The sequence below is a fragment of the Rissa tridactyla genome, chromosome 2 (genome assembly GCF_028500815.1).
Source record: "Rissa tridactyla isolate bRisTri1 chromosome 2, bRisTri1.patW.cur.20221130, whole genome shotgun sequence".
Taxonomy (NCBI): domain Eukaryota; kingdom Metazoa; phylum Chordata; class Aves; order Charadriiformes; family Laridae; genus Rissa; species Rissa tridactyla.
In genome coordinates this window covers 115,174,768-115,246,483 of record NC_071467.1, presented here as the reverse complement: position 1 = coordinate 115,246,483, position 71,716 = coordinate 115,174,768, and the positions used below count along the sequence as shown (strand labels likewise).

General features: G+C 41.2%; 1 protein-coding gene and 1 long non-coding RNA gene across 6 annotated transcripts; one reads left to right on the top strand and one right to left on the bottom strand.

Annotated features, from left to right (window-relative positions):
• Window positions 1-12,805: 12,805 nt before the first annotated feature.
• Window positions 12,806-19,827, bottom strand: LOC128905213 (uncharacterized). The gene is made up of 3 exons (XR_008464773.1): window positions 19,768-19,827; window positions 15,893-17,391; window positions 12,806-13,154 (listed from the first exon to the last, which is right to left on the bottom strand). It is a non-coding gene; the product is annotated as an uncharacterized LOC128905213 (long non-coding RNA).
• Window positions 19,828-19,849: 22 nt separating this feature from the next.
• Window positions 19,850-41,910, top strand: HERPUD2 (HERPUD family member 2). 5 transcript variants are annotated; one of them, XM_054190939.1, is made up of 10 exons: window positions 19,850-19,993; window positions 20,211-20,568; window positions 26,442-26,519; window positions 29,803-29,916; window positions 31,992-32,149; window positions 37,180-37,266; window positions 37,954-38,076; window positions 38,413-38,736; window positions 39,925-40,039; window positions 40,379-41,910. In XM_054190939.1, exons 2-10 carry the CDS (start codon window positions 20,422-20,424, stop codon window positions 40,538-40,540), a joined length of 1,308 nt encoding a protein of 435 aa, XP_054046914.1. In that variant the 5' UTR covers window positions 19,850-19,993; window positions 20,211-20,421; the 3' UTR covers window positions 40,541-41,910. The 5 variants fall into 5 exon arrangements, with proteins under 5 accessions (XP_054046914.1, XP_054046915.1, XP_054046917.1 ...); XM_054190940.1 differs by lacking the exon at window positions 26,442-26,519; XM_054190942.1 differs by lacking the exon at window positions 29,803-29,916.
• The last annotated feature ends 29,806 nt before the right edge of the window (window positions 41,911-71,716 follow it).

Below are 71,716 nucleotides of genomic sequence, written 5' to 3'. Positions count from 1 at the left end.
CATAAGGCAGTAATTGCCCCTTTCTGTCTGAGTCTTTGCAGAATTTACGTTGTCAAGCCAAGGCGTTTGTTGTGCTTAAACCTTTCCACCCCTCGGCAATAGGTCTTCACTGGAGCTTCATTTCGCTTTGCCTCGTTTGCATCAGCAGTTCCCCTAGTTCAAATGCCGCGAGAGCTGGTTGTAGACGGCATTTGCTTCAGGGAAGCGCAAGCCTCTGATTCTCTTGATAATATTACAGCCACTGATGGTTTGTTTCTTTTTCCTCACCATCTGACATTCAGCTTTTTGTGTTGCTTTCCCGCTAAGTTATTCTGGCTGTGAAAATTATGGAAGAAGAATTGAAAGTGATGTGAAGTGATAGGTTTATTCAGTTCACCGTTCTGAACATCTGCTTGTTTCTGGAATATGGAACAAGGCACGTATATCTTTATTCATTATCCTTTAAAATAACACATCTTTTTAAATTTTGTTAGTTCCATCTATGTGATATATGAGAGATCTTCCTGAGCTCAGAATATGTCACTGCTGCCTCTGTATGACAATCTTAGTAATAGGCGCTGGGCTGGTGGCAGAGGATGTAGCTCCCTGTTCCCTTATTTCTGCTGCTTTGTTCTTCTAAGTCCTGAGCCCTGGCTACTCTCCTCTGAAAAACTCTGTGTTTGCTAGCAGAATTATAACAACCCATAGATAATACAAATTTGCCAGCAGGCTCCTTTTAGCTGTTCATTTATTTTGATTTCAATTTGCAAAACACAAAAAAGTATGCATTCCGGGCTGCGAGCACATTTTAACAAAGGATTAAAAAAAGCAGACCAACCCCTAAGAGCTTTAGCAAACCACTGGCTTTTTCCCACATGCCAGGGCTCTTCGTCAGATTTTTCAAGTCTAGCGAAGTGGACAAAAAGGGCTCCATGTGGGTGGGCTTGGGACAGAGGTCTAACACGTGTGAACACGGGCTCAGAGCACTGAAGCTCTTCTCTTCTCCATTCTCTTCTCCATTCTCCGTCTCTTGCCTCAGCGTCTGCGTGGCAGAGGTGTGCACGTACATACACAAGTGCGTACACACGCACGTCTTGCTCCTGGTGCGTGTATAACATCCACGTTTTGGGAATTATGCTGTGAGTAGCTACTCACTGCATTAGCTGTTCCTGATGTTTCCTGTTCCAGCTTTCCTCCCCCGAACCACCAGCTCTAAGTTACTTTCGCTTTGTTGCCAGCACATGACACAATGCAAAAGATAAATTTTGAAGTTCCACAGATAATTTCTAACGATTTCTTTCCAATTACCCCCAGTTAGCGTATATAAACATTTCCCCAGAAGACAAAACACTAAACCACATTCTGGTATTCGCCTTGACTTTTTGGAGAGATAGACTTTAAGAATGCAATCTGCTGCTTCATGGGAAGAAGAAAATTCCATTCCTGAAAATCAAGCTTTTCTTTTTAGAGAAGCCCGTGCAGTTTGCATTTGCTGACTCTCTTCATGTGCTGCCAATGAGTGGGGATGGCCCGGGCCTGACTTTTCCTTTCTGATTATATTTGGTACGTGTTTGCTTCCCTCGTGGGCTGTGTTTTGAATGTGTTTGTTTAGTTTCTCACTGTTTGCCATACTGACTTCTTTATTCTTTCCCTTCTGAGTTTGCTGCATATTTCATTGCCGTCTTGCATCTGCACTCTGCTTTGCTTTGCTCAGCTGGGTTTAGCATCCCGATTGTATGAGAATGTGCCTTTTTTGTCATTTTAACCTCTTGAGGGTTAGTGCTCTGTTGAAGAGAGAGACTGCAGATGAAAAATCCAGAAAGTAAAACTCTAAAGTCCTACTGACCGCAAAAAGAAAATTAAAAAGCCAAAAAAGTCTATGCAAAACTAAAATTAATAAAGCAGGCACAGGATGAAAAAAACTGCGTAATTTCTTCCCACAGACATTACACATTTTATTGAGTAACATCCAGATGTTAATCACATTTAAATATAAAAAAATCATATTTATTGCATTGTATAAACACTGTATTTTTTGACCTCAAGAAAAATATGAAAAATCTAGGTTCAGTAATGCCCACCTTTCACAGGAATCCAGACCTTTCTTAGGATTGCACAGCCATTGAGCAATGTGATCCTCTTATCTCTGGTAAAAGTCTGCAAGTTTATCAGCAGCTTTTGACACAAATAAACTTAAGGTCTGGCTGCTTTTCCACAGAAGCTATTTGGGATCAATGGGGTCATTCTAAAGACGAAAACTATCTGCAGTCCCTGCAGAAATATCCGAGAGGGTCACATTGGTTATCTTCCTTGCTTGACATCCTTTTGTGGAAAGCTAGTTGTCAATATTTGCGTCAATGGGATGTCACTTGATGAGATACCTCAGATTTTTAAAATGAAGGGTTATGTGTATCTCATAATCTGGACTGAGCATTACAGTCATCCAACTATAGCCAAGTCTGAGAATCGTGAATGTCAGAAGAAGAAAAGAAGCTAACTCAAAATAAGTTTGAAGAAAAGATGAGTATAGCTGACAGATGGTACAGCACTTTAAGGAAATCACGACTTTCCCCTCTTTCCATCAGTTGCTAAGGAGAGATTACATATGACAGAGTCATCAAGAATATCAGCATTCAGGTAATACTTAATTCTGACCAGCATTTGAACACCCATGAAGCCATTTTACGTTCCTTCCTTCTTAATCCAACCAGCTTCTTGGGACTGCAGCATTCATCCCTGTGACTCTTTGTTTCTAAGATGGAAGATGGGAATGCTTTATCTTTTAAAATGACCAGAAAGCTGCTCAGACATGTTAGCCAGGCCACCATGCAGTTATGCATTTCTCGAGCTGCAAAGGCGAATGGGAACATGTCAGAACGTATTTCCTTGCAGCTTAGTGACTCCGCATTCAGTAGCCGCTTTAAACCAGAACAATGATCTTTCTCTTTTCGGCTTTCCACAGGATAGGGCTCAACCCCATTAAGACTGTATTTCCCTCCCTACCACTCCAAGGATACTTGCTGAGAGGGGATGATGTAATTCTCATGACTGAAGTGAAACTCAGATCAGTTGAGGAGACTGAGTGTGAAGAACACGTATTTGCTACAGAAATTCATCAGGCAAACAGAAAAAAACAAAACAAAACAAAACAAAAACCATGCAGAAGATCATTGCTTGCTTTTTTAAAAAAAAGATTGCAAGATGCATATTGTTTACTCAAGATTTAACTCGCTGAAGGGCAGAGCTCAAAGTGTTGTAGTGAATGGGGCTACATCTGGCTGTCGACCAGTCACCAGCGGTGTTCCTCGGGGCTCAATTCTAGGGCCAGTTCTGTTCAATATTTTTATCAATGATCTGGATGCAGGAGTTGAACACACAGTTACTAAGTTTGTTGATGATACTAACCTGGGAGATGCTGCTGACTCTCTTGAGGAACAAGAGGCCTTGCAGAGGGCCCTAGATGGATTGGAGCACCAGGCAACCACCAACGGCGTGAAACTGAACAAGAACAAATGCTGGATTCTGCACCTGGGATGGAATAACGCTGGGCACAAGTCTAAACTGGGAGAGCAGTGGCTGGAGAGCAGCCCTGCAGAAGGGGCTCTGGGGGTGCTGGTTGACAGGAGGCTCAACAGGAGTCAGCAGTGTGCCCTGGCAGCCAAGAGGGCAAAACCCATCCTGGGGCACATCAAACACAGCGTAACCATCTGGTCAGAAGTGGTTTTTGCTGCTGTATTTAGCAGTGGTGGGGCCTCACCTTGAGTATTGTGTGCAGTTCTGGGTCCCTCCCATGATTTAAAAAGGATGTGAATATCCTTGAATGCATCCATAGGAAGGCACCAAAGCTGGGAAAGGGCTGGAAGGCATGTCCTCTGAGGTGTGGCTGAGAACATGGTGTTTCTGTAGTTTGGAGAGAACGAGCCTGAAGGGCGACCTCACTGCTCTCGGCAGCTTCCTGAGGTGGGGAAGTGGAGAGGGTGGTGCTGGTCCTTCTCCCTGGTACCCGGTGCCAGGACACGTGGGAACGGCTCAAAGCTGCCAAGCTGTCAGGGGAGGTTCGGACTTGGCATGAGGAAACATTTCTTTACCAAGTGGGTGGTCAAACTCTGGAACAGGCTTCCTGGGGAGGTGGTCGATGCCCCATGCTTGCCAGTATTTAAGAGGCATTTGGACAATGCCTTTAATAGCATGCTTTAACTTTTGGTCAGCCCTGAATTGCTCGGTGAGTTGGACTAGGTGATCATTGTAGGTCCCTTCCAACTGAAACAGTCTATTCTATATTCTATTCTAAGGTTTCCTTCAACAGAAGCAGTAATATATTGCCTGCTAATTTACCTCCTTCATCTCCTACTGTAACTATATTATATTCACTAATTCCTCCAAAGACAAGAGCCGTAGGAGCCACATTCCAGCTGAGGATGGACCAACACAATCCTCAGTGCTAGATGAAGCCATGTTTACAACATCTACCTCTGAAGTGACATGTAGCATGCTAAAAAGCAGCCACATCCCATCAGCTCTCCCATCTGAGATAAAAACAGACCTTGTTTTAGTCAAGTGATGAAGAAAATTGTGTCTTTTATTTGGTGGCCATACTCAGTAATGACAATTATGATGGGAATCCATACAAATTAATGATGAGCTGTCTTATTTGAGAACTGAGACCCACCAACAGAAGTGGCTGCAGGTGTACAGGATGTAGTCCCTCACCATTGCAGAGAAGGATGCGGTTGCATGCTGCAAACTAGCATTTCATGAAAGCCCCTCAGGGAAGGCAAAAAGACCAGGCTTGTACATTTTTCCAATAAAAAGTACCAAAGAGAGCCCAAAGCACCCTTAAGTGTTACTGAGAGAATCCCTTGGCACATGGTGTAGGTGACGTTTAGGTGACTGGCAGCAAAATGCGCTGAAGACTAACTGCACATGATTATGATACCCAAAATGGAAGGCATATTAAAAACAAGAGTCTGGGGGAGCTAGTAAGGAGGACAGAGCCAATGGTGGTAGCTGGGGCATATTCATAAATTTTAAGAGAATAATAAGAAAAGGCTGTAAAAGTGACTAATACGATTTAAGGCCAGCAGGGAGAGGGAGCAGAGGTGAATGGATGAAGCAGTCACTGGAGGCATGTTTTTGGGTCAGAGCACAACAGTGAGGGTGAGGATAGACAAACGTCACTCAGGCTTGTTGCCCAGACCTTCCTCAGGATGCGCTGCCTCCCTTATACAACATAACAAAGACTTAAGATCCTCCTTTAGATTCCCCTCTTTTGGCTTGACTTTGACTTGACTTTAATGAACTAACTTCCATACTGGCGCTATACGGCCTCAGTCTTTCCCTCGCTTTTTGCTGTGTGGTCTGTAACCTTCTCAGTCAGACTGCAGGCTCCATAGTAAACCATTATAGCAGTAAAATATAAAGCACAGAGTATTACAGCACCGAAACGGTATCTGAAGCACACCTATGGTGTTCTTCTATCAATAATAACCTATCCAGCTGTAAAAATGAATTGCATAAATAGATTACAAAAGGGTAGAATGCAGAACTTGTACTTGTGGAATGGCTGCTGCAACAGGGTTGGAATACTAGCGTAGCAGTTTTCTTTGGAAAAAATAGTGGTAAAATGAAGTTAATTTCAGTTTTGAGAGGATCTCTTCTGCAATAAGAACCCTCTGTATGTCATGAGTGTGCAGAAGAGAGTAGTGCCATCACAACAATACAATGAACTAGCTGCGCCCGAGCTCTTGTCAAATTAAGATGCAGTTAAGAATTTTAAACATCATGCTATACGTTTTATCTAAAGCATTAGGTAGCACACGGAAAACCTCTTCACTTGGTGAGAAGCCGTGACGTGTTTCTAAAGCAAGAAGTATCACAGACAGAACTGTCACCAGTGAAAAACAATTTGGACTCAAGTGAAAGAAATGGTAAAAAAATGATGATAGGAAGCCATTATAGCACACTGGGGGAGGATGAGAAAGCAGAACAGGAAATGTTTATGTAGATAAAGGAAGCCTGCAAAACAACTACAATAGGGATCATAGGAATTTCAATCGGCCTGTCACTGAAGGGAATTGTAATTAGGAAATATCAAATAAGTGTGGAAAGCTGAAGACTTTACATAACCCTGAATCATCTTTAGACAGTTTATGAACATGCAGTTATAGATAGAGAAGCAACTGTCTCAGAAAACTCACATCCTGGCTTTTATCTCCAACTCCAAAATAGTGCAGGTCTGGAAGAATCAGTTTATTGACCTTCTGGCTTATACTACTGGCTCTATTTTCTCAGGCCTTCTGCAGATGGCCGGGGGCTGGTATATTCACAGAGGATGTGGTTCGTTTAACTTCTGGGGATTGACTCTTGTCATGTTTGCGGAGGGCATGAACTATAAATTGTTGGGAAGACAACTTTGCAAGCTATGAGATAGTTAAGTCTTTATCCTTCTAGAAGGAGAAGTGGCTATATGTTTTTACCACCTGAGTTATTCTTAAATGAAGTTGGAATATATGATAGGCAGTAACTAGTCTATTTTGGAAATTACAATATACACTGACAAAAGCTTAGTTACATTTGCAGTTAAAAAAATAAACAGGTACAAAACCCATTCTACTTCCAGCAGTACTATCTTGGCTTCTGTGAGGCTTAAATTCTCCACTGCAAAAGTGCAGTTAAGTATGTGAGACTTTGGCAAAACTTCTCTGTGTTGCAGTAGTAAGAAAGAATAGTTAAGTGACAATTAGTGGATGTTACTCAGGTGATGTTAAAGCATCATCTCTGGCAGCATTGGTCGTCTGTCCATCCCTAGCTTTTGCTTGCCTTCTCCGCAGGCTCTGCGTGTCTGCTACACTGCTGCAGGCTTGCCTTTGCCAGGGGTTTCCACCCAGTCCTTCCAGTTGCCACTCAAATGTCCTTGATACTTGCCTCATCCAAAACCAGTGTGTTCTCCCATGGGGCCAGCATAAAACAGGTGGAAGTCCCCTCTGATGCTGGACTTAAATAGGCTCAAGGAACATCACCCCATACTAAAAGGGACTGCAGCCAGGAAGTAAGAAGAGTTGCAAGGGTAACCACCAAATATTTACAGGTGGTAGTTCAAAGCATGTCCTTCTGAGAAGCCAAAGCTGTAAAATTTATTGCGCTAGACTTCATTTTTGCAAAGATTCATCTGAACAAGCATCTGGTATGTTCCAATTCATAACACACATCTGCTATTGTATCGTTCTGCGCAACAGTAATCACTTTAAAATTAGTTCTGACTTCATTCAGTATTACTACTATAACACAGATTATTCCTTGACACTTGCTAAAATGCATAACATACTTTTATAGTCTTTTATCTTTTCTGGTCTTTATTTGTCCCGGTGAAAGATGATCTCCCTTGATATTTCTCAAGACACAGTTGTTGTGTCTGGAGTCATCCTTGTTTGTGTAACAGAGATTGCACTTGTGAGACTTGCAGGGGGTTAGAATGAGCACTGATTTTATAAAGAGACTGTGCTTCACTAAGGTTTTGATGATACCCTGGGAGAAAAATGCAGATAGTTAATTCTAATTGCCTCTGGTTCTACATGTACACTGGTCTCCAAAAGCTGTGCAGAGAGGTTTTCAAGAACAAACTGTAATCAAACCTTTTCCTGGGAAACTCTCTTTAGCAGCCTGCAGAAATGCCTGCTTTATTTTAATGAGCCCTTTCAGCAGTATCACACAACTGTTTTCATAATCTCAGAACTCTTATTTAAATAGCTGTGACAATCAAGCCAATTATGCTCCCATGGACCGATTTTTAGTTATCTTTGGTTGGCTTCCACTAAAAACATATTTGTGTCCCTTTGCTGTCAGCCGAAATATTTTTTTGGAATTCAGTATTATTTATCTCACTAATTACCCTTTAACTTGCTTTTGCTTATTTTTACAAATTTCCCTTTTTTTCCCCCTACCAGATTATTTATTTTTTTAAGGCTTACTACTTATTGTTTCTACTGACCTTTGGATCCCTGAGCCTATGAGGCTCTGGGATATTTTTCCTATTGAAAATCCAAAAGGAGACATTTCAGTTTCTTTTTTTTTTTTTTTCCTTCCTCAAATATCTTCTGCCAGCAATTCCCTTTTATACGACTGCTTAATTTTGTTTCCCCAACTCATAGAAATTCATGTCAAAATAGGAGTAGAGGAGATTCTTTTGGCAGCCTGCCTGCTGAACTCTAGAAGTGCCACTTCACGTAGTCCATGCTTTGGATGGTTGAGTGAGTTCCAGAGAATATAGCCGGGAAGACAAACCTGCGGACTGAAGCCTGTTAATCTGAGGAGGAGGGAAGCCATCCTCTAAATTGCTTCATCCCGATCATCACATGTCTCTTTTACTCTGAATGCTTCATCTTGGCAAAGTAATTCATTCTCTTCGCCGCTTCGTTTGTCGGTCACTGTGATAACTCAGCCGGCAGGCATTAATGGTGCCGGTGAATTTTGTGACACTGACACCCATTTACTAATCAGCATATTAAGATGTGGCATACAGACAGCTATACGGTTATTAGATAGTAATGACTTTAGACCTGTCCTTACCTGAGCATCCTTTAAGACAGGAATCTGGCTGGGAAAGGATGGCTCTGTTGTCACTTCATGGTCATCTCCCAAACAAGACGATCCTAATTATATAACTGAGAAGTCCTAAAGCCATTTTGGTCTTTCCTAAGTGAAATTAAACTGCAAGTTTACACTCGATCTTTGTATGGAAAATGTTAACATTCACAGCAGGTTTCCAGACGTCTGCTTCCCAACTGTTTTTAAAATCTGGGTCATTATATATAGGTGGCATCAGAGTCTCCATGGAAGTCTCAGAATATTTTAAACAGCAAAATGGGTCAGCTTTCTTTAAAGCTTGTAACCATCTAACACAAGTTTTTCATACGTGTACAGTCCAAGAAAGGTTAAATATCTCTCTTGACCCCTTATTGAGCGTGAATTTTTAATGTTCCATGTTCTCATAGCTCTGTAAGGCAGCATTTCCTAGGTAAATTCCCCTGCTATTTCAATCTCTGTGCGGTTTTTTGCCATCCAGTATGAAACCCACGGCAATATAAATCCTATCTTGTTTCAGACCTTGGCCGTTCGTTTCCAGATGCTGTGCAGTCATTCCTTGACTGTAGGCGTTTTCCATGAGCTGAAACGTTTCATGTACCTCAGCTACTACTGTTTCTTTGATTTTGTTATTATTATTCTCCTCATAATATTGGCCCAGACTGGGGGCGAAACAGCGCTTCCAAAAGGTGCCCCGCTCCCTGGGTGCAATTTTACACGTGCCTGCAAACAATTTTCAGACTAGCGAGCAACACACATTACTCCAAGCCATGGCAGAGCAGAGGTGCGGGGTAGCTCGGTGCTGGGGAGGGATACTGGATGGATGCTGCTGCTGGGAAGTAGCGAGGGGATTGATGGGGAGAGAGGTACCATCCGTAGGGAAGCAGAGAGACACTGGACCTAGACGACTTCAGTGGCAGAGAGATGCTGGATGGGTAAGACATCGCGTGGTGAGGAAAGCAGTAGATGCTCTGGCTCTCTTACTTTCTACAGGTAGAAGCTACTTTACCTGTGGAGCAAAATGTTGGAGCGGATCCTGCCGTAACTGGCTACAGAGGTGTCAGTTTGGGAACCTTTATCCTGGTTCCCTTGGCCTGAATCAAGTCCACTGCTTAGGGGCATAATCCAGTTATAGAGAGGAGATGATTATGTGCCTCAGGAATAGAGCCACGGGGGCCCCTAGCAGCCCCAAGACACAACTACAAGCCAAAAGCCTGACACATTTTCCCACTGCCAGCCTGAGTGCCTGAGAACCCAGCTGAGAGCCAGGCCAGCGTGAGAAGGTCCTCGCTAGCCTGAGTGAAATGCATGACATTTGGCAGCTCCATTGCTCTATGGGCTATTGAAACCCCAAAAAACATTCCCGGCGCTTTCAGGGGACTGCAGATCCTGCCTACAGGCTGCTTTCCTTGTGCCGTGACAGCACTCCAAGACCTCAGATAATATCACCGCTTTCTGAACATAAATCCACCTGTGTCTGAAAGTATTTAGTATTTTTTTCCTGAGCTTTTTACATCTGCTGCTTATTTTCATGTACTTGCCCACAACTGCCAAAGAATAAACTTCTCTTTTTTTTCATTTCTTTCTATGGCAGCCAAGACAATCTCCTTGTGCCTGTTGCAAATTCCTCCACCACTGAGCTCTTCTGGCATCACGCTGGTTTGTGTTTTCAGGGCAGAGGGGAAGAGGGTTTTGTGTGGCCATTTAATGCATGAGAAAACTCATTAATAGATTTTCTGGGTAACTGAAATGTTGTTTTTATCTGCAGAATAGAGAGAGCCTAACACTGCAAGCTTCCTCCTGATGCCCTGGCAGTCTCCTGCAATTCCAATTTGGTGTGACTGGATTTTTGGAAGGAAAGAGTAGCTCATACTCTGGGCTTATTCATTCTCATTGCTAGGGCTAATCAATGAAGCAATTGTATTTTTTGGTGATGTGGCTGTCGGCCTGTTTTAAACTGACAAGAAACCATTCACATGTGCGATTGCTAGGCCACCAGGTGAGAATGAGAAGGAATCAGGACAGTGACTATAAATACGGACCAGATCTGAGCCCACAAGACAGCTGAAGAAACTCACAGCCCACTTTTAAACAGCTGAAATACCCAGTCCTTCCATAGTGGCTTATTTGTGATTTTGCAACCTGTTGCTGTGAAATTAAGGTGATGTCAGGGACAGATGATAATTACTTCAGCTAAGTTGTATGAAACAGCACCAGATAGACTGCTCAACCAGAGCCTTAAAGAGATTTTGTGCAACTAACAAATAATTAATTGTCCGCAAACTGAACCCTTTTAAAACAAAAAAGTGCAAAGGTCTGCATGCATTCTCAGTGGCTCCTCATATCCCTGGGGAAAAGCACTCTCTTTCTTGCCCATGGAAATGCAATTTTCTTTCTGAAGATGGCTAGAAGCAATACAGCCATCTACTGACTGACAAGGTTAACCACAGCATGTTTATGTGCTTGTCATTTGACTCGCTATTTCCATTCTAAAATTGTGGCCCGTGGAAAACTGGTTTTCAGCAGAAGCCAATTACTGAAACACACCACTAATAGCCGATTAGTAACTGGCTGACTCTCCTTATTACTCATTGCTTTGACATCTGGTTAGGTAGCTGTGTGTATAAGCACTCCTAAGCATGTGCCGTGTATTTTCCCAAGTGTAAGATGGCATCACGTCTTGCAGTTGACGTGCAAGGCTCCATCCCCACACCTCCGCTGCTGCGTAGGGCTAAGAGAAAATCACGATCACAGTACATTTCCACCAAAGAATGAGACAAGACTCTCTGACATCTGTGGCTGCCCTGTTCCCCTTTTGACGCCTCAGGCTGGTGTTTGCTGAACTCTGGTCACTTTGTAGAAGTCAGAGAAACACTCCGGACACCAACACAACGTTGACGAAGAAACCTGGCAAAATAAGGGGATGGGAGTCTTTGACTCAGGAATTATTCAGGATATTTAATTGTGTTCAAGATCTGCTCGTAGGTTATGTGATGATGCAGGTGATTGAAAATGGAGCCTGACGTGCAATACCCTGTATGTTAAGTGACTTGAGGGCTCAGATGTCCTAAGACCATGGAATCTTGCAGGAAGTCCATATCTTGCCACAGACTCTCATTGAAACAAACAAATGAAGAACATTTAAAATTCATACAACTACAATGAAAGATATGAAAAGTGGATGAAATACTGCTTTTAAAGTCAGTCTGTATTAGATCCTGGATGGATGTCAAGAAGCTCCCTTCTACCAAACGGCTTTTGTAATCCTTAAAGGAAAATTAAGTGTTGGTTAATAATCATATGAGGCTCAGCAGGAACAGTGTGTCTGTCAGCAAACTGAAAAAAATACCTGGCATACTTGGTGCACAAGTAGCTGGCTGAGCAGTCCAAAAGGCACCAAGGAAAACATAGTGAGGCAGCAGACTATGTGCAAATATAAAAACACTCTTACATTGTTATGAAATGACTGTAGGGATCAAGACTGACCAGAGCAACCGACTCTGCACAATGAGCCTCACGACAGCTTGTAGAACACGGATTTTTGACAGATGGTGAAGGAAGTCCCAGGATCCTCCTTAGGTTTAGGAGGAGCCGTGTAACCTGCAGGGCTGCTGTGACAGCGCTAAACACTCTGTAGGCAGCAGGCTGATTGCAGCTGTTGGAGCTACCTGACCTACATTTACGTGTATGGTTCCTACCCTTGCTGGAACCGGAGCATCCAGATTTACACAACTAAGACTTTGCTTTGAAGTGTCACTGTGAGGAAATTGGGCCTTTCTTCCTCCTGCAACCACTTCAGCATGGCCTGAATTAAATTTTAATTATGTTTAATCCCTATTGCTTACAGAACATATAGGCTGAAACCACCCTTTGCAATTTTTAGAACAACCAAAAGCCAAGGTATCAAGAACTACAGGCAAAATACCACTTCTAGGTTATTTTATTGTATCTTGCCATTGTAAATGAGACGTTACTATAGATTCTCAGAAAATGGTGTAAAGCTCCACACAGATGAGTGACAAGCATTTGAGACTTTAAACTGACACTTGAGACTCTCCTTATGATATTCAACAACTTGTAAAAACTTTATTTAATAAGAGTGTGATATTTAATGGACAGAGATAAATACCATGCTATTATAAAATCTTATAGCTACAAGAATAGCATTTCAGGCTGAGGTGGTTATATTTTCCAGAGTACCGATGTCAGGATGACACCTAAAAAGACAAACAAGTAAAGAGAAGCATTTGGAAACAAAACATAAACCATTTTATTTCCACTCAAGAATAAATGAAAACGTCATCACAACAGACATGAGACAATGGCTCAGGCAGAACAAATTATAAATATGCAAAATATATGGATTTGCAGAACTGGATTTTGTTTCTGTAAATACTTATGAATGATTTTAATGTATTGAGTTTCCTGGGATTGTTCACGTGTAAAGTTATCACTTAGAGTCTGTAAGTCTCCAGTCATGTGCAGTGACATTTGCAAACCTGTAGAACTGGAACTTCAAAAATGACAAATTCTTCTGAAGAGTGATGGTTTCTTTTCGGTGGACTGGATCATACTTAGCAAGCATTTGGTCATTTCTGTTATAAATAATAAAAATAAGCCTTATATGTAAAGCTATAAAGCAGATGCTGAGAAAAGATTAGATATTTCATAATCATTAGATTGGCAGTTCCCAAAGTTTTTCCTCTTCCCCTTCATGAAGGCACATCGTCGGCCTCGCACGCTCTCCCAACAATTTGTGAATTATTTATGTGGCTATTTTCAACTTGTGCAAGCATTGACACACAGGGCATATGGTAGTGGGGGCGAGAGAAATGCTGTGGGCGGTGCTGGGAGGGATACTGCCAGCAGGCAATGGCTACACCAGAGCCGCAAGCAAGGAGAAGCTGCCTTGCTAATTCCAAGCATTTTCATTATGCGCTCCCCCAACCCTATTCCCACGCAGACAATTCTGCTATAACCCCATTCCTAACTCCATCCCTTGTGCCTCAGATGTCGCTGGAAGAAGGCAGAGGTGCTGGGCCACGCCGTGCCCGGAGCGTGGCGAAGAAGGCTTGGAACTACCGGTGCTGCTCTGCTCTGCCCTCGCCATTTCCTCACACCACATCCCAGGAGCTGGGCAGGCACTCGGAGACAAACAGCACCGTAGCGGTTAGAGGAAGAGCAATCCTTTCTGTAATAAAAAGCTGGGTATTCACTTACATATCTTAATTCTTTCCATGCGTGTCCTTTCTTGCCCTCACCCCCTAAATTTTGTTCAAACAGAAAAACAGGAATTTGGCCTCATGTCTGGGATTTCTGGATAGCTAGCAACCTGACTGGATCTGCAATAGCGCAGACCAAATGATGGCTGTCCTGATAACTGGCCAGTGCACGCACAGACAGATCAACTGCACTTCAAGTGAATATAAATCTGAGGTATCTGGAGCATGTCACGCTTACTGCACAGGTGCTAGTTATCTGAGTATGTGCCAGGAGATGCCTGTATCCGCGTTTCTGCCTGTGTTGTCCTGAGCTGAAATTAGAGATGCTGGCACAAACTTTACGCAAGATAAGATAAAACACTTTTAAAATATCTGACAGAGCCCTTGTAATGTAAATCAGCAACCTATCATGTTGCAGAGTAACTTTTCCTTTGAGCATGAAAAATTCTGGCTACCATCAAGTCGCTTGTCTTCTTTCCAAAGTTTTTAATCCTGAACATTTTTTTCAGAGAAAAAAATTACACTATAGGGAAGAGCAATCTCTTCAATGACAGTAAATTTTACATTGTCATTGATCCAGATGAGTCCATCACTGCTTCCTGGAGGTGGAAGGGAGGATACCCTTATAGGTAATGCCTCAACTTAGCTTGTATACTATAGAGAATGAAACAGGCATCTTTTCTGAGTGCACTGGGGCAGTTCTTAGATGGGGGGGAAGTTATTCCATTCCCCCTCTAAGCTGTGCCCTTCCCTAATCAAATTCTTCCCAACACTGCCTCCAACACCGGGGCTTGGCAGTATCTTGAAAGAGTAAGTTCCATGGAGTAATTATACGCTACTGTAAACAGAGCTAATAAAAAGGGTCGCATTGATTTTGTTTCCTCTTAGTTTAATTAAATATCGTTTTGTTCTCAAATTATGAGAGATCCCTTAAGACTTATTTCTACGGTTGTGGGACCCAGAACTCTGGGGCACCACACACTGTGCCAGGATATAATGTACAAATAAGCCCTGATTCTGCAGGTGGTTATGAATCTACCTTCTTCCATACACGTCTGTAAAGCACAAGGAGCTAGTTACTCAGCCTACAGCTGGGCACTGTGGAGAATGGTCTCTGCCCCAAAGGGCTTACAACCTCAAAAGAAAGTCAAGCAGGTAACAGAAAACACGGAAACATTTAGAGTGAGGAATGATATGTCAGGTCTCAGTGTCACTTTATCATATACTACCCTATCACTGTCTGTGTAGGAACTGACTGCAATTCCTTTCATGTGGGCAGGCTGCTGGGTCCCTTAATGTTCATGGGGCGTCACATGAATGAGGAATGCTGCGGATGAAAGCAGAAGCTGGATCACTGCACTGATCTCCTCAGAAGCCTCTTGTGGGCAATAAGGTCAAAGGCTTTTCGAAAATTAAAAATCAATTATATCAGTAGATTCTCTTTTATTCGCTGCCCTGCAAAAAAAAAAAATCTTCCTTTGTAGCAATGCTGATTTGTCTCCAATTTTGCTTGGGAGTGACTTAGAATTATATGAAATTTAAAAAGACAAGGAATTTGCTAAATGGAAATGGTATTTTTTTACAAAAACAAATGCTCTTCTGAAAAAAAACACGATGGTACCAGTTTTTGCTAAATTTCCCACGGCCATTTTAGCAATTTGTTTTAAATTAAATATTTGAAATTGTGTCTCTAGCATTCCACAACAAAACAACTTATAATTTTAACAATGGTTCTGATAATTCTCATAATGTTTAAAATGGATGAGAAATTATTGAAAAAATAGGTCTGATTTTAACCCATGCTTAGGAAGAAGTAATAGCACATAAAAAATTTTCCAAATAAAACTCCATGCTAAATCTGTAAGCAAAAAGCCATTCTATACAACCATACTCCATGTTTGAGATGAAATCAGAGATTGATCTGAGACCGTATAACACAGCGGTCTAGCTCTTTTATACTGCAGTATTACAGGACAAAAAAAGGGTCCATTTAAGTTCTGTCCCAGAAAGCTACTGGTCACCTAAAACTTTTCTATCTCTGCAGCTGTTTAACCAGCATATTTACCGTTTGATTCTCCTTGAAACAATACGATACCATGACATTCTCTTACCTTTACGTCTCTTTCGAAGCACCTCCCATGTCAGATGGAAAATTTATGGATAACTGCTACTCCTCTTCAGTATTGAAGCTACCATCAGGGCAAAATTATTTGCAGATGAATCGCATTTTCATTTAACCATTTCAGGAAAATATTCCTTACACATTTGTCGCCAACTGGACTACCGCTGCTACTAACAATGCACCCAGTAATACGTGTTTTCAGGATTTGTCAATAAAACCATCTTCACGCCCCTACTAGAAACCAGTTATTTGGTCCTGCAGGATTTTTATTCCAGAAGTTGAAACTGCATAGCCCAGCTGAAGTCATGGCAAGCCCAATTCCACGTTGCAGTCTGTCCGCCAGTCACCTATTGCAAGACCTTGGGCCTTAACCTGTCACGTTCTTTACAGGCGATTTGCAAGTGAAAGCGAGTAGTTCTGTATTTCCCTCTCAGCGTGCTCCATTTGAATTCTCTGGTGGCTAGAGAGGAGGAAGCTGATTAGCTTTCTTATCAGTGGATACACTTGCAAGGTGTCTCTCTCTCTCTTAATAGCCCCTTAGCTCTTGAAACCTTCAGTATTGTAATATCCTAAGAGTGCTACACCTTGTGAAGTTTGATGGAAATGGGCCACTGGGCTCAAAGGTTAGGGGGAGGATCAACCGGTACACGTAGAAAACATCAGTGCCCAAGTCCTGACAAACAACTGAGAAGCCCATTATTACATTTAAATATATATATATGCATTTCAGCTTGTTTGCTTGCAGAAATATCAGGACTGACGAATTGTACACCTCTTGCTGAAAGACATGTAGTCAAACCTGTTTGTCAGTGGCGCTAACATGGCAACCAAAGGACTTCCAGCGCCATTTTTGCTCATGGAAATCCATTACGGAAATTCCTATAGTACTGTTGGGAGTTAGCAAAATATCTAGTAGAGAAGAGATGATATACACTTCCAGAGTGAAAAAAACCCATGTGAACATGACCTTTCCCTTAGTTTTCTTCAGGAATAAACCTCTCTGGCTTCATGTATACAAATGAGAGGAGCACAAACAACACAAACCCACTCTTTCCTCCTTGTACATCAAGTTTTCCAGATCATTAAATGAAATGTAAATTCCATGATTTAGAACAGAAAATCCTGGCAGGGGCTGAAATATCGATTTTCTCAAAGCCGTTTCTTCTGAAGAAGGAATGCGGGAATTCTTGTCATCTTTTCATGGTAAGGCAGAGTTTTTAAACAGCCTTGGAGAAAACTGCTGTTTCTGAGCGTACGGATTCTCAACTTCTTTCTGGTTGTCATCCCACATATAGGTCAGTAATTTCACATGACCCCAACTATTAGTATAAATAGCAGAAGACTGGCCGAATTCGCTACTTACAACCCAGCTTGTAACTGCTATGATTTTATGTGGTGTTACAGCGCCTAGGCTGAGCCCTGCTGGTTTGTGCAGAGGAATGAAAGAAAAAAGGTGATCCAGAGTTTTTAGACTGCGCACTTGCTACCCTATCAGAAAATAAATAAACAAACAAACAAATAAATACAAATAATCAAGAAACAGAGAAGATATTTACTGGAAATAACTTGTTATTTTTGATCTATTTCAACTTCATAAATGCTATCAGCGTAGCTTTAATCATGCAGTGTATCTTCTGTGCCCAACTTATTTAAGAACCTAGAGATGGCAGGATCCTATATGCTCTGAATTTTCCCTCAGATAGTCTAATGGCTGTATAAGAAGCCTCAAGTCTCAAATCAGGTACCTGTTGTAGCTACCTCAAGAGTGAGAAGATGATGCCTCTGTCTTTCGTAACATTTTAATGCATGAATTCCTTTATTTAAAAAAATTAATAAAGTTTTGGCATTCTTAAAAAAGATTTGCCTTAAGTTTTCCTCTGAGCTACAGAGATGTCACAGACAATGCAAGTATGCAAAAAGATTACCGTGGCTTTGTATGTCAAGTCAGACAAGTAGTAAGAATAACCACACTATTTCTTGCATCTTAAAATATCAAATGGCCTCTTGATGTGATACTTTAGACTACTTCACAATGTATATTCATAAAATGTTTTCCGGAGTATAAATGAATGTCAAACTATTTTTACCAGGTTTTTAGTCCCAAAACGAGATCACCGCACGTGTAATTCTGACCCCTGAGGGCCTGTGCACAGTATGGGGATCTGCTCATGCAGCTGGCACAACACGCAGCTTCTAAAATGACATCACAGAAGAGACCTTACTGTTCTCAGGTTGTGACTCAGGGGATTTCTTGGTCATCCCAAGTTTGGCATTTTTTAAAGTAGCTAATGGGTGCGTTATAGAAATATTATGTGTATGTAGGTGGCCATTGTAGGTCAAACACTGTAGGTCAAACACCGTAGGTCAAACACCGTAGGTCAAACAATACAACTGCAAGCATCCTAAATGCAACGCATAAAACTTACCATTTGCCTCAATTTTTGTATATTACGCCTTGCAAGTGCCCATCTAGCTGATCCATTTTGGTGCATCACCCTATGCACAAATATTTGACTAGTGCTTGGAAATCCTGTTCTATTCTTGGAAATTCTTGGGAATTCCAAGTTGCATGCCCTGGTAATGACAGCATGTTCAGAATTTCAAGTGCAAACAATTGTTCTTATATAACAAGGGAGGGAGCTGGGAAACTGATAGGAGTATGTCAAATATTACACTTGAAGGTGTTGTCAAGTACCAGTTGTCCACATTTATGATTTGATAAGCCATCTCAAGGATACCAGGTGCTGTAGAAACATGGAGGTCCCATGCTCCACCTCAAACATGAGGTATGCGAAGGAATGGTTGTAGAGGAAAATAATTAGAAGCCAATAAACATAAAAATTAAGACTATTTTCTCTGCTTTTGCAAAGTCTCACATTAGCTGCTGTCTGTATCCAGGTTTTATTTAAAAGGAAGAATTAGGTCTTGGGTGCTAAGGATATTCATTCAGGCTCTTCTTTTTATCTTTCCCTTCTGATACTGGAGTTCCTTAGGGTCCTCTCTTTATTATCAAACTTTTTCGTGCCTCACTCCTTGTTCATAATGCAGAGATTAATGAAAGGTATGATTCTTTGCCATTAAAGGGACACTACCTACTTGAAAAAATCTAACCTGAAACTCTTGTGCCTTCTATAGTTACCTACAGCATTTGAAGACTGAAGGAAATAGCAGGAAAGCATTGTTTCTTGGTTCAAGAGACACTTTAAAGTATTTTGTCTAAGCAGTTTATTGTTTTTATTGAGTTAATGAGACCAACTTTTACTGCAGAGATATTTAGCAGAAGTATCATGAACTGAACTTTTCTCTTATTGTCATTCTGTTCATCAAAATTGAAGGCTATCCTTCAAAGGATTTTCTTTTCAGCAACTGAGAATCACTTAAGATGATCCAAAGTTTACAATGCAAGCCTGCAATTTCAGAAACTTATGATTTTAGACAGGTCTCCTGCGCAACATATGGCAAACCTCTTCCTCTGCCTCCGTTCCGGTTATAAAATACCATTTCCTGACCTCACAAGGATGTTGGTGATAAATACACGGAGGTGTCCGCACACAATGGTGAGGGAGGCAGGACACGCGGCAAGTAATCAAGTTTTAACTCCGGCTGCTAAGAAGCATTTAACCTTTTCAGCCTTGAGGCCTCCTTGCGAACCCACACCTTGACGCAAGAGGCCGGCGGACGCCCCACATCCTGTACCGCAGCCCTCCGCCCACGGCCACAAACCCGGAGGCCCAGGCCCTGCGCTCCTGCCAGCCGCCTTCTCCGCTGTACGCCCTTTTTTCCTCACCCCCTCGGCAAAACGCCGGAAGAGCCCGCCACCTCCCTGAAGAAGAGCCGCCTCCCTAAAGAAGAACCACCGCCCACCTCACAGACGGGGCGCCGCCATTACCTCCCCTCACACCACACTCCGCCCGCGCCTGCGCCCCGCGCCCCCCCCGCCCGGCGAGCGCCCCCCAGCGGGCGGAGGGGGAGGCAGGACGGACGCCACCGCGCTTCCGGTCGGTCTCCATTTTACGCAAAGGGCGAGCGGGCCGGAGGTCTGAGGCGGTGCCGCGGGCGGAGGGGCCCAGCCCGGGCGGGCGAGTTCCGGGTACCGGCTTGTTCCCTGTCTCCTTTCCTTCTCCGTTGGGCACAGCGGGAGGGTGTCCGGGAGGTAGGTGGGTGGGTGAGGGTGCGTCCGTTGGCCTCCCCGTCGCTGTGGTTACCGGAGGTGGGGGGGTGGGCCTGTGTGTGACGTGCTAAGCCGACCCCCCCCCCCCCCCCCCCCCCCCCCCCCCCCGTCTCTCTCTCTGCTTCTCGGCGGGCAGACCTCGGCCGGTGCCGCCGCCGGCGTGAGGGCCACCACGGGCATGGGCTCCCCCAGCTTCCCCAGGAAGTTCGCCCCCCGGCCGCTGAACCCTCCCGCAGCGACCAGAGCTTGGAGCCGCTTCGTCTACCCCGAGGAGAAGCAGGGAGGGGGAGGAGGAGGGGGCGGGCAGGGCCAGCCGCCCACCCCCCCCCCACCCCCGGGCCAGCAGCATGGACCAAAGCGTCGTGGATCACCCGGTGACCCTCATCATCAAGGCCCCCAACCAGAAATACACCGACCAGACCATTAACTGCTTTCTGGACTGGACTGTGGGCAAGCTAAAATCCCACCTCTCTAATGTCTACCCCAGTAAGCCGGTGAGTTGTTGGCCAGCCCTTTCTCTTCATCTTGTCGGTAAGACTGGCGTCGCAGTAACTTCTGTACAGTCGATGGGAGACTTTCCTTGGGTGCTCTGCAAAAATAAACAAGGAAGAGCCCTACTGCCAAAGAGCTGTCTGTGTAAAGGCAATGGCTGGGTCTCTGCTTTCAGGGAAGTTGGCAATATAAATAGCTGCCCTTTTATATGGTTGAAGATGATCACAGTATAGCGTCCCAAAAGATGGTGTTGCTGAAGACACTTATTAATGCTCCATGTAACTATTTTGGAACTGGAATTGAGATAACTCAGCTCAGTTTAAGACTAACTTCTGTAAATGTAAGAGTTCTGTCTAAAGTAATTACAGTACTTAAGCAATGTATCTAAAGTTACTATGATCTAGTGAATTCACTGAGGTGTGGAGCAGATAGATGTTTATTCATAATATTACTTGAAACACACAACTGAACAATCTCCAGCATTATTTCCTTTTCTCCTCCTCTTTGAAAAGACATTTTTTTGAGGTTGTGCTGAAAAAACTGCTCTCAGATGTTCTGCACACTCGTATGGCAGTTGTGACTGTATTTTGAAACAATATAAAAGTTTGGGGTTTTTTTTGTTTTCTGGGGAAAATATGATTTTTTTCTAAATTCTTTTAAGTTCTAAACTTGGCAATTGAAAAGATGTTATGAAAAACATACAGGTAATAATAGAAAGCTAATACTATACCTGTTTAGAATAGCAGTCATACAGATCAGTATATGTGAAAATTTGTTCCAGAAGACTGTGTGAAGGGAGTGACTTTGCCCCCACGTTGCAGTAGCACGTGGGGCCTAGACCTTGCTGTATAAAACATCAGACAAAGATTGCATTTATATTGTAAATCACTAGAATTCACCTAGTTCAATAGAAGAACTATTGGCACTGTTGGTTGGTTTTTTTTTTTGGGGGGGGGGGGGGGGGGGGGGGGGCGCGGGGGGGGAAGGCAATGTAGTGGCTTTGTGTCTCAAAGGGGGTTTCTGCCTTTTGGAGAAAGCAGAAGAAAAGCAGTCCACAACTTAGGCTGTGTCACTGGTATATTAGGACATGTTAAGCAGTATTTGAGAGTTTGTGGTTTTAGTTACTGCCATGAGTAATTCTCTGCTGAGGGAGGCTATCTGCTGTGAAGGAAACAAATACATGACTTCAGCTGATTGCTGTTTCTTCTTCCTCCTCACTAGAATCTCCTCCTGTGACGTATTTGTGTTTAAACACTATTTTTCTGACTCATCCTATGATCTTGCTCAGTTGGGCTTCTAGGAAAAATCCTTAATGAACAAGGGGTTTTTACGTTGCACTGTGGGTTTTAACCAGGACTATAATATCAAATTTCATTTTCCTGGAACATCTTTCTTCTGTTGAAAATTGATTCCTCAACATGCCTCTCATTATTGAATGACTAGTTCAGAATGCCCAAAATTGTTCTGGGTTAAAGAATGGGGAGTTTCTTCAGTGAAAATTATCTCAGTAATTCCAATTTAATTTGGATTTACTGTATTTGCAATCAAACTAGTAACTGATCACAATATTTTTATTTCATAGAACCTTTCAAATTAAAGTAGTAACGTCGGAGGGGACAAAGGTCTTTAACAGGATGTCTCCTATGTATAGTAAAATTGGAAAGTGTATTTTTGGCTTGATATGTTTTTGATATTGAGTATTACTGCTTTTTTTGAATTTGTTTAAATCTTTGTCGATCAAACTTCTACATTCCCTGAATGGGATAGGTCCTGGAAATAACTTCTATTACAATGCTATTTTAAGAGTGCAAGAGTACATCAGAACACAGGTGCTCTATACAGGTATTGCAGTGTTCTTGAAGTGAAGACTGTAAAACAGCAGTCAGTTGCTATCACTGCTATACATAGTCTTTCAAGTTTTCACGTGTGACTTGTACCTCATTCTCCTATACGCATCTGTAAATTAGTAAACTGATGGTAACTGTAAATGTTGTCATTACATTTACAGTTTATTGAGAGTATATCTTCAGAAAATGAGATGGTTAAAATAGGCAAACTAGAAGTTAGGCCTTGAGGCAGTGTTGTTTGTGATTTTTTTTTCAGATTAATTTGTGTAAATTACTTAGCTAAATATGTGCATATTCTAAGTTTAGGCAGATTTAAATTGGTTTAGTTGTTATTAAAGTTGGTATGCTTAATAAAGTCAGTCCCTGAATAAGCTAAATGGGTTTAAAACAGTGTTAAATTAGTTAGTGGGTCTATACTAAAGTTCGCATTTGTCAATATTTTTTTTTCCCTGACTGGACCAATTTTTCATAGATAGAGGACTGTAGTTACAGTGTCCCTAAATTAAATGTTTATTTAAGACAAGAAAACTTGGAAAATCACCTGTGTCTCTCAATTTGGTAGATCTTACATTCAGTGCATTAACTGCTGCATTGATTACACCCATAAATAGGAATTTAAAACTGCTGTTTCTCATTTCCTTCAGTACCTGTCATCTGGCATATCCTTTCCCCACAGTTCTAACCTGACGTGGTTGTTTGGATTTTTATTTCCTATGGGAGAGAGGCTGAGTGACCAAAATCATGAGTGACGGGTAGCTGAAACAGGATAGTTCAGAGATTGTCTGTGTTTCTAAAGGAAGTTGCTGCTTTAGCTTAAGTTTGGTGGGTTTTGGTAATGTGCTGGGCATAGCTAATTTAGACTTTGTTATCTTGTTATAAAGACAAGCATAGCAGAAGGAGTCTTGTTTGAAAAATGAAAGAAAAAAAAAAAATGCTAGCCGATGAATTCTTGGTTTTAAATGCATACCTTTTAGATTATGATCTGAAAACTGCCTTCCACCTCACTTCTAAACTTTATGTTCTAGAATCACTTTAACTGATGATATGTGCTTGCTTCTAAAAACAAGGCCACTCTAATTATATATATAAAATATATACATATTTTATATATATACCAAACATGTATATATCTTATTTTAATACCATAATAAAATATCTACATAATTTATATATATAAATTTTTATTTATATTTAAATTTATACATATATAAATTTATACATATATATATAAAATTATGTATAGAAGTCTTTTTTGCATGACTGTTCAGTATTTGGGCTAGCAGTGAGCATGCTGTTCCTTGAAGCAGGAGGTGTGGTGGTGAACCTCCTCAGGCAGAGGATGAGTTGAATGCCTTTTCCATTTACTTTGGCATATATGTGAATTACTGTGTTTTCACACTTATCATCTCTTCTTCCATCTGCATTTAAAAAAAGCCCACACTTCAGAATTCTAAGATGGCTTTACACCTGGATAATCTCAAGTGGTATTCCCATAGCACACAGTTAGGTATTTAAGTTACATAGGGAGGAGTATAGGGTTTAAAACCTCATCTTCCCCCATTAATGTTTCTAGTTTAATATAATTAACAGTACTCAGCATATGCGTAACCTTTTCTTTTGTGGTTTTGTAGGGAGCTGAAACACATTACTGAAGGCTACGTAATAGTCAGTTTTGAGGGGTTTTTTAATCTAGCAGTTTTCTTCTCTGTAAAGTACCACTATTAAAAAATAATTTGTACTGTTTGTATAGTGTTTGAGAAGGTACTTAATTAGATGTGGTTGAAGAGAGGTTCATATATAAGGTACTAAAGAGAAGAACTTGAATTTGACCCTGTAGAAAGCTGTATTATGAGTGGGACAGGCAAAACAGCACTCTATTGCTGTGTTGGATTTGGAAGGGGTTTTTTGTTGTGTTTTGCTTGTTTTGTTTTAACAGTTTATCTGTTCAAATTAATCTCCAGATAATCTGTGTCAGGACCCAGAAACAAGGTTTCTGAGACTTTTCTTCTGGCTCCCTTGGTCATTCTAAAGCAGCAAGTTTCTCATTTACAGGAAATCATTTTGCTGTAATCTTGATGCATGTTGCAAATTTCTGTTTTTTCTAAGAAGGCCTTTCCCAAATACAAAATGCAAGTAAAGCCTGTATTCTGTTACCAGCCTGTTACTGCTTGAAAGGAGCAAGCAAAATAGTGTAGTTCAAAAGACTTTAGTCTGACATGAGAGAGATGGCCATTTGTTGTTGTTGTTTTAAACATAAATAGAAGTAGTACAGCACTGATGTCTAATTCATTGCAGTATTTTATTTATTGGAGCTGCAAATAACTAGTTCCCTGTGTTGTGAGACTTAATAAAATAGTGTATTGTGTCAATAATTAAAAATACAGAAAAATGCAGAAGAATATGGAAAATGGTTATTCTGAAGAAGTGATATACAGTTCTGTACTATATGTGGCAGGTTATGTACTTTTTTTTTAAAGACGTATTTAATTGTGAATAGCTAGTATGAATTTGGGAAAAAAGTTAAAAGCTTCTCAGATTTAATGTGTGCTTTTCATAATTATTTGCTTAGAGTATCTATATTTATTTTTTCTAGTGATATGACCAAATTTTTTTCAGGGAAAAAACAAGTTCTGCAACTTTTTAATGTTCTGATAAGTTATTGGAAATCTGTAAAAGGCTATTGCAAGAAAAAAATATCTCAAAACTTATGTGAAAGCTTTTTCTAATTAAAGAGATCTGGAGCTCAGGTATTTGTGTCTTAGCATAAGACTGCAGAGTGGGCAACAAAAGGCAGGGAGAGAAAGAGGAGAGATGTAAGACTAGCTGTTTGCATGATGGGGAAATTCTTCAAATATTTCATGCTGATAATACATATCTGTTCCACTGATGTTAGGCTAGGTTTCTTCATTTAGCATTTGCCTTTGTTAGCGCTCTCTTTCAAGTATTAAACGCTATTGTATTAATTTCAGATTCAAGCAATAGTTAAACTGAATGGATGTAACAGTTGGATTCTCTTTAAAATTATTTCAATATAGGTGAATATTTAGGAGTTTTTTTCAAAAAAAAAAAAAAAAAGAAAAAAAAGGAGGTGTTTATTCACAGAGTTACAGCATGTTAGTGACTCACTACTGTTAAGACTATTTAAAACTTTCTGACAGCATAAACTGAATTGAGCCGGGTTGGGATTTTTGTTTGTTTGTTTTGCTTAACCAATAATGTGTCTATTGCCTTAGTGTACTGGACATTTTAGGTACCCCAAATAAATTCCTTTTACAAAGAATTTCATCGTTATCTCTTCTGTGTAGAATAGCTAAAAGTTATTACCTTATGAATAGCGTATGATTTGTTGTTTGTTTTTTTTTTAAGTAATGTTGGTTTGCATTACTAAGGTGTTTTAAACTCTGAAAGTATAAAAACAGGCAAAAAAACTTGCCAAAGTTTGAAGGCTACCTAAAAAAAAAAAAAAATTAAATAATTTCGCTGATTCATGCTTTTAAATGCTTACTCCTTGTTTCCTCGTGATTTTCTTTTTAATATTTTTTTGGGGGGTGGGGATGGGGGCAGGCACTTATAACAGAAATTCCATGTTGAAAAAGATTGAAATTTGTGCCTTTCTTATGCATATTTTAATTATCATTCCATCATTCTACTAACTATTTTTGGTTTTGTTTCTTTGCCCCAGCTACTTTTCCATCTACTTTTTCAGCAAATATCTGGGAGTGGGAGCAGGGTAAAGAGCAAATCTTCTTTAAAAGAAAGCAATTTTTGAATATACTTGATAGTTTTCTGAGCAGCATTTGACAGTTAAGTGTTATTAATTGTTACGGCACTCTTGCTGAGTGCATAATAGCAGAATTCTCTCCCAGAATTAATTTGTGAGTTGGACTTGTGAAGCCTCCGAAATGTTTTTAAGGCTGTCTGTTGGTGGTTGGCATTATAAGGGGTTTTCTCATCTGCAAATGTTATCTCCAGCTGTATATCTGTACAGCAGGAAAAAGCTAAATTCCTTTCTTTGTCCCATCTCCTAGTCTACAAAGGATCAGAGACTGGTGTATTCTGGCAGACTGCTTCCTGATCATCTGCAGCTGAAAGATGTTCTCAGAAAAGTAAGCTTTATATCAACACCATATGATATTTGATCAAAACGCCCTTTTTGGCAAACAGGAATTTAGATTTGTGTTGTTTAGCTTCAAATTTTCATTGTTGTGTTGAGAGATGTAACCATATAATGTTATGCTCAGGAAAATGTACTTTCAAGTATCCCATCTATGTAGGATTGTGATACGTGTGGATTGAGGCATGTTTCCTATTGGTGGGAGAGCAAGTAAGCTATGTAAGTCCCAAACAAGTGATATGTAGTGTAGAGTGACTTCTTTGGATGGTTCCCACTGTGACCTAAACAGAATCAGTTAACAGATTTGTGTTGGTTTGGCACATCATTTCATTTCTTGTACCTACTTAAATTCAAGAACTTACATTCAAAATGGCACTTCTATAAGCAAATTAAGGGTAATATATTTATATGCAAAACCAGAATTCTAAATTCCTGAATGGTTTTGCTGGGAAAGCTATTTGTTGACCTAGTCTTATTTGTCAGCTATCAGCCATTCCTGATGATCTTTGAAAGGTCTTGCATTTTTTTATTTCTTTTTTTATATATTCTGCTGGTTCATCTTGGAAAAAATAACTTTACTAATCTAACTTTGGATTCTCTGGTCGACATTTAAATGAAATCCAAATCCTGAATGCACGTGACATGTGATGTGAGAAATCTTGAAATACATGCACTTGGTTCTCATATTGGTTCAGATAGTTTGGATTGATGCTACCAAATAAGAGGGACATCTACAAATTTTTAAGAACTTTACTAACTTAATGAATAAGAGGATATTTAGGGCAGATTACCAAGAATTTCCTTTCAGTTTTGATGGTAACAGAAAACATAATGCATTATGTTGAATAGTCTTTAAACTCCTTGTGAACAAATCAGGATGCACCAATAGCTATATTTGGAAAATACTTTAGGTTATTAAACAATTACACAGTTTTTAATCCTGTGAAATAGGTAAGCTTTGTAATTCATTACCAACGGCCAGGTATTGATACTTTTTTTTTGTAATGTATTATGGTAAAAATCAGTGTGCAGACTGCGGGAGTGGGTTACGTTTTAGTATTTAGTATGGAGGAAAGTCTCTAAAGGAGAATAGAGCAACTGAACTTTGTATTAAGTATGGAGTAACTAATGTGGAAGAATCTTGAGTATTGCTTGAGTAGACTAACACTGTTGTTACTTTATAATCTTTATTCTGAAATAGATTTTTATTAAATTGGATTTAATTGCTTACCAAAAATGATTGAAATTTACTATGTATAGGCTTACTAGAAAACTGGAGCTGGACTATTGCCAACCAGTATATATCTTGTACCACTTAAAAGTTCATGAAAATGCTTATATAACTTGCCTCAAAGCTTAGTTTTTCTTGTTAAAGACAAAATGAAGTCTGAATCCCTTGAATTCACTTGGCCTCATTACAGCAGGCTAGTTTTAGGAAACACAGTTTCAAACTTGCTTGTGTACTAGAGGAGAAACTTTGACTTCCTTCACTATACAGGGGCTACATTTGACATTAAAGGCTTTTTAGTAGCTATAGGCCTTGGATTTAGTTAAAGAAATTTAGTGAAAGTTAAAAATTCATGTTTGAAAAGAGGAGGTTTTTGTGATCAAGCTTCTTAAGAGCTTTTGGAAAAAAGGTATGATTACTCCTAAGTTCAATCTCATTCTCTGCCATATAATTCCTACTTGATTAGCTATAAATTCTTGATGTTATCTGAGGATTTACTAAATCTCTCAAATTAGCTTTGCAATACTTGCTCTTTGATACTGACCACTGTCATTTTGCTGATAGAAGATACCTCGAGGCTGTAAGTGTGGCACTCTTCAGGCATAGTGATGTTCAACATGTTCTGTATAAATAGAAATAAATTACAATAAACTGTCACATTGAATAAAGCTGTATACTGTAAGATCACAAGTAATATGTTTAGCTTCCTTTGCCTCTCCAAGTGGCAGAAGTTCTTAGCTAGTAGGAAGGTAACTAGTTAGGTAAAAGGCTTTTGATGTGGTCAGAATGCTGATCACCTGCCTTCAGTGCTCTCTGCTCATTGCTTCCTATCACTGACTAGTAAGAAACTACACTTAATGTAATAATGAGGCTGTGCTTGAGGCTAGAAACTGATCCGTTCAGGGGAGTTTAAATGAATGTGGATATGGATAGGCTATGCTAGCAGTAATGCATGACACTGTATAAAAGCATTTATCCAGTTTTCTTTGTTCCTAAAGATTAAAACTTACAAATGAGTAAGTGTATGTTTTAACATTTTTTAACAGCTTAAAAAATCCTCCAAGCCTTGATATTTCTAAATGTCATCTCATTAAGAACTGCAGCTTGACTGCACCACACTGACTTCAGAAGAGGACAGATTTTTTTGTTGTTGTTTTTCTTGTTTAAAATTTGGTTACTGAGGAAGCTGTAGCATGCAATTTAAATACAGTCATAGCTGTTCCTGTTGCTATGGCCATATAAGCTTCAGGCATGCTGATATAATGGGGCGTTTTCATTTGGTACAGTGAAATAGCTTCAGATTGAAGTTGTTATGGCATCCATGTTTGGGGGGAGCATATTCATGAAGAGTTGGCGTGGGCTGATTACTTGCATACTGACATGGCTTCAAGTGGTGCCGCTCATTTGCTTCCTCACTTTTGAATATTTAGGAATACCCAAGTCCCACCTAGCACTTTGAACAGCACTCCTTGAGTGTGGAATATCTGCAGGGCCTCTTCAGTTGGGTGGCTGCAGGTTAGGCTTGAGCCAAGCTTCGACTGGAGTGACGTGGAGGCAATGGCTTGTACATTTTTTTCTTATCTTGGTCCGTTTGTGGAATTCAGCACCTACATTTTTCATTTACCTTGATGTCTTTATTGATTAACACTCTTCACTAATCTCAATGCAAATGTAAGCATTCTTAACTTAGGGAAGCCAAGCCCTATAAGAGTTTGATATTTTTTCCAAAGTAAAAGTTAAAGCGTATGTTACATTTCCTCATGTTTTTTTGTGGTCTTCCATTGGGTCTGCTATACTGCAGTTCTAGGGAAAACTGGGGGTAAATGACATTCAATATGCTATTGTTGATAGCTGCTAAGAAAACATCAGTTGTGAAACAGCAGACTTCTCTTGTGCTAGGCTCAAGTTTTGCTCTATGGTCCCTCCATTTTGTGTGGTTCTTTCTTGATTGCAAATACAGCTTTGAAAGTGGATTTTTAAAGACATCTTTTGCTTATAAATTTCTCAAATATTGTTGCTTTAGCTCTTCAATTTCTTTAATTTTTAGCAAGATGAATATCATATGGTTCATCTGGTATGTACTTCCCGGACACCCCCAAGTTCTCCAAAACCCAGCACCAGTAGAGAAGGTCACGGAGCTTCAACCTCCAGCAGTAGCTCAGTGAGTTTTTTTTCATACACAGAACATGAATTTATCTATGCTGAGAAAGCTTTCCAGGAATTTCTCTTAATTTTTAAAATTTGAATGTAAATTAGTGTGTTGAAAACAGAGCATGCCATATGAATTTGTACAATTAGACTGGATTATTTAAGGGTGTCACTTTACGTAAAGGAAGATGACCTTTTTTCAAATCGTAACACAATTATGTTTGTTAGATGATAAAGCGCTACTTTTTCTAAGCTATTCTTTATACAGTCTTTTTAACACTCTTTTTATCAAAAAGTACGTTTTCCTTTCTCTCCGAATTCTTGTATCTCTGGCAGAAATTTAACAGTGTATTCAGATAAAAAAAAACACACAACAAAATTCTGATTTGTTTTGTGAAAACTTGTACTGCTGAAGAGAGACCAGTCAAATTAATGCCCTTGTGGTGAGATGGACAGGTGGAGGTTGGCCAGCGTTCATTCTGCTTGGCAAGAGTTGGGCAGCCATAGTGTCTGTACGACAGTGAAAAGTAAATGGTGTTCTTAACACTTTATTACTTAAGCTGTTCACAGAACACCTTTTGTTTAGGGTATTTTGAGTCTTCCCCTCTTCATACCCTCCAAAATTTATGATGTTCCTTGATTGTACTCTGTTTTAACAGAAGGGCAATTAATGTTTCTGTTGGTGACTTGATCGTCACCACCATAATTCTCTTGGCTTTTTCCAGAGCTGGCAGTATCACTAAGTGACCCTTGAAGGTTAGTCAGGAGAGAATATATACAATACCATTGTAGATATTTCTTATCTGCGGTGTGTTGATAATCAGCATGGGGGGAATACCCTTCCAGTAATAAGCTGTCTGTCTTCATTCCCCTGTCGGTAGGGTACTGTTTCTGACTGCTATGTGACAGCAGAAACGTGGGCGGTTTTAGCAATAGTAGAGAGTGGACAGTGGTTACATCGTCTCTGCAAAGTCTGTGTTTCTGTCTCTGCAAGCAGGACACAGGGTGTCTCCTTTGTGATTGTCTCATTGCTACATAGATCAGTTGTAAACATTGTATTTAAGGGACTGTATTAATGACTGCTTAATGCAGTCAGCATGCACAGTGTTAGGTTGTTTCCTTCAACGTATTATGAATTTAAACCCAAAGCTTGAATGGCCTTTGTTCTTCTGTTTGTTTTGTATTTTTATTCTCTCCCCACTGTCTAGTGGTAAATTTTTCTTGTTTTCCTTTGTCAGGTAAATGTGATATGGATGTCTTAATAATTGCAGCTCCTCACTTCCTGAGTTGTCAAAGTTGAAAAGGATTTTCTACTGAGTAAATATTACAGTAATGCATAGCAATAGGATTTGGGTATTTATTAAAACTAAAATAATGCATCTCAATGGCCAAATTGCAGTCTTGTTATGGTGACAAATAATCTAGGAGAGCCAGCTGTTGTCCTGCTTCCAGGGTTAAGTGTTGATCTTGGAAAGCATTGGAGGTCTGATGCTCTATAGTTTTAGGTGTGTTTCTGGGAGCCTGAGTAGTTCCTAGCTATTTCCCTATTCCCACCCCCTGTCCCCTCCTGGCAGTGCGCACGGCAGTTTGCATTGGGCAGCTGACACAGTGAAGAGGGTGATGAGTAGAAGGGGCAACTGAAGACATGAATAGAGGAATGGTATTTTGAGCCATTGGAGGCACTGTTGTTTCTGAAGATAAAGTCGTATCCGGAGGTTGTAGTTACTTTTGCTAATGGTAGCCACTAGAATTTCTTTTGCTGCTAAATATTCTTTGGATTAAGCTTTAGGTTGGTTCAGGTTTTTTAAACTTTGGTTCCCAGTGACTTGTGATTTTTCTCTGGGACCTATCAAGAGTTGAGTCTTTCTGAACACTTCCTTTTTTTTTATATGTGCACCTGAGTGCAATTTTGAATTTCTGTTTTTACTAAAGGCTTGCCAGAACCACTGAAACCCCAGAAGACTTGCTGGTGCTTATATTCTCAATAAAACCTGTGACAAAACATTAACGCAAAGAGTGTTTTAAGACACAGTAGTAAATCTGTAACTCGCAAAAACATCCCCAACCTCAATTTTATTTATTTTTAAGAATTTGGACCATTCTGGATCAACTGCTGCCTCACCCACAAACCAAGAAGCTTCATCTACATCGTTGAACACTAGTGCAGATGGAGTGAGGCATCGTAATGTTCCACAAGCACAAAGCAATCCCATACCAAGCCACCAGTTCCCTTATTTAATGCAAGGGTAAGTGAGATTGAAGCATTCCTCAGCTCTTTGATACTCTTTAAAAGTACTTCAAATGTTCAGTTATAATTATTTTTCTTTCACAGTCTGCAAAATGACTTGGCTTGTCATTTTGAAGCATAAGTCACGTTTAGAAACATTTTTAGTATGAACATTAACGTTTTTAGCCAGGAGTCGATCAAAGAGTAAGTGTTCTTGGTGCCTCCCTTTCAGGCTGTTTTTTATTTTTTCTTCATGCTTTCTGCCCTCAAGTTTCTGTTGATAAGTGCAACTGTAATATTTATCTAGTGCATGTAGTTATTAATATAACTGATAAAAATATTGCTTCTGGTTGCTTTTCCTAGTCCTTTATTGTAAACATCAACACTAGATTCTTACCGGAGTATGATGGTTCTTAGTTTTTGATGCGCAAGAGAAGTAATTTTTCACTTCTCCGTATTGGATTCAACTGTATAAATGATATGCAGGCGTTTCAAGTACATGTAAGTGCTTGTATATCTACAATAGAATTTTTAAGTGTTTTCATACATACTAATGAAATATAACCAGTGTACACTTCTAGATCAGATCTGTTATTATGTAACTTTCAAGATTCCATATTTTTTTTTGCACTCAAAAAGTGGCTTTAGGAATTTTCAACCCTTTGCAGTTTCTTAAATTTTTATTATTTTTTTATTTTCTTCCAAGAGTAAAATGGGAGGATAGTGTATTCTGAAATGATAGCTGTGATTTCCTCAGAAGGTGCTTTAAAGATTTCTTTCTGACAAGGTGTTCTCACAGTACTGTGTAGATTCTAGAGACTTTCTTTGGAGAATGTTGAAAAAACTATGAATCTGCTAACAGTAATAATTGTTTCTGTCACTGGAAAGAAAACAGATGTCCAGAAATGTTGAAAACTTATTTCGTTTCAGTTCAATTTACTTGCTTTCTTGTTAGAGTTAACCTAGACTTTACTAGTCTTATTAGTTTTCATCCTGAATTCCGTCAAGTTTTTTATTATTTATCTGAAATGTACAGTCTACTGGGAAGAAATTGCCTTTCCAGTGGGTGGAGCATTTACGTTATTCTGACCACATACATCTCCGCAGAAGTGGTTATACTTGCCTTTATGACAAAGCTAGATGACGCTAGGTTGACCATCAAGACTGCTGTCTCGTGTAATGTACATTAGTTCTGGAAGCAATTTATTCTGTGTTGTGTAAATTACTAATCTGTAAGAAGCTTTAATTTTTTTCTAATTAGCTTTTCACGTAAGCATACCCTGAGAGTGAGTTTTTCATCAGTGTGCATGGTGAACTGAATAGCCTATGGACTTCAAAAAGGCAACAGAATGGTTGTTCAGTCTTTTAGCTGAAATAACTCAATTAAGGTACAGCAGGAAGCATCAAGTTTGGAAGACATTACTGTGTTTGGAGAAAAGAATAACTTAAAAATAAATAAAAATACTGATTCTGTCTGTATTGGCAAGTAATGTGGATTGAGAGGAGTGGACCTGTAGACTGAAAGAGGTGCTGAGAACCTGACATCAACACTGCACGTATTTCAGGGTTTTCTGTCTTATTTGGACTATCTCTAATCTAGTCACCTGGGGTAGGTGCCTATTTGTGGCTGAAGAGCATTGGCAGAGCACCTAAATCTCATCTTTCAACTTAGTGTAATCCAAAAGGAATCCAGATGGTGATTCAAGAGCACTTTGTGGTACAAACAAAACTGCAGTACGAGGAAGTGACTGGAGGTTTGCTTCAAAAGTGCAGTCCTGACCTGAAAAGAAATGTGAAATAAATGAACTCTAAATAATCCTAGGCCTTTTTTGTAAAAGTAGTTTAATGGAATGCTACTGGAACTTAAGGTAGATCTTTGCTGCAGACTACTGGGCACTGGCTGTGCTCTACTCCAAACAGTCTGTGCCAGTGCCTGCTGTAGTTGCTGTTGTCTCAAAAAAACCTTTTTAATGCTTTCAGTAATCTCAGATGCATCTTGTTTTGCTTCAGGGCCCCCTTTATTTGTATTCCAGCAATAAGAAATGCCTTCTGGTTTTCAGCTACTCTTCAACATGTTTTGGGGCAATCAAATCTAGCTTTAATGTAATTTATACACAGACTGAGACTTGTTAGCAACAATGAAGATCTGTAGATGAAATTTGCATTGCCTTGTGCGTTGTGTGTTTGTTTTTTTTTTTTACTGTTTCATGACCAAACACTTTTATTCAAGCTGTATGATGAACTATAGGCTCTGTTGGGCATGGGGAGAGGTCTCCAGATGTGTAAAAATGTAATGTGAGGAGCAGTTTTCTTGAGCATTTTGCAACACTTTCATTAGTAATGTAATTTGTACAAATAAGTAACATAAATGTTAGGTGATTAAATGATGGTTTTGATGGTGTTTCAGTTCCTGGCACAAAGCTTCAATGTGTGAGTTGAGCATCCATTGGGAAAACAGCTAACTCACATTGTTATGGAGAAGGCAATTAAAACTTTCTGTTGCTTTTGAACTTTTGTAAGTGCTGTTTTCTAAAAATCTAGACTTGAGATGGGACTGGGGAAGTAATCTACCAAGTCAGTCTCTTGCTGCGGAGAGCAAGCACAGCATTGTCTGTTCCTGTGGACTTAGCATAGCAGGCCCCTGATCCATGACTACGCAGGTACAAACAGAACAGATGGGCATCCTGAAATGGCATGTATTTCAGATTGGAGACTACTTGGAAGCAGTAAACAGACAAGAAACATCAAGGCAGCGAGATTATTTGTCAAGTGTGGCAGCCAATCTAATGAAATGTTTCTGCATTGTGTACATAGTAATGTTTGACAGTGAACAACAGAATGACATACTGACAGCATACAGTATGTTCTAGCACATAAATAATTTGCTTCATCAGTAGCCTTTGCTTGCTGTATTTTTTTTTTTAAAATAGCAAGTAACATAGTGGAGGATACTGAAATACCACTTCAAGTTGATATCCCAGGGAGATAAGAGACTAACAGTAAATGAGATGTCTTTGTGGGTCGAGGTCATTAAAGAAATGCAGTTATTGTCAGTCATGCAGATGACAGATTGAGCTGATTGATTAAGTCTGAATAAAAAGTCTTATTTTTCTATTAGTAGTGAACAGTATCTTCATGATGACACTATCTAACTAGTCTGACCTTACTCTCAAATTGTTTTCCAGTTAGCTCATTTTAGGTGTCTTCCATAGATGAAAAGAAGTAATTCTGAATTCTGTAGCCATTTAAGGAGTAGCATGCCTCTTTCTTTTCAGAGTATTCTGAATCTACCTCTACCACTTGGACATTAAAAACTGTTTTCCTACTTATCTAACTGTTCTTCTACTGTCTGCTCTGGTTTGTTCTCCAGTCTTGGAGTGCCTCTGTCTATCCAGTTTGCTTCTCTGCTCTTGTGCTGTTGCTGCTGTTCTTTTGAAATACTTCCTGCCTCTCTTTCCTCCTTTCGGAAAAATATGAGGAGAAAGCACGTGCCGTTTTCCTTTTTCTAACAGCAAGATGGCTTGCTTTGCCGAGAAGAGTCTCTTCCTTTGGAGAGGTTCTTTCACTGAAATACCTTACACTGTGTTTAGAGTTGTTCCTGAGTTTCAAAAGCTAACTTAATACCCTGGCAGCAGTAATAGCTGCATAATGGACAACATCTGCCTCATTCTGATTTTTGATGAGCAAATAAAATACTGCTGAGCTAGCTGGCATTCTAAGGCAGAAGTAGTTCTTGAATATTGATGTCTACTTTTTCTCATTAATAGAGTCAGATCTTGAAAAGTTACGTTTTGCTTATCAGAAAGTTCCATCTCCCAGAAAAGCTGTTGGGGAAAAAGGAAAAAAGAAAAAAAAACCCACCCCCAAAACAAAAACACAAAAACACTGAAATATTTGAATGGGAAAGCAAAGAACAGACTTAACTGAAACCTTCTGTGGTTTGTCTTGGTTGACTCATTTCTTAATCTGCTATTAAACTTTAAGACATCAAGAAAGCAACTTTTGTAAGAGTTTGGAAGAAAGCAGAGGCTCAAATCCTGCAATATTTCTAAAAGATGTATCTGTGAGGGAAAGCTATTAGCCTAAGGCCTCTCAACTTTTGTTGAGCTCAACTTGGCAGTTGTAAAGAACCACCCTAAAATCTGTAACTGATGAGAAAAAGAATTGGTGAATTCCTGCAGAACTCACTCAGGGACGTTGGGTAGCTTATTGTTGACTGAGTTGGAGAAATAGGTGTGCTTGAACAGTGAGTGGTCCTGCCTGTTTGCATCCCCATGTGATATTCTGCCTGCTTGAAATCGAGACGTTGCTCAGTGATTTGTCACATTGCAGTACTTAATGACACCCATGTGGAATATCTGAATCATCTTTACATTTTGAAGGTCAAGTATTTTATGAGGGTCAGTGTTGTATGAATTTTGGAAGTCTTATTTCTTAAAGTGTTTGCCAGTTCAGGGGATAGAAAAACACATTCTTTAAGCTTGCAGCCATAAATATAAAACTGATTGATGTTTTTCAATAGCAGCTTGATAGCTTTGCGGTTCCAGCATGTTAATTATGCATAAATAAGTAGCATCAGCCGGGCTGCCAGTTCACCCTTGCCATTTTTGAAAGAAACCTAGAGTATTGCCTATGATTATCTCAGTTTCTGTGTGGTATCAGGAAAGTACCTTTTGCTTTTTTTATTTTCTTTTTTCCCCCCACAGATTGTCATCAAAACAGGTTATGACTAAATAGAAACAAAACAGTTTTAGCAGAGGTCATGGAGTTGCATGGCAGGCTCTTCTCCAGAATTAAAGTGAAATACTTAATCATGTGTAAGGCGGAAAAAAGATTTTAATGTCTTCCTCCCATCTTTCATTCTGGGCATGTCTTGTATATCTGAATGCCTGGTAGACTAATGAAATCTCTTGGTAATATCTTTGCAGGGAGTGCCTTACTTAGGGGACAGGTGTAGTCTGCAGTACAATTACAGCAGTCTCAGCTTTTGCTACCTGCAGTCTGAATAAACTTTTCTTCATGCTTTATACTCTCATGCTGTCCTGAAAGATGTCCTGGTTTACTACAGTTCACTACATCAAAATCTTTGGGGAAAGAGTTGGAAATCTTGCCAAAACATGCTATATGCTCTAGGAGGTAAGAGAGGCTAAGAAGTTTAAAAGCAGACAAAACCAAACCTAAAACTTACTTATAGGAGCTTTATATCTCTTGCATGTGAACCGGAGTTAAAAATCCCTATGGATGAGAATCACTTATGCTCAAAATACTGAAGGGGGGGAAGTAAATAGTTTACAGTGTTCTTAATTGCACTCTTCAGAAGCTGTATCTGAAAGATTAGTTTGTTGTCTTTAGTTATGTTAATTTCTTCATGTTTTTTATTGTGGTAGTATTTCAGGTATTGCTTCTAAAAGAAAGTTACAGAAGCTAGTAAGTTTTACCTTTACAGCTCCTGCAGTGCTTTTAAGGGTGACCTTTGAACTTAAAAGGAATTGTATGGAAGAATTTCTGCAGTTATATTCACAATTTTGAAAAATTTTCAATAGGGTTTTTTCCCCAGAGATGCAGCTAGTGACAAACATCTAAGTACAAAACCACAAATCCTCTTTCTATAGAATAACTTTGCTTATTAATTTCTTGTATGAAAACAGAGTGTTTTTTTGGAGTGGGTGGGATGATCTTACTACATGTTGTTTCAGTGTTATTTCAGTGTATTATTGTATGGGGACAAATAAGAGGAAGAGTGCTACTTTGTTTTTTAATATTGGTGCATTTTATAAATGTGGCAATTTAGAACTGAATATTTTTCTTTAAATCCTTTTGTAGCAATATAGGCAACCAGTTTCCAGGCCAAGGTGTTTCTGCTGGATTTCCTATGTATCCTGCATTCAGTCCCTTACAGATGATCTGGTGGCAGCAAATGTATGCACGTCAGTACTACATGCAATAGTAAGTCTGCATTATCTTAGGTAGTACTAAGTTACACTAGTGAAAGGAAGGTATTAAAAACCTAAATGTTGTTTGCAGGATCAAAATGTCTGTATTTATTTTGTCTGGCAGTGTTGTTTTATGGTAAGTCTTGTGCAACAAATAATAAAATCCAGTTTTAGATTGGAATTACATTAATGTGTTAATAAGTTAAGATTTAAGGGAAAATGCAGTTTGTTTTGACACGTATTACCTATGAAACTCTGTTTTTTATTAGTGCAGAAAAGAAGATAAGAATAGGCTTAGAAATTTTGATGCATGTTTTTTGACAGACTAGTTTTGTGTTTCACTTTTCAGCCAAGCTGCTGTTTCAGCCCAGGTGACTTCCAGCACTGAGCCAGTGAGATCTGCAGTTGCCCAGGCTGTAAATTCAGAACATGCTCCTGCAAATGAGCCCGCAGCAGCGCCAAATGTAGCCGTCCAGGAGAACAGGCCTGTAAACCCCAATGTTCAGATGAATGCACAGGGTGGTCCGGTAGTGAACGAGGAGGACTTCAACCGGGACTGGCTGGACTGGATGTACACGTTCTCTAGAGCAGCAATTCTTCTGAGCATTGTATACTTCTATTCTTCCTTCAGTCGATTTGTCATGGTAATGGGAGCCATGCTGCTGGTTTATTTGTGAGTACAACACTTGAGTACAGCTGTGGATCCGATACGTGGAGTATGCTGCTAGTGTATAATCCACTTAAACTGTGAAAAATTATCTAAATGCAAAAGTTTAGGCACTGCTCCTTTACAACATGATGTGGGTTTTTGTTTAAAAAAAATTAATTGAATTTCAAACAAGCAGAGCAGCTGATAGGAAAAAGGAAGTAATTCTCAAAACATATTTACAGTAAGCTAACAGCTCGGTATTGCAGAAATGTAGAATTTTGGGATGGAAATCTAGAAAAGTGGGGGTGAGGGGAAAGAAGTTCATATAGGTCAAGTGTATGCTAGAATAAATTTAAAACATTTACTACTCAGATATGAAAGTAGAATTGCAGAGCTAAGCTCATTTATATTTCAAAAATAACATATGGATTTGTGCAGTAAATCGTGTTAGGCAGAGTTAAGGTAGTGCTACTGTAATGGTGGGTGCTAGATCTGGTAGAATTGCAGGGAGTTAACAATTTTTTTGCCGTGTGTCCTAAAGACCTAAGCACCCTCTCTCTATTCTGAAGAAATACCGGTACTGTTGTCATCACTTCCCTTTATATATGAAAATACCTTAGTGAGGGCAATAGAAGTGGAAAACAGCAGTAATGCTTGATACTTTGGACTGATGTAATCAGTTAAGAGTTTCTTTACACTGCGGTCTGTCTCCTGTTCTGTTTCTCATGCAGATATGATAGTTGAAATAAGAATATAGACACTTGAAAATGTAGGAGAGGCTTACTTAATTTAAAATGGTAATGTGGTTCAAGCCTTTTGAACCTTTTTCCACAAAAAAATCAACTTTAAACTATGGAAGTTAAGGCTGATTCTGAAAATGAATATAACTTAAATAATTAAAAATGGAGAGGAGGCCCAAAAGAAGTCTTCTGTGTATTTAATTACCTAATCATGGTAAATTATTAATCTCCTGGAGCAGAGGGCTGTGAACACCACTTCTGAAACTTAAAGAACAGCTCTTGGCAAGACCCTTCTTAACCCGGACATCAAAGAGTAGCCATTTCATGTAGAAGTAGGACTTGCAGAAAAATACATGCAGCTTCATTCATTTGAAAGTACTTGAAGAATTTACTGCAGTAGTTAGCTGTATGAGAAAAATCTTTTTATTCCTTTCAAAAGAGAGGTTGTCAACTCTTCCATTTTCTTATGTAGACACCAAGCAGGATGGTTCCCCTTTAGGCAAGAGGGAGGCCAACAGCAGGCAGCCAATAATGTGGAAGTGAACCGTGATGGGCAACATGCAAATAATCCTGATCTTGAAGAGATGGTGAGTAAGAGCAGGCATGTCTTTTGAGACTCCTGTGTATTATATTGTCAAGTATGCTGTAATATCCGGACAGAAAGTCAACTTTCATGAAATACATTCGGTTTAACCAGAAAGCTTTCAGCGTTGTCCTCGATGTTGTGCCTGCTGCTTAAATTCTGTATTCTTCCAGTCTGACAGTTACTGATTGTCTCTACTTCAGTCACGGACTTTCTTCATGCTAGTTATTCTTCAGGAGGTTGTTTTGAGAAAAGTTACTTAATGTAGGAAGATACTGCTGGTTACCTTATGTCAGAGCTCTAAAAAGAAGCAGTTGAATTGCTTCAATTTCTGTTTTTAAAGGAACGACTTATGGATGATGGGATTGATGAAGACAGTGGAGAAGATGCAGGTGAAGATGCCAATACAGAGCAGCAGCCTGGATTCATGGCTTCTGCTTGGTCCTTTATCACAACCTTCTTCACATCACTCATCCCTGAAGGGCCTCCACAGGTTGGCAATTAAAGTGGAAAAGGAACTGTGTCTGGCAGCCTCAGTAGCCATATGTAGAAGTGGAGCAGATTCTAGAGAGTGTTTTAAATACAGTGCAATTTCTGAAAATTTATAATGTTATCTTTTTGATCATGGTGTACAAAAATGTGTATTTTTTTTCTTTTGGCTTTCTCATGCATTGAATATTTTAAGCACAAGTGGACTACTAAATGCTTTCTTTAAAATTCTTCTTTTTCTGAAGAATAAAATGTAAAGATACTGGTCTTCCATGTTTTATTTTAATTTCAAATGTGTATTATACTGAGGCAAAAAGCTTGTACTTAATCTGTACCATTACCTCTTTAAAGAGCTGTTAAAAAATATGAATGTTGACAGACCTCTCCAGATGCTATCTATTCATCTGAATAACTTTAATGTATCTTGTATTAGTTTTATGCAGGGTATGAATTATCACTTGGGCTTTGGGGTTTATATCATTCCTGAAAGAATGCTGTAAACACAGGGATTACTTGTTAATGGCATGTTGTCTTCATGCCACAGAATACCAGGCCTCTTCTCATACATCTAGAAAGCTAAAAGCTTTTTCTTAAGGCTATGCTGAAGTTCATTAAAGTTGGAGATGTTTGACAGCTCTTCAAAGACAATTGACAGTGATGGGATAAACCTTAAATGTTTGATACATACAGTACTTTTTAAGAAAAATATAACTGTACTGGGGAAAAACATGTACATTAGGTTTTTTAAATAAAAACTGTTACGGTAACTCTTTTGGATGTTTATATGCATATTTGAATGCAAACAACTAAATAGTGCATCATTAAGAATGAGGATATGATTGATTTGAGTGGAATAAAGTTATCATGGTGGCATTACTGATACTGACTAAAGTGGTATGTTTGTAGCAGCGCATACGCAATTATGGGTGTGATCTCAACAGCAGAATATCTGTATTCTTAAACTTAACCGAATTAAAACTGAGGAAAGGAAAATTGTACGTGAGACAACAGTACAGCACTTCTGTCAGTTTGGTTTTGATTGCTTTCTTTAGACTTGAATCATAGTCAAGAAGATTAATTTATTTTTGTTCCTAATTTTGAAGTTATGTGTTATCTAACTCGAAAATGGCCACAAAGATTGTTTTATACTATAACCAGAAGAAAGCTGTTCCAGTTTTCTAATTTCGAAGTACAGGGCAAAGCTCTTATATAGGTCTGAACAAGTGAGAAGTAAGGGTTTATTCTTTGCTTGTTTGTGTCAAATTGCTGAAGCTATGCGGTGAAGCTTTAAAGCTTAAAAAATTTTCTTTGGGTTTATACTCTGAAACGTTTGTCAGGATTTCTAGGCCTTATTGGGAGTTGACTCTCAAGTGGAAAAAAAATAAATTTGAATAATGATTTTAAGTTAAACAGCTTAAACGGAATGTATTTTGAGTTACAAAATAATTCTCATTTACAAATCTGTCAAGAGGAGAAATAGAAATGTGAGTCTTTCAAGCATCATTTATTTTCTTGCTGTATAGGCAGCAATGATGAATAAATAATGTTTAATTATATTGTACTTCCATATTACTATGTAGAGCTGCTCTCAGTTTAGGCTCTTTACTACATAAACATAAAATGTGTAGACCTTGCCCAAGAAATCTTACCCTTTTTAATTTGGTGGATCTAACTTCACTAACACTGAAGAACTATTATGAAAACTCATGTTTTAAAGGAATGGCACAGAGTGGCCATCTTGGATGTCGTAAGACTTATTTCTGGAATGCATTAAAGAGATTTTGTGCATTTGACCTGTGTCTTCTCCCTCCTAGTTTTCCCAAAATTTCATTTTTTTTTTCTTTTTGTTCTGGGGTTAGTATATCTGTAACCTGTGCCATTATGACCTACTGGTATCCAGCTGTTAACCACTGTTAGTTGCTTCTTGCTGTTATTGTCATTGTGTAGGTTTCTTGTGTTTTCCATGCTATAGGAAGCAATTGATGGTAGCTCTCTGCTATTAGCAGACTAGATCAAGAACGTTTCTCTTAGGCTGTTAGCCCTGATGTGGTTAAAAAGCATAGAATGGTCACTGCTTGTTTGTATTCAGACAAGGAGAAGTTTGTTTATAGGTTACACAAGGTTGAGACAGTGAAATGGGAGATGTTCTGAGAGTTTTAATCAGGTTGTAGAGCTGGAGCAATGAGTTGGAGCAGCCAGACTTCTGCAAGAACGTTTTAAGGTCATTGAACCTCTCAGCTTCCAGAACCTTACCAAGATCCCAGCGAAGAAAAGCAAAAAGATGGTTACTGAGGAAAATGGGTGAGAAATAAGAATGAGATACGAAGCGTTCCCAAAAAGTAGTGAAAAAGTTGGAGGCAGAGGAAAGCCTATGGGAGGAGCAGAGATAAGAGAAGGCATGATCATGAATAAACATGAAGCAAGCATCAAACAGCGGATTAAGGTAAAAGAGGTGCATTTTTTTCTTTTCAGAAAAGGAAAGAGTTTGATGAAAATGAGTCAGATCAGGTCTTCATTTTATGGATTTCTGAGCAATTTGTGTATAGAATTAAACAGCATGAAATACGAAGCAGGCGGTAATGGAATAGAAATGAAAAGCCTAGGAAAATAATTGCTTTTTCATAATGTATCCATGTTGTAGGAACTGTTCTATAGCATAAAACAAAACACAATTATGTTGTACATGGCTGTAGGCAAAGCTAAGATGCCGAATTGTAGCAAATCTGTAACTTGAGATGTAAGAACAGGCATGAGGACGAAGGCAGCGCAGGATGTGCCCCAGTATTAATGGTTGTGCCTGTGCATCGCTCACTTCCACAACTGTGAATGCAGAAAGAGTGATTGAAATTCATTCTTTCCTTTACCTTACAGGAAGACATGAAACAACGGATACCCTACATTTAGAGGAGGTCCATGTATCTAATAGCAAGTGTATGCCATCGTGTGCAACCACTTCACAGTGTGTTAAGGCAGAGACAGTCACACCAGAAACAGACACAAGGTCGAAGCATATTCCGTCCGTACCTGCTGCGAAGAAAACAACCCTATTACAGATGAGATTAGCAGTACTGATGGAGGAGGTATATGAAAAGAGTAACATACAGCTGCTCTTCTGCATGACTTTCTCAGTATTGTGTTTACTCTAAAAAATACTTTGCAACTGATCTATGTCCCTACATACATCTGCATTGACCTCTTGACAACAAATTACAATAGGACTGTTGGTTTAACAAACAGGTGTAGCATAAACTCAAACTGGAGGATTCTTGGGCACAAAATAGCAGACCAAAGAATCCTCCTTCTCCTGTTGTGAGCTTAGAGGTCTCTTCCTCATGCCACTGTTTGGTTTGGAGACCTTGACAGGCAGCATTGGCTTTCCAGTTGCTCCCTGTTGCCCTTAAATTCAGGTATCTCGGAGAGAAATTACCACATGGTATTACAGGAAAAGGCTGATTCTGTCTCAGACATACTCCACTATCTTACTATTGCTGTGGCAGAAGGAAAAAATACCATTGCATGTGAGGTTCGTAGTGGTAACGGGTGATGGAAAATCACTTTGTGCCGTCCTGTGGTGTGACTAATCATTTTTCTGCTGCTTGTTTCCTGTACAACCTAAATGTTTGCTAGTGTAAGCCTTTTTTTAGCAGCCTTTGCTATTGCAAGGAGGCAGTTCAGAATTTACCCCAGCGTAGTGATTGTGAACTCTGAGCTGTTTTGTCTGGATGTGTGTAGGTGGGCAATCAGAGACAGGACTGCAGCCCAGCTGTATGCACCCTTGTTAATTAGTTTGCAGGCCTTCCTTAAATCTGGTGTGAGCTAGATGCCAAAGTGCCCAGGGTAATACTGTGTTACTTGTGCTGGGGAAGCTTTGATGCTACAGGTGTTCAGATTAACTACATGAATGCCAGTGTGGCTTCGTGTGTGGGTGATGTACTCTTCCTTCAGACCACTGTGTTAGGATAGGCGGGGTGATGCAAACTGGGAATGAGTTTTATCACTCACAGCCCTTTGCTTCAAAGCTGCTGTGCCTCTGAGCAACAAGATAATACAGGGCAATAAATACGTTTCATCATGATTCCCACCCCCCAAAAACCAGGGGATTCGGCCATTCTTCGTGGCAGTGGCTCTGCGTGAGTGCTAGGTCTAGAGTGTCATCTGTTTGGCTGCTGCCATGTGGGAGGCAGCGCCTTGCTCTCAGGTGGATTTAGTCACTTACAGCTGTCTGTGCAAGGTCTTTAGCTTTTGCTTCACAGTTTAGACTTACTCGCAAGACAATCTACCCTGTAGCACTGATGGGAGAGGAGGGAAGCACATACTGGACCAGAAAGAATGCTCCATAAAAAGGCTGGGGCCGGCTAACTTCCTTCTCTTGGAATTTACAGAGGGAAACACAGCGTCCAGTGGGAGAATGCCCAAGCTACATAATCAGTATCTCCACTTCTTTACCAAGACATTAATTTGTGCTTGTTTTAGAGCTTTATACTTTGTTTAAACAACACTAGGAGATGTTGCCGTATAACAATAAATACTCATACTCCCCCCCACCCCACTCCTTAATGTGTATCCATGATACTGATGTGATTTCACTGCTTGCATTGTTGTCAGGGCCTGGGATGGTGAAGCTGAAGATGTGCGGTCATTCTGTTGAACCCTTTGTTTAAACTGTCATTTAATGGCATTCAAAGGCTCTGGGGCCCTTATGTCAGCACAGTTGTTACGTGACGCTTCTGTAATAAAGCCTAAAATTTTTCAAGGCTGTGGGAGGAGTAGAGGGGAAAGAAGGATTATATTTCTAGAATTTAATTCGGACTTCTGAAAAATCAGGAGATCTTAACTGGTTTTCTGCATCCTCACGTAGTTTTAGTTGTCCTAGGAGTAAACTGCAAAATTACTGCTCATTTTTTGAGTAGGGAGCTTGTACCAGGGAAGCTGCAATTGTAGTTTAAATCTCACAGTGATGAGATGTGTAAGTAGCACAAAACTTACGGAAAGACTGTTGGGTGGGTTTTTTTTTTGTAGTTTTGCAGAAATGTGGGCAGGGGGAATCTAGATGGGAGTAGTTTATGCGTAGGGAGTAAATGGAGTGGTGGGTATGCTAATTTTTAAAAATCTGGGTTTTTTTGTGTGTGTGTGCACGTGTTTTCTTTTACACATTCAGAAAGACTTGTGGGAAAGGAAAGTCGAAAGCCCGTATTTGTGTTAAAGTTAGCATGTTCGGGCGACTTTCTTCAAGTTTTTTTGCTGCGAGTAACGAAATAACGGGGAGACTTGTGCCAGTACGCTGCCTTAAAAATAAATGAGCGATTTTGTCTCGCCGGTGAGCACTCGATGCTCCAATTTGTCAACCAGAGATAATTAAGGAAGCGAGTGACAGCCAAAATAAGAGGACGCGTCACGCGTGACGGGGTGACTGGGGGAGGAGCCGGGCCGCTGGCTGCCGTGCCGGCCGGACCCCCGGCCCCGATGCTCTGTCGCCGCCGCTAGATGGCGCCACCGCCCAGCCGCGCCGCCCGCCCGGGCTGCCGCCGGCTCCGGGGTGGTGGTGGTGGGGGGACGACCTTGGGCGGGCTCCGCGGGACACGGGGCTACCAGCCCCCGGTGCCACCGAGCCGCAGCCCCTGTTTGTTTTGGGTAGTGCTGGTTTGGCCGCCGGCGGCCGTCCCGCCTTCGCTTCTGGCGTCGGGAAGGGCTGCTGGGTGCTCGTCCTCCTGCAGCAGCGGGACACTGAAGTGGGTAAATGTACCGAGTTGGACGGTACGTGTTGAAAGAGATGTTTCTTTTCACTTTCACCAAGTATCTCTGCCGGCGTGACGTTCACCTTCATGAGACAGATGATGCTTTCAGGGAAGGCTGGGTAGCTTTCCCTTACGAAAAAAGCATCGCTCACCCAAACCCTTCTGCCGTACCCCCGGCAGAAGTCAGTCAGTTATTGCAATCGTCGTGAAAGCTGACCGCTCCTCCGCCACTAAAAGATGCGAGTCGTCCTGCTTGCGATAAGTGGATGAAGTATTGCGAGGGAGCTGTGAAATTGCTCCCATTGTTGTATCTCTTTTTTCGGCTCGAGGGCTTCATATTCTAGGCTGTCTCCAAACAGTCCTGTCTGTAGCTTGCCTGTTCCAGAGCGGTTCGATTCTCACATTCAGATGCATGTGGTAACGCTGCTGCTTGGTGAAGCGCTGCTGTAACGAGTTAGGCACCCTGCTGTCTTCATCTAGCTGAAAAAAACCAGCCTCCGGATTATGTGACACAGAGTTGGCTCCGGGAAATGTGGAATCATCAGTTTATTGGGTTGTATGCTAGTTTTCCAAAACTGTTGATTTTTAAATTTTTTTCCCCCCTGTGGCCACAAAGATAGGGTGTAACATGTCAGTTATAGCATGAACATCATTAATTAAGATGATTATGCCTGACTTGGTCTTGATATGTCTTAAATTAATCTTCCTACCTGTTAATTATAATGTAAAAGGCAGCATGGGTCTTCCTAGCAAATAGCTATGACGTATGATTCTTCAGAGCAAGTATTTATTTTTTTTTTTTAAATTGCTGAAGCAAACATTTGTCTTAAATCCTCTGAATAATTTTTCCCAGCCACTACTGGTGGAGGACAACCGATACCTTCTTAATGCTCTTTTGCCAATTGCATTTCATTGGTGAGGGATGGAATTCCTATGGCCTCTGATGGAGGGCTTTTGAGGTCCTTTACAAAGTGAGGTAATCTGCAGAGATCTGATACCATAATATGTAATAGTGGTCACATTATCCAGTGTTACAGCATGGCACCAGGCAGGGGCTGGATCATGTAAAGGTTCTCATTTTTTATGGGGTTTGTAAAGGCTGAATCAGTTCTCCGGGCTGATTCCCAGTGTGGGCGTGTGGGCAATGGAGGGGGGCAGCCCGGCGTGGCATGAGAGCACCATTCAGCAGCAGCAATATCTTGAGAGGATGTTGCTTGTCAAAGACTCCTATCTCATGAGACCATAGCTATTGTTCCAAAGTCCAGTTCAGGAACTAGGAATACACATTTTTAAGGCACTAAACTGGTCTGGACAGCATCTTGGTTTTGAGTTTCAAGGGGAATGAGTATAAGTAAAACACAGATAGAACCCTAGAACTGTTGGCCCTCTTCTTCATCTGGTGCATGTGCATCATATGAAGCAAGTTAATAAGCCGGGTTGATTTGGGCCTGCTTGCACTCAACAAAGATCTGGCCCCAAGGTTATCTGAGCTATTACAGACTTGACATAATTTTACACGTATGTGAAATATATAACATCATATATCCTTCAGTTTCTCTCTACCTTGGACTGTTTGTGTGTCTACAGTAGGTCTTTTTTCTGTCTTCCTACAGGTGACTGTAAGCACCAAAGAGACTTCTGATGGGAAACAGATCCCAATTTCCTTCCATTCTTCTCGGTAGTGGCTTCATCTCCCTTTTTGTGACTGCAATTTAAGAACCTTCCATGTGTCAAATGTGAGGCATAGGTTATAGTGATAACTATACAGTTAAAGTTTGTTTTTCTTGTTCTGGCGTTGCTTTGTTTCTGTGAGACTGGTGTGGTGTGAAGATGGGCAGTAGTGAAAAACAGATAGTGAAGCTCAGGGAATATGTTGTGAGGAGGAACTCTTTGTTGGGAAGGTTTCTTCCTCTTTGCTGTGTGTTTGCAAACATTTTGAGATGTCTGATGTCTGTTAAAGAAGCAGGTAGAACTTTAATATTTATTGAAGGGAAACAACAACATTTTTGTTGTTGGGGAACAACAACAAAGGGAAACAACAACAACAACATTGTTAACCAAGTTGAAAAACTTAGAAGAAATTGTAGGCTGTGATACAATAGGGATTTTTTTTGGCAAATAAGACGTAATCAATAGCTATCTTTCCATTTCCCTTCCATTGCACATATCCAGGGTGATTTCTCGGTGGCTAGTGGAGTGCTCCGTATTGCTTTTGGGGCTTCTCTGTTAATGTTGACAAAGCTCCTGGCCTCTTCTGAGCATTCAGAGCTGATGCTGAAAAGCTCTGTTTGGGAGTTGGCTTTTGTGATGTATGAAAACACTGAATGATGGCTTGGAAAAATCCTTGTTTCTCCCTCTGCCCTTCTCTCCTTTGCTGGTAGTTCCATGTCAGCTGAAAAACTGGGCTTGCCAAGGATTTTAAATTGTATCAGGGCTACTGTGAAGAATTTGGCAACGTGAAATGCCACTAATTGAGATGGAGGTTGTGAAAGCGCTTCCCGTAAGATATCAGGTTAAACTCCATTTCTTGGAGAGGGTCTTTCATTTCACGCGGTATAATTGCCCATCACTGTGGGTCTGCAGTGTCCCAACAGTACAAAGAATAACAAGATCACAAATACAAGTAATTTTTTAAATCGGGTATTTGAGAGCATGAGTAGGGTCATTGAAACAGGTTTCAGAGAGCTTTGTTGTCTCCATAGAAGTACCATAGAAGTACAGATTTTACTTTGTCCTTAAGCTGAGAGCCTGTTGCCTTGGTACCCACATCGCAGGTGATACCACTTAATATTCTCTGGCCCTCGTGATGCTAAAAGACAAAGAAATTAGGTCAAGAAACATTAAGGGTGAATTATCTTGATTTTCTAAGTTTAACAGAAAACTCTGGAGTTTATTGCACTGCCCTTCTGTCTGTGCACAATTTTCCATTTTTAAGAGGAAAAACTGTAATTGCAAATGTGGATAATGATCATCTCAAAAATCAATTTGGTTTTCATTTTAATGGCTACACTAATGTTTTTGCCCATTGTAATTTAATAGCTATAGTGACCTTCCTTGTAGGGATAACGGACTGACTCACTCTGTATAGTCACATAGACACGCATGCTGTCACTCACATTCAGTTACGTGTGTATCTAAGGAGCTACTGTTTAGTTCAATGTAGCCTACTCAGAATTTGTTGCAAAATGTTGGGGGATTTTTTTGTGTAGAAGGGGAATTGGGGGTCCTAGACCATGAGAGAGATTTTCTGCCATTAACTGCAGTAAATGAACTGTCAGTTGCTGGGTTTCTACATCAGTAGAGAGCAGGGGAGCCCAGCAGCCAGACCCATCAAGTTGGAGTGAGGATGCTGCACTTTATTTCTTGAAAGCAAAGCAACAGAAGATGGCTCCTGAGATTATGGCGGAGGCGGCCTGAAGAAGGAAGGTGGCTAGATGCCAAACCTTGTGACTGCAGAAACAGATAAGCAAAGCAAGCTAGTATTGGCCTGCTGGTGGCCTGAGGCTGTGTATGTACACTGTGGTAGCTGGTTGGAAGAGTTACCAATGAGTAACAGAACTGGACCTGTGAGTGCAGGACCTGAGAGGCTTGGTGGTGTCTGTGGGCAAGGAGAAGAAAATGAGATTGGGGCTTACAAGAAAGCTGGAGAGGGACTTCTTACAAGGGCATGTAGTGGCAGGATGAGATGTAATGGCTTCAAACTGAAGGAGGGTAGATTTAGCTTAGATGTCGGGAAGAAATTCTTTACTGTGAGGATGGTGAGACACTGGAACAGGTTGCCTGTGGAAGTTGTGGATGCCCCATCCCTGGAAGTGTTCAAGGCCAGGCTGGATGGGGCTTTTGAGCAGCCTGGTCTAGTGGGAGGTGTCCCTGCCCATGGCAGGGGGGTTGGAACAAGATGATCTTTAAGGTCCCTTCCAACATAAACCAGTCTATGAAATACAGAGGGTACAGTAGCAGATAAAGGAATACTGGGGCTGACATGTAAGTCTCTAAGTACTAATTTTGGTGAGAGCAGAGTCAGCGAAGGGACTCAGATTATTAAAAGAAGTCTCTCTCAGCTATGGAGCAGGGCATATGTATATGCAGAGTAATGTATAATTATACAAACATTTCATTTTTTTAAAAATACAATTGTAGTGTCAAGGCCAGCAGAGTATTAACACAAACATGTAATTAACGTTGCAATAGAGTCATATGAATTACTGGCAAAGGATCTCAGTGGGATTGCAAATACAATTAAGGAACAGAGATCATAAAAGAAAATCAGGCGTTCCAAGAGAAGGACTATTCAGGAAGGATCAGTAAAGCTAAAGGTATTGATATATCTGTGTTCATGGTATGACAGATGACGAGCAAAAAGGGATAACGCTGGTCAAATAGACCCACTTTGGATTACATACTTATGGGAAAGATGGTAAAAAAATTTTTTAAAAAATCTACTGGTCTAGTGTTAGGAGTCTTGTTTGCAGATACCCAGGCTTAGATTTAGAAATGGGTGGGTTTCTATAATTAAATTTGATCTGGAAAATCTAGGCAGAGAAAACAGTAGCTAGGATTAGTTGGATCCAGGTAGCCTTGCGTTCGGGAATGGGCAGATTTCTTCACCAGTCGTTGGTCTAATAGGAGTCATCAGTACTGCAGACTCATTCATCATCGGCAGCAAGGATGTTACCAAAGAACCGATTATCAAAACCAAATCAAGCTGCTTGGATTGACTGAATGTCAGTAGAATTCCTTTAAATCAAAAGGCAGTTAAAGAAAACTAAGATGCTTTCTTTCAGGAAAGCAAACTTTGAGAGTAGTAATGAGCAGAGCAAAGGGGACTAATGAGCTCAAGGACTTGGCTTTAGAGGAGTCTTGGAACTGCTGACATCAGATGTGCAGGACCTCTCTCGACTTTGAATGAAGACAAAAGCTTTATAGGGAAGTGCTGCAGAGACAACTGGAACATGAAACATCATGTCTGGCAGAGCAGATTTTATGGTCCTTTGAGAGAATTTATTACTTTAGATGGATAAGATAGGGATAAATACAAAAGCTAGATAAAGAAGAGATAACAGGAAGCTTTGCTGACAGGGGGATTAGAGGGCTGGAGACATGTTTTTAAACATACCCTTGAGGGGAAAAATTCATATTGAATAGTTCAATTCATGATCTTGCATAAAAACCAGCAGAGTTTTTAAGGACGGATTAACATGGGCAGTCAGACGATAATGGGGTAACATCCCTTTCCCTTGGGCTCTTCCAGTGCTAGGTTGTATGTTGTGGTTACCGTCCTCCTAGCCCGAGCACGTCTGTGGCCGGGGTCTGGAGTGCCAATGACATTTGATACTGAGATGAAGTTGTGAGGCATCAGCAGCACGAAGAGGACGGTGATGTGCTTCAGTGAGGACTGGGCTAATGAAACTGGGATGAAATGCAGCAATGCAAAGAGCTAGGTGAAGAAATCAGTGACTAATAAAAAGAATAACTCTTACAAACCAAGAGCACAGCACTTGGAAACAGCAAAGGAAGTACCCTGGGCACGGTGGGTGATCAGAGGTTCACAAGGAGTCACAGGTGAAAAGTAACCAGGGAAAAAGTGTCCGCAATCCTGATGTCTTAAGGTACCTCAAATGAGGTATTGGTAGAAGGGAAGGAAGTATTAGCTCCCATTTTCACCATAGGTAATCTCCAAAGTGGAGTGGCATGGAGGGAAGGGGCACTTGGATAATCAGGAGAATTTAAATCATCTAAGAAGATGAAAGCTGAGAAAGGACAAACGTTGCCTGTGAATACATCAAGGGGATAAACTCTGGCAGGAAGAATACCTCGTTAGTGTAAAGGACAAAACTGGCCTAAAGAAGAATGGATATAAACCCCAAGAAGAAAATTTGGGCCAGAAGATGATTCCTAACCATGGAAGTGGTATCTTCCCAAGAAGAGTGATGGGGATGAAGACCACAAGTAGGTGTAAGGTGGTGCTTGAGGAATCCTGTGGCAGGGCAGAGATCCCTTTCGGTTCTCTGTTCCAGTGCCCTGTTACCAGCATGTGCTGGCAAGGTGTGCAGTTTGTGAGGAAGCATCCAAAGTGGCATGGCAATGCCATATCCGACGGAATTCACAGGGCATGTGTAAGAGGTGAAGTGTAATTATCAGACTTGGAATCTGTCCTCAGCACCAAAAGGAATGCTTGTCTCTGTGGAAAATCAAATTAGATTCCTGAAGACACTTGGTGATCTGGATTTTATTTTTATGCATCTTCCAAAAGACTAATAACAGTTGCTTTGGGGACGTCAGGGAGCCTCTCATTCCTTACGCTATTGTCACCCTCAAAAGAGGAAAATCTACTGGATGGGCCTGGACTGTCAGAGGCTTAAGAAAAAATTGTATTTGATGCCAGCAGTTTAAATTGGGTCATGTCTGGACAGAAGTTTTATTTCTTGTGGCAAAGCCTGTTATTAAGGATACAGTGAATGACTCCTATTATACTTTAAAATAGTTTCTTTGGTCTCTGGATAAATGCAGCTTTGAGCGTCTTGGAAGTTTTGCCTACCAAAATGGTGGTAGTCAAATGTGCAATGAATTTGACCTTCTATCCTTAACTCACCTATTATCTTTATTAGTCTGAATACAAAGCTGGGTAAAAAAAAAAAAAAATTGATGCCTGGTTATTAGTACGGTAATACTCTTTAACCTCTTACACCTTCAAACACTGAAAATGGCTTTAACAAAGATTGCGTGCAAAACTTGAACCAGGCTCCTAAATCTGTTCGAGGTTAGAGCTTTTCAGCAGAGGAAAAACCTTTCAAAATGAGTCCTTGGACTCTGGAAACGGGAGTGTCCAGTGAACTGCCCCCACCCCACTGGTCTGTTCATAAGCTAGAGACAGTGCTCTCACACTGCTGCCACCCTGTGCCTGGCTGTCGAGGAGCTCTCTTCCCCAGGCATCGACGTGTCGTTTTGGAGGCTACCGAGGTGATGGGAGCCCTGGGTCTCAGACACAAATAGGAAAAGACAGAGATAAGGAAAGACAAAGAAACGTAAGAGACAAGAAGGATGTAAAAATGCCATAATGAACTCGTGTGTCTTGAGAAAACCTCTAATCTAATGAGAATGGATTTTGTTTGAGAGATTGTACTGGTACAATTAATTATTCATGGCAGCGACATCGTTAGGATTTCATTTTATTTAAAGGCCTCTAAGTGACTTGGAAAATTGGGTTAAGCTGAAGAGGAGTTTCAGAAGAGAGGCAGGGGAAAGCTTTTCCTTTTATTGGCTTTGTCTAATATTTTCTAGATAGGTATTAGAAGTACAAACACAAATTACACTCAAGCTCCAACATTCCTACGTTAAACGTGAGCATAAATTTGAACTACATAAATACAAGATCTGGGCCAAATGGGAATCTAGATGGCTTTTTGTGAGACGAGTTAGATACCATTTAAGCCTCCTACTGTCACTTGTTAGGGACTTGCTGTGTTTTAGCGCCGTACATCAACATCAGGTTGTGATCGGTGGTTTCTTGTCTGCATTTATAAACTTGGGCTCCTAATGTCTCACGTAGTGGAGTGAGTGGCTACACAGCCTTTCTGCTTGTCCTGCAGTAGTATAAGTGTGGGCACAAATGGAGAATCGTGGGACTATTGCCCTAAAACCGGAAAGGCTTTGGCTGAGACGCATCCAAAACAAAGTTTAATAAGTCTTGCCGCAGAAGAAAGCAAAGGCAGAAATGGTCCTAAAAAATAGTTGCGGCCAGACCTTCTCTCCTTCACGTACAGTGGCTAAAGCTCTTTGCACTTGACCACACCACTGAGTGCATTGGCCATATTGATGGACAAAAGAGCTTTCCTGGATGTCTACCCCCTTCCCTGGAGAGGACAACCTGCACGCCAGCTCGCGTGGGGCTGGTTGTGTGCCCACAGACGGCCCTGTAGTGTGGCCTGAGACCACGCGGCCTGCAAGGCACAGCTCTTGGGAACAAGGCAGCGATTACCCTTCTCTGCTCCCCCGCCGGTAAATCCATACCTGATTTCACAGATAGGTTACGCAGCCTCAGAGCTGCTAACACTTGTATGCTGTTGAGAGGATTCTTTTATTTTTTTTTTAAACACATGGATGCTTAGCCTGGGAACTATCCAGGCATCTGAGTGTTTAAAAAAAGTCTGGTTTTCTTTTTCTTTTTCTAATGTTTATTTGTTCCTTCCCTTGTAATTCTCCCTGTTAACTCATGGACATCATTCAGGGACAGATTTAAATCGAAGCAGACAGACTCCAGTTCTGCTCTATCCCTCGAACAGTGGAGATTTGTTTAAAAGCGCTGTCGGGAGCACACTTGGTATGACTGGAATGCTCAGGGCTTTATTTTTCATTTCGCATCACGTGCAAAGTAACCCGGCTATAGCTCGAGAAGTTCACGTGGCCATGGTGGTACTGTCTCTGCCTCGGTTGGCTGAGGGTTGTGTAAATTATTTACAACCGCTTTACTGAGGACACTCACAAACAATGGACTGGCCACTGGGAGGAACGTGGGGGATGAAGCTCATATGGACCGTGGTGCAGGGACTTGGGAAATCACATTGGGCAATGGCTCTTAAAAATGAAGAAGCATGTCTCCAAGTACTGGTCTGGATCCAGTTTCAGGCTCAGCCTGAAACCCAGAAACAATCACTCTCTTGCTTTGATGTCTGGAAGGGTTTGTTTCACAACATTTATATCTAGCTGACACTGGGAGGGAAAAATCCTATTGAAATTTGCTAATTAAGAAGTCGTTTCAATAAGACAATTGCCATTTGTCCTACAATCCCTAAGTGTTGCCTTACATGAAAATCCACAATGGCACCAAGATCTGGCTTACCTGAAAACTAAGCCGGGACGCAGCAAAATTTTGGCTGGCATAAACGGTTTCACCTGGGTCAGTCCTGAATCAGAAGAAGCAGTGGGAGCTGTTGCTGGCTTGCTAAAGCTGTGGCTTGCCAGCGGCACCTCCTGCAGCCCTCCCTGGCTCTCCTGCACCTCCCTGTTGGTGGTCTCTGCGCCTATGAAGCTGGCTGTGCAATTGCTTCCTAGGAGGGCTAGAGGCATTGCAGGACAACCTTTCTGAAGCGTGGAGTGCCTCTAATCGCTACTGCAATGTAAAGTTAGGGAGAGCGCTCAGCACCTTGCAGATGGAGGTTTTGTAGAATGCCTCCTAAAGCATGTGTAGGCAAACACATTATACTGGCAGTGAATTGATTTTCAATGAGGAGCTTGAGATGTTTCAGCTCTAGGACTTCAGGTGGTGTGCCCTTGGACACTGTTATCCCATGTTTTATGGTGTATATCACGTAAGGGTGGACATCTCGGCTCCTTCTGGTAGTGTACTTAAGGCTGCTTGTTTTCCTCTGGCTGCAACCGGGGAGGATTGGAAATATCTTCCCACAGTCTCTCATCTTAATAGTTCTGAATAGGTGATTGTTTTGGGCTGTGAAGCCTCTCCCTTGATTCCCTGGGGCCCTGCTCTTGCTACTCACCAACAGGAAAACTTTTGCGCTTTAAACACTGGGGCTCGCAACCTCCCCAAACTTCCAAGAGACAAAATGTGGCTGCAGCACAAGTGTTTATTTAGACTTCAAGAAGAAAGAGCCACAGAAGGAAAAGTATCTATCCAAATAATATGACCTTTTCTTCTGATGACTTTTTGATGACATTATTTTCGTGGCTAGACACTTGACTTTACAGTATGTAAATATTCATTTGTTTTCCCATATGAGGAGAAAATTCAAGTCAAATAAATTCAAGTCAATTTGGTACTCTCATTTCTCTCCTTTTAAAGTTTCCTATTATTTTTGCAACTAAGTAATATGTGTTTGACTAAGCGTCCTTTTTTCCCATGAGTGACCTTGGATAAACACAGTAATTTTAAAAATAGAGGTGAAAAGTAACTTCTCAGTACAGCGATCCTAGCACAGAACAGTTCTTTTATCATTCGTTGTCCGCCACAGCAAACTGGTCAATCCTTAACCTCACGAAAATGGTTTTCCTTTGGTACTGGTTTGCACAAACTTGAATTACTCTTCCTGGGGCCGTAGTGACATTAATCAAACTGTTGAAGTGCAGTGATGCTTTTCTAATCATCCATTATTAAATTTCAGTCATCCAGATCCTTGCTAAGCAACGCTTCTGATGATGTCCTTTAGCTCCAGCCCAATTTTTATCCAAGTGAATTTCGAAACCCCTCATTGCTTTATTAGAACATTGTGTTGGCAGCTGGACAATGACCTTGTTGAATCAGGGCAGTACATGTCGCTGTACAAGCACAGATCCAAACTCTACCAGCAGGTATGCAAAGGTTTGTGCTTCCAGACTCAGCCGGCCCGTTAGTCTACTTTAGAGAAGCTTGCACACTTTGGTCCTATTGACTTCCATGAGAATGAATACCTCCTCTGGTGCAGATTTAATTGTTTTCCTTATTTGGGATGAATTTTGATATGTCCTTACCTTTGAGTATTTTTTTAAGAAGCCAGACCCTTCTTTGGGGGTTTCCTCTGTGTTCTTTGTAAGGAGAAACAGTAGTTCCTTCCACAGGGCAGTAAGAAGGAACATCATGTAGTCCTAGGGCAGGAACTGGTGCTTGCTTTTGTTCCTTTAAGGGTCTCAGACCAAGAATCCTGTAGTACAGGATTTTTGGTCTTTTTTTTCCCCTAGCAAACCAGGGAAGAGCCATTAGAAGGACGACACCATGTGTTTTTTCTCAGAAGAAGAAACATATTAGTCAGAAAAACTAATGGCATCTACTAAGCTCCGTTATCTCAGGATGAGATGTCTTGAAACAGCATCAGCTGGGAGAAAGCTGGTTCAAAGCTACAGCTGATATGAATTAGCAGAGTCCCGGCAGGAGCCTATAGGAAGGCTGGGAGCCTTGTGCAGCTGGCAGGAGGGGGCTTAATGGTGTAAGGTCTGCAAGGGGTTGCTGGGTCAGCTTGGTCTGAGTTTGTGTTGCCAGTGTAAATGGTGAGTGGCTAGGAAGGTCCTTGTCCTTGAGGACTGTGTTGATAAATACAAATTTAGAGAGTGTTGAAGCTCTGTTCAGGGAGCTGCTGGTTCAGCAGCAGTAAAGTGCTGTAGGTTGCAGGAAGGCTGTGTAGGAAAGGGTAGGTGGAGAGAACTAGGTGTCGTCTTTTCATGGATACTGTTCCCTTGATTTGGGCAGACTGCGATGACTACAAGGTAAGTCATCTGAGGCTAAAAGGTAATCAGAAAACTGATTGTCCTTTGTGGAAACTGATAGGAGAGAGGGGAGTAAAAGCTTCAGTGAAGAGGAAAAGGGTAAAAATAGCGTACAACTAAACAACTTTGAAGCTGAGCAAGGAAATACAAAGCTAAAAGAAAAGAAATGTCAGCAATCCTAAACCTGAAGTCACTTGTTAAGACATCTTGAAGGCACCTGGATGTCTAGCTCCCATCCTAACTCAATGCCTTGAGTAGCTAGAAAGTACTTCAGGCATTCAAACTTTGTGCAGAGCCAACATGGAAAGGGACAGCTGACAAAGCTGTGCTGGAGGCAATTTAGTTGGGTTTAGCAGAGCTGGCTGCTAAAAAATGCCTTTAGCGAGGTCTGTTTTGGCTGCCTCGTCTCCTGGGAGTTGTGTTGCCTGTGCTGGACTGGCTGCATGGTTCCCTCCCTCCTTCCCCTTGGCTTTTGCGGGCTTGGACCTTCCCCCAGAGCTGGCTGGTGTTAGTTTGACATCACGCCCCGGCAGTGATAAGCATGTGTCTGCTTTTTTTTTTTGAACTGGAGGTTGTTTAAAAACATCAGTCTAACACTGTGTACTGGCGAACAGGAATAATAAACTTCTGAAAACTAGGCTCCTGGCTGGTGCCAGGAGAATGAGTGATGAAGACTTTTGCCTGAAAATCCCGGCATCCCTTAATTTAGTCCAGTGAGTCTCCGTATGCGGGTACTGGGTACAGTGGCATAATTTTACAGATGTGAAATGTTTTGTCCTGTTTCTCCCATCACACGTCCTAGGATACTGGGAGCAGAAATCTTGGCTATTTGAAGGGGACAAAAAAAGAAAAAAAAGAAAAGTGGTTAGACTTAATGAAAGTTTGAGTTCCATTATTCTTCCTCTCGCCCTTAATTATTTTTTCTGCTTGCTTAGCCCAATTAATACATGGGAAGGGCTATGCAGTTTAGAGTCTGATTCTCAAAAAGTTTGAATGTAGAACTCCTCAGTGTATATTCCTCATAGATGTTTTAGTGCTTTACTATACAGACAGGTACCTACGTTGCTTCCTAATGTTGGATGTTGTTCTCCTAATTTAGCACACAGAGCTGGCTAGGTTACTGTACTTCTTACACTCTTAGCAGCTAAATGTTGAGTCCTCAGAAATAATCCTCCTTCTCGGAGACAATTCTTTTCCCAGTTGTATCTCAAAGCTGGACTTCAAAGCTCCATAGAAACTGAAAGTTGAGACCCATCTATATTATTCTTAGTCTTTAACAGCTGCTGTATTCGAAGTACGCTGTAGCTGTACTTGAACTGTGAGCTGCCTACCCGGGAACCAGCAGAATTTAGGTCAGAGCTCAGCAACAACTAAATGCTGAAATTCTGTTACTCAGCTGAATTTTGTATTAGAGAGCATCTGTATCAAACTGCGGTTATGGTAGTGACTGCAGTGTGGGCATTGCACAGACGTTCTTGAGTATCCCATTAGGCACCTGGTACTCACAAAGTTTTGGGTTTACATCCTCTTGGGTGCATTTTGTGTTATAGCCAGAGTGCTTTGAAGTCCCCAGAAAGCCTTGCAAGGGTGATGTAAATCTTCAAACTCATTGCGTGTTTTGTTTCTTAAAGTGAAGAGACTGTAAAGGATGGTTGGGTGTTCTGGGGTGGTTTTATTGCATTTCTATTATTATTTTCCCTGGTAATCAGGACATGTATAAAAATACACTGTGTGCCGCTCTGACTGCGTGTGAGCGATCGTACTGTGAGTGAGAGGATCTTGGCTGTCCATGGCTTCGTGTCCCTAAGGATGAATTTGTCTCTGCCTAGCAATGCCATGGAGGTACCACGTGTTCCACGTGGGCCATCTTATCTGGGCACTGAAGAGTTGGGGTCCTAGCTTTGGTTTTAAAGCAATAGCATTAAAACAGACCTCTTTGGATATGGCTCATATCTGGGTAAAATATAGTGTCTGTTCTGTAAATTTAGTGTGAATTTGTGCATGTGTGTGCCTGCAACACTGTTGTTCCTTAGCAGAACTCTACGCAGAAGGGCAGCTGCCTAGAGGGATTTGAGTTATGTACCAAGACAAAGGTAAATAAATGCTTATACACTTCATCAGATCTGAATTGCTCTGCTAAAATATGGGCCGCCTCTTTTTGAAACACCACCAAGTTGCTCCTCTTCTTTTAACTTTGTTAACAAAACCAATTGCAATATACTGAGAGAAGTTGCATGTTATTCCTCTACTTGGATACATACTTCTGGTGAAATTCCTTTACATGGTTTATACCCTAAACAGCTAAATGTTTAGTCCTTAAAAATGCTTTCCTTTCAACACCGTTTCCTTCATACCAGGGCGCGGGTGGGATTCCCAGCCTTGGGTTGATCTGCAGCCCTAGACTGAAACTAAATACAATGCCCTGGGACCAAGTCCCATCATCTGCAGAAGTTGGGCAAGAGGAAATGTTTCTTGTGTTAGCTCAGCTTGTGGCCACACTGGGAGAATTTGTTTTCACACCAAACAGTTGGCTGACTTCTCTGTTGTGGGGGGGAAGAGAGGAGAACCAAGGACTGATCTCGGAGAGAAAAGGTTTTACCTTAGCAGTAGCCCTTTCCCAGAGCCGTGCTGGGATTTTTCAATGGTTGCATGTATATGGTACTTGCCTCCCTGAAACACAAGCGTAAATATTTTGCTACTAGTGCACTTCTGTGCACAACATTAGGTCAGAAGACTTGCTTATGTTTGCTTCTTGTTGTCTTTAAACCATCGGATGAGTGGAGCAGGGCTTGCACTGCACAACTCTCGCCTTGCTCGTATTCCCAGAACTTTAATTTTGACAGCCCTGGTGACAGGGTTTGGATAACTTATGAAGCCTGGGGCTGTTTGCATAGTGTTGCTCAGCATGTACTTTTGTTTCAGGTTGACTTCCAAGCTCAAAGAACAACATATTTTAAATGTTGTTTCAAAAACACCACTCACCCTCTTGATTATTTTTTAAAAAAAAACCCTATTTCCCCTGTGCAGTTCAGCGGTATCTTGCCAGGAACAGCCTTGGTTTGGCTTGGTTTTTGACCTCCCATTGTGCGGGGAACTGAGAGCCCTCTTGGGGTCCTGGAGCTCAGCCTGGCACAAGTCTAAATGCTGAGCCCTGTCTCTGTGTGCGGTAACAACACCGTCACTCGGGGCTTGTAAATCACCACCCTTCAGGAGCAGAAGGTGAACGCTCCTGTTGTTGTTGTGGCAAATATTGTGAGTGAAGTTTTCACATCTCTCTTGAGTGATGAGAGAGAACATTAGAGATGCTTCGTTTACTTTCGTGTGTATGTGGATTATGCGTGCCCATGAATTTGCTGAGTGTGTTCTTTAGCTTTCATTCCCTAAACAATATTGAATCTATGCCAGCTAAAGGCAGTAATATCTTCCTCTTTATTCCTTTCATTTAAAGCAGCAAAGATTCCCAATGGCTCGTGTTCTGGGCAAAGCTTTTGGGGGTGGAAATGTATCTTCTTCAGATGAACAGGATACTTGTTAATAATTAGCTCTGTGAATAAAAACAATAGGATGACTGGAAAATGTGACAAAATATTTGAATTGCAATGCATAATGCCTTCCTGAAACTCCTGCAGTGTTTTTCACTGATTTTGGTAAAAACCGTTACTATTGCATCTAGTCCATTATGTTGGAAGACAAACCTGTATAGTGAGTAGAGATTTCTAATGTTTCAGACTATGTCACGATTATCCCCTCCTTGTTAGAATGGAGATCACAGAGGAGCTGCTGGGTCTGATCCTGGCAAATAACTTCCTGTAACTACTTTCCACTTCTTGGTAACAGTTTTAGACTATCTTGTTGATGACTGATGGACAGCATAACCACTTTCAAACTCTAGATGGTACCCTTAAAGAAGAAAATAATCTTGCATTGCCTTATAAAAGTTACTCTAACTTGAACATGGTCCTTGAGGTCTGGAATACTGAACCACAGCTTAATGCCAAAGTCCTGGCGTGCAAAATAATGACTTATAAGAAAAATTTACGTAGTCAAGAGTAACCAGGAGACACAGATATGAAAGCTGGCAAATAACTACTGCCATTCCACTTCTTGCTGGCTTTGAGTGAAAGTGCCTGTGAATGGCAAAGCATTGAATACAGGTTCTGCAGTCACATATAACTCTGTTTTTCCCCTTTTAGGGGTGTGTGTTGTTTTTTGTTAGTTGGTATGTATTCCGTTTCTTCCATTTCTCTTCTAAAGTCCACTCAAGAAGACCACAAACTACTGCTGAAAGAAAAGGAAGGCTGAGTCAGATGTTAACATTAATTGCCTGCTGTTTGATATTCTTGAGCTTATTGCCTCATGGCGTGTATGTGGATTTTGGAGGACAAGAGGGATTGTGAAGGTTGAGGGGAATAAAATGGAAGCCTCCTTGGAAATAAGATTTAGCTTTATGTTCTGGCTGAGGAGAAAAAAATGATCATGCAGAAACTTTTGCTCTTTAATCGCTGTCTCAGCCTACCTTGTCCACCAGTTTCTTTCCTTGCAATGACATCACCTGAAGTAAGCATTTTCTGAATAAATCCATGTAATGCCAACAGTAGACAGAATACAGAAGAGCCTACTATGATGATATCAGTATGATACTGGCATGTGGCTGGTTCTTTGGCCACATAGGTGGCCAAAAACCTCCTGTCTGTTTGTCTGTGCCCTATCAAGTTCAGTGGTCATCAGACTGACTGCGAGATGCTTCCCATCAGCACCTTGCTCTCATTAAGGCTTCTAGAAATTTTGTTGATCTAACCAGATGGGTTGTCTAGGATTTCAGAGCACTGACCCAGAAGGAGCCAAATCCTTCTGGGGTGACTAGATGCAGAGTGCAGCTACAGTCAAGATGGCTGGAAATGGAAAGGGAATAGCACTTCCTTGCAAATTTGTCTGGGGAAAGTGCTGCACTAAAAGCAAAGTATCTCTCTAGTAAATCTATGCTGGTTGATTTTACTAGACTTTTAGCAGCAATGGATTTTGTTAGGGCTTTGCCGTAGCAATGCTCTCATATAGAAGTACCACAACAAATTAGGCAACCATTGGAAGTATGCAGGCATGTTTACTGCCCCAGTTGGAGAATAACTTTGGACTATTTCAGTGAAAGTAAATGTACAGATGTGTTGATTGCACCAAGCAGTGGGTATTTCCAGAGCAGTTGTCAGCCCCTTGCTGCTAAAGCAGAACAGGCTGTTGAGATATTTGGAAATTGGCACTTGTTCTGTGCCACCTACGCTCGGTACTCACTGTGAGATGGGAAGCGTGGTGTCGCAGAACAGAGTAAGGATGGTCTAATTCTGGCACGAACTCTGTCTTCCGGCTTCCTCTGGGCAGGAGGAAATGAGATTTGGACAAATGAGAGCAGAAACTTTGTCCCAGAGCATTCTGCCAAGCTCATGCAGGCGGGATAGCTTGTGGCTCTGCTTTCTTGGGTGCTGGGCTGAAGGCAGGTACCATGGCAGACCATGAGCCGTTCTAGGCAGTGGCTATCTGGTGCTCTATTTCATGTGGGCAGAGACTTTGCCAAGAGGAAGCTCCTGTCAGAAGAAGAAATAGCTGGGTGTTTAGCCAATGGGGAAGTCAGATATCGCTAGCTCCTCTTTTGCTTTGCGGTTCAAGCCATAACTACGTAAAATTCATAAAGTCAGGCAACTGAGTTAGCCTCAAACAACCCGTAGTGAATGCAATGCTCAAAGGCATATTCAATTGAAACAACCCACATTCAGTCTGACTCTTCCTTCTGAACATATGAGTCCAGGAGGTGCAGGTGGTTTTGATGTGCTACTGTAACTGACTACCTGGTGGATACCTGCTTGAAAATGGAAGTTTGGGTTTATCTGAAGTTAAGCTTTTAGGGACATCAGTGAAATGGAGTCAAATTGTGCATCTTGCTGTGGCTTCCAAAAACAAGTTCAATATTTGGTGTGGCCAAGAACTAGGAACACCAAACATTAAATACAACTCCTTATAACTTGTTATAGAAAATTCAGTAAAGCCTGACTCTTCCCATCCCTTTCCTCTTCCCCTTGCTGCAGGGAGAGGCTGTACTAGTAGTTAGCAAATAGTCAAGCTGTTTAGGCTGGGACTTCTAGATTTGAAGTATCAGAAAGCTAGATTTGGGCTGTCTGATGATTTCTGAGGAGCTCCTTTACAGGAATTAATGCACTCCCTAGCCAAGCGTAGTGTGAGCATGGTTTAGGCTTGAGCCTTGCAGAGGCACACCACAGAAGTTTGCTGAGAGAGCAGCTGCTATTGTTAAAACACAACAATCCTTTTAGGGATGTATGTAGGAAAAAGCTATGTTTAAGCTAGTGTTTAACACTGGAGGAGCCCTGCCTTGGGTTTTCAGGGCATTTAGGTACCTACTGCTTCCTGCAGGCTCAATAGCTTCAAAACCTACCTAGAATATCTTGAATTCTGCCCTAGGTAAGAAAGATAAAGATAGCACTGAAATGTTCATTTTCTGTGCATTTCTAAACTTAACCAAATAAACTTCAACGTAGATAGATCATCAGTTCAGTAGCTTACAGCAAAATGTAATAAAATGAGTAACTGTAGGCTTTAATATAATCTCCCACAATAGTATTACCTCCCAGTTACATTTTTGACCTCTTTGGAGCCATGCTTCCCATAGTCTGCAGTTCCGATTGTCCTCTTGGCATCTTCTGTGTCAAGCAAACCGATAACTTGAGTATCACATCGTGCCTCTGGCTCCTGTTTGTAGGAGCAGAGCAATGTGAAAAGTGTGAGTTTTGGATGGAGAGTTCATCTACTGGATGGCTACAGGTGCTTACTCAGTTTCTCGGATCACAGAGAACTCAAGACAGCTATTTGTTTTCCTGAAATCATAAAGCAAATATGACAATTATCTTCTGTTAGCGGCTGAGCTTTTTGAAGTCGATAGGCTGTTCCTCCTGACACGTTTAGGCTATTGATCTAATCCTGTCACCTCCTTCAGTAGCATATACAGTCAACAGTGCTAATAGGTACCTTCACGGACTTTAAACAAGTACGGTGGGATATTCTCTGGCTCTGATTTAGGAAATGACTTCAGTGTCTTGCTACTTGGTTTCATTTATGAAAATATTTTTCATGAATCAGTGCTTGGAAGAGAAAGACGTTGAGGCAGCAACTGGTGCTGGAGAGTCTAGAACGGGCATCAGAGACTTTTGTCTACAACTGTTTTGAAACACGCTATAGGATTTTCGTTAGCCCACAGAGGGTGCAGGGCTGTTGATCTTGTCCTTGTATGATACTGATTGGGATACGGTCTCATATTTTGTGCAGTTGAGCAAGGGGCCGTAAAGAGGAAATGCAGGTAATTTATATGGACTAAATAATCCCGGGCATCTTGCTTTAACAGCCTGAGGGTTAAAGGTTCAAACAAGACCTTTAAAGTCTGTGGAATCAGACTTAAGTGCTGAATACACACAAATCATGCTGAGTTTATTGTACTATGGAAGCAGAAGGAAAAAGAACAGCTCAGCAGCTTACTTGATCAGGCCTGAAAAAAGAAATAAAACTGTATTAAGGGGTAGAAGCCACATACTGAAGTCTGGAAAGCTGAGAATTGCCACGCAGCCCGAGAGCAGTCATGTCTCACGAGTGGTGTTCTTAATGAAAACTTGTTTCCAAATGCCAAGTCCCATAATGTTCTAGACATTTCTGAAACTGTAATGAAGGGAGAAGTCTTTTAATTAAGAAAGGAGTATTTATTTGGTGCAAGACATCATCAGAATATGTAAGGCATTTTATGTTGGTGTGCATGTGTGATATTCCTTTTCAACTTCCAGTAGAGAATTTGAGTGCTTTGAAGACCTGCGTTAAACCTCATTACTGTCTCTGAAGCTATCCAGCTAAGAGTTGATACCCATAATCAGAAAGGACAGGTCTGTAACATGTTGGCATGCGGAGATGCCCGCACCGATGCGGAACGTTCTACCTGACGCGCAAACCAACTGGCAGGAGCTTTCAGGTTCACAGTTTGATGGGTGCCTCAAGCCAATCCAGTCTCCTGGGTTACTTTGAAATATGGCCCTGGGTGATGCCTGTCAGACAGGCCCTAATGGAAGGGCCTCTCCCTGGAAGGGACAAGACCACTGGTAATGCAAGTCTCTGTATCTGCTGGCCTGGATTCCTGTAAGGTGGCCACAGAGCAGAAAGTGTAGGGTTAATAGGAAGCACTGATGTCTTACTGAACAAATGCTTTCTAGTTACTTTAACTGCTTAAGTAAAATGCCTCAGGACCCTCTAGTTCATAAAGTTACTATTACCTTTGCAGTTTTTTATTTTTTTTAGTAATCTTTCATTTACAGAATGAAGGGATCAACTGCTATGCCAGTGTTCAGTGGTTTTCTCCCCCTGGATATAAGAGGAGAGACTCGATAGAAGACATATTGATGGATGTGGATTTCTAGATTAGTGTTGTTGTAAATGAGATTCTGAAGGCAAGAGCAAGGCATGAGGGCTGTGGACATCTCTTCCAGCTTTCGCACTTTCCCTAATGAATAATAGAAAGGGCAAGATTTGGGGTGTACAGATGCTTCAGGTCTCTTATGACGGCATGTCCCAAAACTTGCTCACTTTTCTCCAGCTGTGAGAGTTGATCTCTCACAATACAGTGAAGAAAGAAAAAAAGATTTAAAAAGAAAACAGCAGGGATGATTGCAGTGAAAGAGAAATATTAGATGTAGTTTAGAGCTGGGGGGAACCTTTGTTTTGCAGATTATTTTCTGTCTTTCAGCCTGATCCAGGAAACCACTTCTATGAAGAGAATGAAAGATTAAAGCCAGAAATTTAATTGCTTAAGAAAAAAGATTTACTACCCATGAGGTTCATCGGCATCCAAAATAAGGTCTGTTCTGTAGCGTACGCTGCATCGCAACCACGCTGAAAACTATTGCAGAGAAAAAGAAATCCTTGCATCTCCAAGAGCAGGCTTCTAGTTCCACCACAAGAAAGTGATTTCTCAATACCACTGGAATGTGGTTTCTAGTACAGAATTTCTGCTTACAATATTCTCCTGTCATCTGGTGAATTTAAAGAATGAAATTAAAGGAGGAAATATTTTGTTATTATAGATCAAATAAATTAAGGCCCAGTTAGATGAATAGCTTGTTGAGTTAGCTGTAAGACACTTTATTTTTCTTCATGTCTCATTCATATAAAGTAGTATAAATGTTGCTCTTCTGGCTATTAGTGTGTGATACAACACATACTATGTTTTTGTAGGACACGGGGCCAAGAAGATAGCTCTTCTAGAGCAAAACGGGATAGCCGAGAGGCTTTAGAAATGCTAATTTGGTATTTTCCAAGCTGTGCTCTTATGACTGTGACTGTTATGAAAAAGAAAAAAAAAAAGTTTAGTTTTAGCCTTTGTAAGAACACCTAAACATGCAGTAACTGTGCATGCATTAGGACTTTGTATTCTGAGTGAACACATTGCCTTGCTGTGGATTACCTGCCTAGTGGGACAAGGGCTTTCCTTCCCCGAAGGGCAGCAACGGAGGTAATGGAGTAAAAATCCTGAACATTTTCTGACTTACTATTTTTTTTTTTGTTACCAGAGCATCTAGAGCATCTAGCAGAAACTGCGATCCCTCAAGAGGTTTTTGGAGGAGTAGAGGGCAGAGATGGAAGGCAGGAAGGAAAACTGCAGGATAGAGCAGCGGCGTGGGCGTTTGTGGTGCTGGAAGGTCGGTTTAGCACTAAAAAGGGAGGTTCTGGACTCCCAGTACTCACTTGGCCATACTTTGTCTTCCCCTGTGCACTGGGAGGGAAGGCAGTGATTGAAGCCCATGGTTCAATCCTGACAGAGAAATGGACCACAAGCAGCACTGAGGTTAACTGCTAGACAGCTTTAATCAGTGGAGAACGTTGTCCTAAGAGAGTTTCTGTACTCCAGACTGTAGTCCACTGCTTTTGTGCTTGTCACGGTAAGATCACCAACATCCTTTTGGTCACAACCTTTACTAGAAATGGGCAATTTGTGGAAAAACCTGAAGCTGGTGCCAAGCCAAGGCATCTGGCTTACTTCCACATGTCCAAACACCAGTAATACCTTTAAAGCTATCTACAGACATGTAAAATACCAAAATATATCAAATGATATCCATGGGAAAGTGGTTGCCAAGAAATAATGACAGTAATTATTTTCACCTCTCTTCACCACGTCTCTTTTTTTGGCTTGTCCACATCTGTAAGCCTGGAACAAGTCAGACTCAGGCAATGTGTTGGAATTTGAGTTTCAGATTAACCACCTTCTTGTCAGCCCTCTGGCAACCTGCTTGCCCCAGTCGCTGATGTACGTTGTGGTTCTGCTGCGGACTGCACACGTCAGGAGTTACAGCAGAAGTTTCCTTACCGAAATTAACTTGGGAACAAGATCTTACCTGGATGGGAAGATGGAGGACTGCAACCCAATTTAAAAGTCAAGCATAAAAGAAAAAATATTAAGTACCTGCTGAATCTTCTATTTCAGTATTCATTAGCATGAGTGGTTGCTCCCCCCTTTTCCCAGCTCAGCCAGACAAACCAAACCTATCTGCTTTGTAATTAACAGACTGGTGTCTGGTGGATGAAAATCTTTACTCATCTCACCGGTTTAGTGTTTCAGAAAGGCTTAAATGGGAAAAAAGCGTGTACATCTGGGTTGCATTCCTTAAGTATCCTCACATATCCTGAGTTGAGAAGAGCTGAGTAGTGTGTTGGATAAGCTGGCGTCTGAAGGTTTAAGGACTTCTGGTTAGTGCTTTGTAAGATATAACTTGGCATTTCGTGGTAATTTTCACAGAACATATTTACTTCTGGGCTGCATTTTCCTTCCTTCCTTTGAAGTTTGTCTTCATTTTTTTGATATTCTTGTGAGTTAGCTAGAGAACTGGTCTTTTTCTTGAAAAAACTTAGTTCTTCTTTGACTTTATGCCTACAAGCAGGTACCAGGCATTGAAGTTAAAGGTGATCGAGAACTACTGGGGTGATGTTTCCCTGCAGCCTGTTAGCTCTTTCATCAAGAATTCAGTGGTATCAGAAGCAGCTTTCTTCCTTCTGAAGTTGTAATGAGGACCAGTACATTCACAAGGCTTTATCCCCTGTACCTTTTAAATAGCTTTGATTTTTACGTGGCAGTTGTAGCAGAGGTCCCTTGCTGTGTATGGCACGTGTGTGAGGACACTGACTTCAGCAGGATCCACAGTAAAATGTCAAGTGCTCGTGAGGGTGACGGGACATTGTAAAAACAATAGCAAAGAGCTTGTCAAAATGCCTCTGTGTGCAAGGCACATACAAAGGTCTCTGGGGTGTGCAACGTGTGTGCTCCGCATGATGCAGGAGCCAGGATAACATGTCCTTGTTGGAGCATGTCGATCCTTGCTGCTTGTAGAGCTACCAGGCTGGTGAGGGGTCTGGAGACCAGATCATATGAGGAGAGGCTGAGGGAGCTGGGCATGTTTAGCTTGAAGAAGAGGAGATTGAGGGGAGACCTCATTGCCCTCTACAACTACCTGAAAGAGTAGAGAGGTGGGTGTTGGCCTCTTCTCCCAAGTAAATAATGACAGGACCAGAGGAAATGGTCTGAAGTTGCGTCAGGGGAGGTTTAGATTAGATATTAGGAAGAATTACTTTACTGAAAGAGTGGTCAGGCACTGGAACAGCTTGCCCAGGGAGGTGGTTGAGTCGCCATCCCTAGAGGTATTTAAGAAATGTCTAGATGTGGCACTTCAGGGCATGCTCTAGTGGCAGAGATTGTAGGTTGTTTGGTTGGACTCGATGATCTTAAGGGTCCTTTCCAACCATGAAGATTCTGTGATTCTGTCTGTGCTGGGGGACGTGTGATGTGGTGGCATGTGCAAGAAAAGCGCCTTCCCAACCCTTCCTCCTTGCTTAAAACCATTTATTCCCCAGTACTTGGGTAAGCGTAACCTTGGCCTTCGTGTTGTTTGAAGTGAAAGTGTTCCTGTGTGAGTTCTTGGCTCTTGAAAGCAGTTGGCATCTGCCAGCAAAGTCTCATTGGATTTGTAGACACTGTGAGGTTAGTACTCTGAGCATGTAATACTACACCTCTCCTGGCATAAAGAATAAGACAATCGAATTAACAGGAGGAAAACGTTAGCGTGGAGCAGGTCATGAGGCAGGACGAAGGTTGAGCCAAGTCCAGTGGTGTTTACTGCTGTGACGTGGCCGCTGTGACTGATGACAAATTTGCAAGGGTAGACAGCTGAGATCAGTGACGGGCTGGGGATGAAGCTCCTCCGGTGTATGCTGCTCTGCAATGGGGTTCTCTTAAATTGCCTCTGTCAAACAAAAGATGAAATAAGGGCATAGAGTTTGCTCTGGAAAGATTCCCCCTGGCCCTCCAGTACTTGCTCAGCATATTTTCTTATTAAGGGGAAAAATACTTTCCAGTTAGTCAGCTCAAAGATCCTTATTTGTTTATTCCATTTGACTGAACCATGGTGGTCTAGGGGGAAAGTTCAATGCTGTGTTTGGGAAATAGGACATGGTCTTTCCTTCTGCTAACAGGGGGCTGGTACTCGATATCTCTATCCTGCTACTGGTGTCAAAAAGAAGATTAAAAAGTGGCTATCAAATGTGCCATGAAACAGCATGTTGAAAAATCTCCTAATTTCCCCAGAATTAAAATAATATGTGTTTGACGGCTTCATTTAAGCCTGGATGCACTGGACAATTGGGCATTGGCTAAATTCCCCCACCCTGACATATCTGTAACAGTCACCAAGGTTTCCCACCATCTAATCTGATACTGAAAAGAGAGTTATTACCTCCTTGCTAGTGCCAGTGGGGTGGAAGGCTGGCCAAAAGCAGCCCTGAGAGCTGGTAGGTGTGCTGCAGGTGCAGCTCTGTGGGGCAAATTCCTGCTGCTGAGGGAGAGCCTGGAGGCACAAAGGGAGAAATGCAGAGATGCTTTCTGAGTTCTCTTACACCTCGATGAGGACTGAACCAGAAATGCAGCCTGTACCTCCTAAAGAAGAAAGTTTGTTCTCCTTGGCAAACAGCTTTAAGATCACATTTTCTATTACTCTAGGAAATGACGAGCCCTTGGGCACTGATCCTGTTTGGGGTGGAGCAGAGGCATCCCATAGCAGAACTTACCTTCTGTGGCCCTGAATCATCAGGACATGAACATCCTTGTGCTCTGCTCTTGAAACCCCTCTGGGAGCTCAGAAAGCCATGGGCCCCTCTATCCTTTGGGCAGGATTATTTGCCATATCAAAGCTACTATAGACTCTCTAGATCAGATAAACTGCTCTTCAAGACCTCTGTTCCCACTAAAGGGTGGAGAGGCTTGCTTGTGGGGTGTCTGCTCTGGGGCAGGGACTGCTATGAATCCCCTCTGACTTGGGGGGATTGTGTGCGGGCAGCTGGGGGCTCGCAAGATTTCCCCATGAGGTCCAGGAGTCGTAGCAGGATACTCTATTGTGGTGAAATCAAACTGAAATGTTCCTTACATGAAAAATAAGCGGTCTCTTCCTTTGACATGGTATGTTGAAGTGGTTAGTTTTCACACCGGAGGAAGAAAACACTCTCAAAATGACTGTCAGAGTTTGCAAGGAACAGAAATGCTGAGTGGTCTGTGGCTTCTCTTTTTTGGGGTGGTGATGCCAAAAGGCCCTAAAAGACACATCAGCCAGCTACGTGCTCATACTTCCCTTTGGAAACACCATTGCTTTCTTAAACTTTCTCAGACTGAAGCGTTTAAGGCTTTCTCAAGGACTGCAGACCTCCCTGCGCTTGGGCTCTTACCAAAGAGGTTCCTCAGGGATGGAGGATGCGAAGGGGGCTATCATATTTCTCGGTCATCTTGAAAAGGACTTGCAGCCTCATCAGCAATCCCCTCTGGAAAAGTTTAGCAGCAGTGCTGACCATGGCTGTGGAAAAATGCCTGTGATGGCTGTCCAGCTCTCATTATGCACCTGCAAGATGCATGGATAGGAGAGACGAGGGAGGGGTCGAGGAGAGTTTGAGGCATGAAGAAAAGACATCCTAAGAGCAGACAAAACTGAGGGGTTTGACTTCCCAGCCCCATATGTTTTCATTTATACCTATGCAGTATGCATGTGCAAAATAGATAAAAATTACTCTGCAAAGGTTGAGTCGATTAAACAACGGTCAAGGCAAGAAAAAAACAGGCCCTGATTATGAACTAGAGCAAGGCAAGGAAAGATGCTTTTAGGTCCATCTGTTTTGATATCTAACCATTGTGAGGTTGA

Excerpts from the sequence above, each read along its gene's own strand:
- HERPUD2 (XM_054190939.1), top strand. The coding sequence starts at position 20,422 with ATGGACCAAAGCGTCGTGGATCACCCGGTGACCCTCATCATCAAGGCC. Across the intron at positions 20,569-26,441 it reads ATGTCTACCCCAGTAAGCCG|TCTACAAAGGATCAGAGACT; the intron begins GTGAGTTGTTGG and ends CCCATCTCCTAG. Across the intron at positions 26,520-29,802 it reads TGAAAGATGTTCTCAGAAAA|CAAGATGAATATCATATGGT; the intron begins GTAAGCTTTATA and ends TTTAATTTTTAG.